Genomic DNA, 60,948 nt, shown 5'->3' on the forward strand with positions numbered 1-60,948 from the left:
TGTGTGGCTGGGTTTTCGCTTCATTTTTATGACATGCTGTGGGCACTAGGTCACTGCACATTCCTAGGAGCATTCCACTCGGACCGGTATATGCTTCGGGTCTGCTGTATTTTATCCGGCCACATCTTATTTAGAGGGCTCCGGTTCTATTCTACTGTATCCAGGTTCTTATCCCATCGTTGTCATTGTACTGCTGAGTGCCTTCCTCCTCCTCTCCCGGGGCAGTGGGTGTGCAGTGCAGTGTTTTGGTGGGGGTTGTTGTTGCTGGATTTTATAAATATGCCCAGGCTGCTCCGTGTTTCGTTGGTGGCAGCTGATCCAAGTCCCTTGGAATGGGAGGTGGGGAGGTTTGAGATGGTCAGTTCCTGGGGGAGTTTCTTCCAGCCCCCCCGCCCCTCCCCGCCCCCCGAGAAAGCTCCATCCTGCACGGACAAGCTGTGCTCTGTGCTGCAGCTCTAGCAGGGAGGTGCAGTTCCTTTCAGGTACTGTGCAGCTGGCTACAGCATTTTGAAAGGCAAGAGGGATATTTTCCAGGAATATAGTTGGTTGCGTTGGGATCTGTCTATTTAAAGCTATTATGTAGGTGAAAGAAGAACTTTTGGATCTGAGCCAGTCCCCAAAATGTGCGTGATGACCCACATGTTCTCCTCCTCTCCATGTTGCTCGTGATCACGGCGGTTAGGAGAATGGTGTGGTGATTTTCCAGGGAGGCTGAGAACTCTTCAGAGTACGTCTGTCCAGGAGGCTGCTTCTGTCGGGCTCCCATGTCTCTGTTTTACACAGTGACTGACTGGGGCTTTATCATTTACAGCCGACAGGTCTGACTATTGGTCCTTAGGTTCCAGTACTCCTGTTCTTCTCAGTTCCGTTTCAACTACGGACATCAACTGGCATGTATTTTTCCAGCCAGAACTGGTGTGGATGTGGTGTCACCGCTGGAGATGGGCGTACAGTGTTGTGTCATTAGCGCTGTAGCTGGAGACGAACAGTCTGAGTGCAAGACTCTGTCCAGCTCCCATCTATTTGTGGCATCCTGAGAGCACAGGGAGTACACTGGGTGTTGGAGGTGTGTGTTACTGGGTTGCCTGGTTTCTTTGCTAAATAGCTACAGTGTTTTGCACCCAGAGATGGCTCAGGAAGGCTTTGTTCGTCTTAGCACCTGTGAAGGACACTGATTTGAGAGGCTCAGTGGCGAGGGCGGGCTGTTCCATGCCCAAACATGCTGGGTGTGTGGAGTCTGAAGCCAGTGGGTGGCCACTTGGTGGCATTCAGGACAGCTGATGTGCTGGAGCCTTTGAGTTGGTTCTTTTCCCTGCCCTGTATCAAGGGGCCTGGCTGGCATTTTAGGGGCAGGTCTCTGACGGACACCCATTCAGTGGTTCAGATCACCCCTGCCGGGGGAGAGGCAGAACTGACCATCAGTTATGCTCTTCGGAGCCTCTGCCTGGCAATCAGAGATGAATGTGAAGCCCTGTCCTCTCCCCAGGAGGGGCTGGGGCAGTGCCAGGGGGCAGGAGATAATTGCCAAAGGAAGAGAGTTTCTTTACTACCCCCTGTAACATATAAATGCCTCCTACTGGGGGTTAGTAGCGCTGAAGGGTGACAGCTCCAGGCCATGCCCGTTCATTCCCTGCACACCCACACTCATTCTGGCCACGCTCATTCACTCCCATGCTCCATGGTCACCCACCCCTCACCCGTCTCTGATCCATCCTTGCACCACAGGCCACTGAGGTGCCTAAAGATGCAGCTAGGAGCCCAGTGGGATTTGCAAACACACCTGAGCAGGTTGGGCACCCAGCTCCCTTCAGTGAATCCCACTAGATGCCTCTGCATCTTTAGGTGCCTGAATTCCTCTGTGAACCTGGCGCCAAGTCCTCCACTGACCTACCACATGTCCATGGACCCAGCTAGACTGCCTGGGTCTAGGCCAGATTGTGGCCAGCTAGTTTGGATCATAGAATCATAGAATATCAGGGTTGGAAGGGACCGCAGGAGGTCATCTAGTCCAACCCCCTGCTCAAAGCAGGACCAATTCCCAACTAAATCATCCAGCCAGGGCTTTGTCAAGCTTGAACTTAAAAACCTCTAAGGAAGGAGATTCCACCACCTCCCTAGGGAACCCATTCCAGTGCTTCACCACCCTCCTAGTGAAAAAGTTTTTCCTAATATCCTAAACCTCCCCCACTGCAACTTGAGACCATTACTCCTTGTTCTGTCATCAGGTACCACTGAGAACAGTCTAGATCCATCCTCTTTGGAACCCCCTTTCAGGTAGTTGAAAGCAGCTATCAAATCCCCCCTCATTCTTCTCTTCTGCAGACTAAACAATCCCAGTTCCCTCAGCCTCTCCTCATAAGTCATGTGCTCCAGCCCCCTAATCATTTTTGTTGCCCTCCGCTGGACTCTTTCCAATTTTTCCACATCCTTCTTGTAGTGTGGGGCCCAAAACTGGACACAGTACTCCAGATGAGGCCTCACCAATGTCGAATAGAGGGGAATGATCACGTCCCTCAATCTGCTGGCAATGCTCCTACTTATACAGCCCAAAATGCCGTTAGCCTTCTTGACAACAAGGGCACACTGCTGACTCATATCCAGCTTCTCGTCCACTGTAACCCCTAGGTCCTTTTCTGCAGAACTGCTGCCTAGCCACTCAGTCCCTAGTCTGTAGCAGTGCATGGGATTGTTCTGTCCTAAATGCAGGACTCTGCACTTGTCCTTGTTGAACCTCATCAGGTTTCTTTTGGCCCAATCCTCTAATTTGTCTACGTCCCTCTGTATCGTATCCCTACCCTCCAGCGTATCTACCACTCCTCCCACTTTAGTGTCATCTGCAAACTTGCTAAGGGTGCAGTCCACACCATCCTCCAGATCATTAATGAAGATACTGAACAAAACCGGCCCCAGGACCAACCCTTGGGGTACTCCACTTGATACCGGGTGCCAAAGACATGGAGCTATTGATCACTACCCATTCAGCCCGACGATCTAGCCAGCTTTCTATCCACCTTATAGTCCATTCATCCAGCCCATACTTCTTGAACTTGCTGGCAAGAATACTGTGGGAGACCGTATCAAAAGGTTTGCTAAAGTCAAGGAATAACACATCCACTGCTTTCCCCTCATCCACAGACCCAGTTATCTCCTCATAGAAGGCAATTAGGTTAGTCAGGCATGACTTGCCCTTGGTGAATCCATGCTGACTGTTCCTGACCACTTTCCTCTCCTCTAAGTGCTTCAGAATTGATTCCTTGAGGACCTGCTCCATGATTTTTCCAGGGACTGAGGTGAGGCTGACTGGCCTGTAGTTCCCCAGATCCTCCTCCTTCCCTTTTTTAAAGATGGGCACTACATTAGCCTTTTGCCAGTCATCCAGGACCTCCACTGATCGCCATGAGTTTTCAAAGATAATGGCCAATGGCTCTGCGATCACATCCGCCAACTCCTTTAGCACTGTCGGATGCAGCGCATCCAGCCCCATGGACTTGTGCTCATCCAGTTTTTCTAAATAGTCCCGAACCACTTCTTTCTCCACAGGGGGCTGGTCACCTCCTCACCATGCTGTGCTGCCCAGTGCAGCAGTCTGGGAGCTGACCTTGTTCGTGAAGACAGAGGCAAAAAAAAGCATTGAGGACATTAGCTTTTTCCACATCCTTAGTCACTAGGTTGCCTCCCTCATTCAGCAAGGGGCCCACACTTTCCTTGACCTTCTTCTTGTTGCTAATATACGTGAAGAAACCCTTCTTGTTACTCTTAACATCCCTTGCTAGCTGCAACTCCAAGTGTGATTTGGCCTTCCTGATTTCACTCCTGCAGCCTGAGCAATATTTTTATACTCCTCCCTGGTCATTTGTCCAATCTTCCACTTCTTGTAAGCTGCTTTTTTGCATTTAAGATCATCAAGGATTTCACTGTTAAGCCAAGCTAGTCGCCTGCCATATTTACTATTCTTCCTACACACTGAGATTTTTTTTTCCTGCAACCTCAATAAGGATTCTTTAAAATACAGCCAGTTCTCCTGGACTCCTTTCCCCCTCATGTTATTCTCCCAGGGCTCCTGCCCATCAGTTCTCTGAGAGAGTCAAAGTCTGCTTTTCTGAAGTCCAGGGTCTGTATTCTGCTGCTCTCCTTTCTTCTTTGTGTCAGGATCCTGAACTGGACCATCTCATGGTCACTGCCTCCCAGGTTCCCATCCACTTTTGCTTCCCCTACTAATTCTTCCCGGTTTGCGAGCAGCAGGTCAAGAAGAGCTCTGCCCCTAGTTGGTTCCTTCAGCACTTGCACCAGGAAATTGTCCCCTACATTTTCCAAAAACTTCCTGGATTGTCTGTGCACCACTGTATTGCCCTCTCAGCAGATATCGGGGTGATTAAAGTCTCCCATGAGAACCAGGGCCTGCGATCTAGTAACTTCTGCTAGTTGCCGGAAGAAAGCCCCGTCTACCTCATCTCCCTGGTCTGGTGGTCTATAGCAGACTTCCATCACGACATCACCCTGGTTGCTCACACTTCTAAACTTAATGCAGAGACTCTCAGGTTTTTTGGCAGTTTCATACCGGAGCTCTGAGCAGTCATACTGCTCTCTTACATACAACGCAACTCCCCAACCTTTTCTGTCCTGCCTGTCCTTCCTGAACAGTTTATATCCATTCACGACAATACTCCAGTCATGTGAGGTATCCCACCAAGTCTCTGTTGTTCCAATCACATCATAGTTCCTTGACTGTGCCAGGACTTCCAGTTCAAGGGAGACCTGCTCAGGAACTCATAGACTGAGGCCAGAAGGGACTGTCGGGATCATCTAGTCTGACCTCCTGCACATTGCAGGCCGCAGACCCTCATTCACTGCCTTTGGAGCCTTTGGAGCCTGTGGAGCTGTGAAGAGTCATGCTCCGAGCCCCACATCTCTCCTCTTGCAGGTCTTAGAAGTTGGGCAGGACTTCCTTGTCCTCCTGCATGGGCGGGGAGAGCTTGGGAACTTTCTGCCCCCTCAGAACCCCCAGCCTCTCCTCTGGCTCAGGACTCCACCCTGGGACCAGGGGTAGTCAGTTATTTTTTGTCAAGGTCCAAATGTCTTGGGTCAAGGTACAGTCAAGGTCCAGACTCCAGAGACACTAACACAAAAATAATAACACTAACTATAGAACACGTAAATAAAAAGATTTCAGGGTCCATTCAAAAGCATCTGGTGGTCCAGATTTGGCCCATGTCTGCCTATTTACCCCTGCCTGAGAGGCAAAGGAAGTGGCTGTGTTTATCAGTGATCCACAGTCCCTTGTGTGACTGTGTCAGTGGAAAGAGCCAGGGTGATGTACTCATGTCCATGAGGCTGATGAACTACGTCCCAGCCCAGCAGTAACTAAGGACAGTGCTAACCAGCATCTCCCAGCTAAGAACGGTTCTGAATCAGCAGGGCTGGATAATTTGCACCCCACACTCCTAAAGAGCTGGCTGAGGTCTGAGAAGCTCTCTGGCCCACTGACATCTCAGAATACCAGGGCAGAGTGTTAATCTCTGGCCAGTTAGTTCGACATCAGTCTCAGGCTAAGTAATGGAAAAGCCGCAAGGGGAGTCAGGCAATAAAGAATTAAAGGTTGGGGACAGAAGTAATGCCAGTCACCAAGGTTTTATGGAAGATGGGCCTTCTCAATCAAAGCTGATTGCATTTGTGATGCGATTACAGCTTTGGCTGCTAAAGGGGCCTGCAGAGATGCAATAGACCTGGACTCTTGTACGGCACTTGGTGCTCCATGTGTGGGGCTGGAACACTTTGTAGAGTGGGGGAGCTGAGAGCCATTGAACCAAACTGGAAACCCTGTATGTGATGGAAACCGCTTCAAGCCAGGGGGAGCGGGAACTGCCCAGCCCCCTACTTCCAGCACCTCTGACTACATGGCATTCGGAATGAAGAATTAGCATCATTGAACAATGTCAGCAAAGCCCAGGTTAAAGGGGGACAGACAGGCTGACGGACAGATCTCAAGAGGTAGATGTCAAGGGCTCAACACAGGGACGAAGGGTGGCGCCGTCTGGCCTGTCAGACACCAGCTGATCTTAGATCAGAGGGGGAGCCGTGTTAGTCTGGATCTGTAAAAGCAGCAAAGAGTCCTGTGGCACCTTATAGACTAACAGACGTATTGGAGCATGAGCTTTGGTGGGTGAATCCCCGCCTCGTCAGACGCATGCTCTAATGTTCTCTTCAGGCCTTACCATGTGCGCCTCTCTACCGGGGTCAGTAATAGCTAGGCCAGAAGAGACTCGCTGGGCCATAGTCCCCCGGGGCAGCGCTCATGGTTTGCTCTGCCAGTGGTGAGCAGCCGCCCTGGGGCACTGAACAGCGAGAGCTTGGACTGGTCTGGGAATGGGGCAGCATGACTCAGAAACAGCCACACCCTGCAGGGGGCTCTGGCCTTCCTCCCCCCCCCCATGCTCTGCGGGGTGTTAGATCCTGGCCCCATGCCCTGCAGGGGGGATCTTACCCCGCACCCCCCTGTGCCCTGCAGGGTGTTAGAGCCTGGCGTCCCTTCACCCTAGGGGGGCTCTAACCTGCCCCCCGTGCCCTACTGGGGGCTCTACCCTGCCCCCTCCCTGTGGCCTGCGGGGGGCTCTAGCCTGCCCCCCTGTGCTCTGTGGGGGGGCTCTAGCCTGGCCCCATGCTCTGCGGGGGGCTCTACTCTGCCCCCCTCCCTGTGCCCTGCGGGGGGCGCTGTGGGTGCACTAGCCCGTGTGCTCGGGGCCCGGGAGATCAGAGAACTGCCCACACTGGCGACTGAGGGAGGCTAGCAGGGATCTGCCGGATCCGCCCCCCACACCCCTGTTTGTTCCCCTGCAGGTGGAATGAGGAAGCGTTGCCCAGGAGGGAGCTGGCAGCTGCCTCTGGATGCCTGGGCTGCCTCAGCAGGGTGTGGGCTGGCCCAGGGAGGCTGCAGTCAGCCAAGGGAGCCGGGGAAGGGAGCTCCCGGAGCAGAAGCTCAACAGCTAGAAGGAGGCAGAAGCCCTGGTGGGAGCCCAGGCCACAAGGAAGCAGCGCACGGGTCACTTCCTCGGCACTGTGGTCATTCCCTGCTCCCCACCCCTCCTGGGGCTCCTGGGCAGGGCACCTGGCTACATGCCCAGCACCCTTTGCCATTTGTGGGGGAACTTGGGGGGCTCGGCTCTCATGGCCGCGACTCTCTGGGCTGCTCGCCATTCCCCTTCTGTTATGGGCAGTGCAGCGGGATTGGCGGGGGCCTCGCTCAATCCATCCCCGCAGCCTGCACCCTCCCTGGCGCCGGGCAGAGGAGGGCACTGCTGGCAAGGATGGCTGTGGGAGGAGCCAGGGGAGATCGGAGCCAGCGGGAGGGGCTGGGCTTGTGTCCTGACCCAGATCCTGGCCTCATCCCACCGCTGTTGGCAGCAGGGGAGTGCGGCCTCACGGAGACCTCTGGGATCTGCCCCCACTGTATGCACACCTGGGCAGAGCTGCACTGCCTGTTTGCCAGCCTGGGTACCACCTAGTGCTCATGGGAGGTGCCCCTGGACAGCTGTTTGACAGAGGCAACCCCAAGCTCAGAGCCCTCACGCCACCGGATCACCAGCTACAGCCTGAGCTCCGCCCTCGCTGTAGCCTTAGCCAGGAAATGGCCTTTACAAAAACATTCTCAGCTTGCAAACGGCCCAGAGATCTCCCAGCCCAGCTTTCCCCAGGTCCCAGCTCACCCCATCACTGGTTTCTGACACTGAGCAGAAGACCGGAGGCCTCGATCCTGCAGGCAGACCCGATTGCAAGCAAGCGCCACACAGCTCAGCTGCCAGGATCAGGGCCTAAATAATTCCCCATCCCCTGTGCTTGGTGGCCAGCTGGATCTGTACCTACCCCACCGAGGAGGGTCTCCAGCAGAGGGCCCAGCCATGCTTCGCCCTCAACCAGCCGTCCTAGGGCTGGACAGGCTGGAGGCTGCAGTGCAGAGGGGCTCCTGGCTTAGCAGGTCTGAGAGCAGGGGCTGGGGAGGGGTCACAACCACCAGCTTCCCCCCAGTACTAACAGCTGCTCACCTGCCCCTCCTCAGGTAGTATGGGGGGGCAGGAACCCTGGGGGCTTCACCTGCGTGGGGAGAGGAAGAATCCTTATTGGGGGGTAGTTCTGGGGGGCAAGGGGCCATGGAAACTCAGGTGCAGGGTTCGGCTAAGGGAGACCTTAGGGCGATGGAGATGGGGGGAGAGGCCCCGGGAGAGGGGAGCGCGGGGACAGCACTGGGGAGACCTCAGGGTGAGGGAAGTGGAAGGTACGTTGGGAGGCAGAGCTGGGGATTGCGGGGACTGAGGCAGGGACATGGGGGAATCCTAGGTGAGGGGCTGAGCCATAGGGGCTGGGGATCCAGGAGAGGCAGAGGGGGTGGGAGGGAGTGTGGTTTGCCTGGGACGGAGGGAGGGAGTGTATGTTGTGGGGGCTGCATGGCACGTGGGAGGGGATTGGCAGTGACTCCACTGCATGCTGGGGAGCAATGAATGGGGGCAGCCAAAATCAGAGCCCACCCGTGAAAGCCCCAGGGAGGCATGTGGCCGGGGATCCCTGGAGGCTCTGCCCTGCTCCCTCTCTGCAGCGGGCTCCAGGAGGCAGCGCTTGGTGCAGGCTGGCATGGGGAGGGGGCACAGGGGGCTGACAGGTACTGCCTGCTGGGGGGCAGGGTGGGGACAGGTTCTGCCTGCTGAGGGATGGGTGGGCGGGGACAGGGCTGCCTGCTGGGGGGTGGGGGGCAGGTTCTGCCTGCTGGGGGACGGGGGGGACAGGTTCTGCCTGTTGGGGGGCAGGGGGGGACGGGGCTGCCTGCTGCGGGGGCAGGGTGGGGGGATGGGGCTGCCTGGTGAGGGGCAGGGTGGGGGACAGGTTCTGCCTGCTGGGGGCAGGAGCGGGGATGGGGCTGCCTGGTGAGGGGCAGGGTGGGGGACAGGTTCTGCCTGCTGGGGGGGCGGGAGCGGGGACGGGGCTGCCTGCTGAGGGGCAGGGTGGGGACAGAGCTGCCTGCCGAGGCCGGATCTGAGCACTGTGGCTGGGCCACTCTCTGACCCCACTTTGTCTCCGAGAGCCCCACAGCCTGCAGGGGCAGGACAGCGGGAGCGGACAATGGCTGGCAGCTCCCCCCGGCTCAGAGAGCCTGTCCCTGCTCCAGGGGCTGCGTGCTCTGGGGAGCAGGTGAGCTAGACCCAGAGAGTGTTGTCCTGCTGGGGAGCTGCCCCCTCGGGGAGCGCTGGGAGGGCGGGTGGGGACCGGGTGTGAGCTGCTCAGAGGGCGTGCTGGGGGGCAGGGGCTATGGGGCCAGAGACCTGCCCTCCACAAGGCTGGCAGCCGCAGCTCAGCCGGCCCAGCGCCCCCTCCTGCTGCAGAGGGGCAGAGCTGGGCCCCCTGGTGGGGCTCCCGGGGGAAACCCCCATGTCAGGGACGGCAGCTCACCCACTTTGGGAGGCTAGATAGGGCCATTGGGATCAGCCAGGTCGCCCTGCCGCCTACCCCAGGGATTCCCGTCTTGGGCCCAGGCCCCGGGGCTGCAGGGCTAATCTAGAGCAGAGCTTTCCGCTGGCCATGGGGCTCGTGTCTCAGAGAGGAGGGAGGCACCCAGGGTTTCTCTCAGTCCGGGCTCCCTCGCCAGAGGCCAGCTGGGTGCCTGCACAGCGCAGGAAAACACCAGGTAGGGCGACCCGCTGTCCCGATTTTATAGGGGGAGTCCCAATATTTGGGGCTATTTTCTTATATGGGCGTCTATTACCCCCCAACCCACTCTCGATTTTTCACACTTTCTATCTGGTCACCCGAACTGCAGCCCCCCTGGGCTGCCTGCTCCTGCTCCCTGACCCCTTCCGGAGCGTCAGCTACCCCACTGGCTGCTCCCGTTGTAAAGGTCATGGGGCAGGAACTGCACGAGGCAACCAAGGAGCCTGCTCGCCCCTCCCCCAGCCCTGCCCCATGGGCGTTCAATGAGGGGCACGTGCCGTGCCCAGTTCGCCAGCAGTCTGCTGCTCCGCGTAGGGCCCGAAATGCCATCTGCCAAGCTGAGCTGTGTGTGCAAATGGCAGCGACTCGCTGCTGGGAGCTCCAGGGCAAGGCCTGTCCCTAGGGGCTCCCAGGCTAGTGCTGCCTGCCCAGCTAGAAGCAGGGACCCAGCGTGGGCTGGGGGAGCTGGAGGGCAGAACGGGGAGTGGGCGCCAGTTCATTGCACCATCTAGGCACTGCTTGCGCCTGCCACAGGCCCCGGCTCCTCCGGCCCATGTCACACACAGACACCCCCCTGCTTGGCTCCCCCGCGGGCCAACGGACCAGTTGCTAGGGAACAGCTCCGGAAAGACGAAATCCTGCACCCATCCTCCCTGCTGAAATATTCATGCGCTGGCGAGGCCTCCCCAGCCCAGCTCCCTCTGGCACCAGCTGCTGCTTCCAGAAGCTGGAGACTGTGTGCAGGGAAAGCACATCAGCCATGGCAGCTGGCTAATCCAATTAAGAGAGCAGCGCTGCTAACGAGCAGCCCTTGGCTATATATAGGCACAAGCCAAGCCTGCCCCTAGGAGCAGCTGGGTGGAGTGACTGCTGCCCAGAGCCGTGAATGCCAGTCAGTCACCTCTGGAGCTGGCATTCTGGGTCACTGCTTGTTCCCACCTCGGCCCTGTGACCCACCAGCTGGTTGCAGCACGCTTGGATCCAGATTTGTGGGGCTGGGTTCTTGCCAACGCTCTCTGCTTCGGAGGGTGCCGATTTGTAGCTGCTGAGCCGAGCACGTAAATGGCAGTGACTAGCTGCTCGGAGATCTGTCTACACTGGCAGGTCAGGGAGTCCCAGGGTGTGGCTGCACTGCTAACAGCTGCTTCCTGGCTGGGTGGGTCTGGCCCCACCTAGCCCTCCTGCCTGTTGGCGTCTGTTGCTCCGAAATGTGCCTCTGCCAGGAGTAATGGCCAGAGATGGAGCTTTCTTTCCTGGCCTCAGCCCCAGGATGGGTCAAGGACAGCAGGGGACGGTATTGAGCCACCCTACCTGCCTGCCACTGGTTTGCCTCCCAGTGCCACTCTCCCAGCCAGCTTCACCCACATGCACTCGCTGCTCTGGTGCCTACTTTCCACCCTGGTGTCTACATTGTCCCTCACCCACTTGGCCTGTGTGACAAAGTGGGACTGTTCTTACAGTTTCCTCTGAATACTGCGAGGGTGCCTCAGTTTCCCTCAGGCATTTCTTAAGTCTCTAGGTGGTGGAATAAGGGGGTGTAATTGTGAGAGAGCAAAGGGTCAGTGCACATAAATGGCCGACACTCTGTCTCCTGGCAACTAGTGGCCGGGGCCCTTCCCCCCTGCAAGGTGATAGCTAAAGGTGTTGGCCCGGGAAAGGAACAAAGCAAAGGAGGAGGGGCTGGAGAGTCAGTTGGGGGCTGGCTGGAGACGTGGGGTGAGTGCAGACGTGGGGGTCCGGTTCACTGCCCCCCAAAATGGATCCGGCTGAGGGGTCCTGTTCTCTGTACCTACAAGCTCTGGGTTAGACCATATTCCTGTCATCTAATGAACCTCTGAGTTACTGGCTGGCTGAGAGTCACGTCTGACTGCGAAGTGGGGGTGCAGGACCCTGTGGCTTCCCCAGGACCCCGCCAGGGCAGACTCGCTGTGGGAAGCGCACGGAGGGGCAGAGGATGCTGAATGCTCCAAGGTCAGACCCAGAAAGGTGGAAGCCGTGTGAGCTTCTTGCCCTGAAGACAGTCTGCTCCAAGGGAGAGGAGACTTCACCAGCATCCTCACTGTCTTCGTAGGGAGCAGTTCCAGAGCATCGCCCGGGGACTCCGTGACAGGCTGCTACCCAGCAGTCCTGCCCTCCCTCCATGAGTCCTGATGTGGAGCACCACCTCGCTCCCAGCCCACGGGCCCAGTGTCCCTGGTAGGGTTGCCAACCCTCCCGGTTTCGCCAGGAGTCTCCTGGAATCAGGCTTGATCTCCTGGAGGCTACTGACGCCAAGCCGGGAGATTTTAGGCTGCTCACAGTTTGGCAGTGCAGCGGGGCTAAGGCAGGCTCCCTACCTGCCATGGCTCCACTCCGCTCTCGGAAGCAGCTGGCATGTCTGGCAGCAGCTCCTAGGCAGAGGCCTGGCAATGGGGTCTCCACGTGCTGCCCCCTCCCCGAGCGCTGACTCTGCAATTCCCATTGGCCGGGAACGGGGAACTGTGGCCAATGAGAGCTGTGGAGGTGGTGCCTGCAGGCATGGGCAGTGCACAAAGCCACTAGGCCGCCCCTGAGCCTAGGAGCCAGACGTGCCGTTGCTTCCAGGTGCCGCCCGAGGTAAACACTGCCTGGCTGGAGCCCACACCCCTCACTCCCTCCCCCAGCTCTGAGCCGCCTCCCGTACCCAAACTCCCTCCCAGAGTCTACACCCTGAACCCCCTCCCACACCCCAACCTCCTGCCCCAGCCCTGAGCCCCCTCCTGCACCCAAACTCCCTCCCAGAGTCCACACCCCGAACCCCCTCCCACACCCCTCACTCCCTCCCCCAGCTCTGAGCCGCCTCCCGTACCCAAACTCCCTCCCAGAGTCCACACCCTGAACCACCTCCCACACTCCAACCTCCTGCCCCAGCCCTGAGCCCCCTCCCGCACCCAAACTCCCTCCTAGAACCTGCCCCCAACCCTCTGCCCCAGGCTAAGCCTGGAGCCCCCCCACCCCACACTCTGAACCCCTCGGCCCCAGCCCAGAGCCCGAACCCCGGCCTGCACCCCAACCCTCTGCCCCAGCCCAGTGAAAGTGAGTGAGGGTGGGGGAGAGCGAGCAACGGAGGGAGGGAAGCAGGCTGGAGTGAGCAGGGGCAGGGCCTTGGGGAAGGGGCAGGATGGGGCCTTGGGAAGAGGAGGGGCAGGGTGGGGCAAGGGTGTTTGGGTTTGTGCGATTGGACAATTGGCAGCCCTAGTCCCTGGCTGCACGTGCACACCCACGGAGCATACGGTTCTGTGCAGTGCTGGAGCCATGAGCCCAGGTGCCTCTTGCCTTTGCCGCTGGAACAGCAAACAGTGGCTGAGGCTTTTCCCAAACCCAGATGGGGCTGCCGGAGCTCATGCCGCGTACCCGCCCCCCATGCCCGGCCTCTCCAGCTCTCAGCCCACGCCTGCCAGCCGGCCCTCTGGTCCCTGGGGCTGCATGCCCACTTCCTCGGTGGTAAGGTCAGAAGCGACCATCCGGATGAGCTGGTCTCCAGCCCAGCATCCTGCTGCTGCAGGGACGAAGGTCTCTGCTGCTGAGCCTCTGCAATGGCTGAGGTTTAAGACTTCGTCAGTTGCCAGGCGCCCAGACACAAAGATAGTGGGCACATTAGAGAGAAGGTGGGATGGCTAGCCAGGGAGAGGGGGTCTCTCGGCAGAGCTCAACTCTGTATGCCTGCCAGCTTCTGTGCTCTTTCAACCCCCTGCGAGGCCCTCTCCCAGAACTGCGAGCCGCGCTCGCCCCCTGAGTGCCGGGGCAGCAGGGGCCCCTGTGGGTATGTATGGCAAGGCCACAAGCACTGCGTGGCACGGGACCCCACTCCTGGAATGCACCGCGAGCGGGGCTGGGCTCGGCGCTGCTCTCCCAGGAAGGGTTGCCAGGTTTTCGACCGGAAAGTCCAGTCGAAAGGGGACCAGTGCAGTGTCCAGGCAGCGGTGCTGCGATCAGCCTCTGCCACAAGGAAGGTAAGAAGAACAGCAGTTGCTGGAGGAGGAGGAGGAGGGATGCTGACAGTGCACGGTGCTTGAGGAGCGGGGTTGGCACCCAGGGTGTCCAGCAGCCGAGCTTGCTGCCTGTGATGGCCCATTCCACCTTCTCAGCCTCCCAGGGACCCAGCTCTCTCTGGCCCCTCGTCCCACGGACAGACTCCCCTTCACCCCCACTTCACTGTGCCCCGCTCGGGCAGGCAGGCAGGCGCCGCATCCGTTCCTCCCACCCCGGCTTGGCAGGCGGCAGGTGAGTCCGGGGGAAGGGGGTGTAAGCGACATGGGGGCCTGTAGTATCGGTTTTGAAAAAATGGAAAGTTGACAACCCTAGTCCCATCAGGCAGCGCCGGGTGTTTGAGGAGACCCATGAACGTTCCCAGCAGGGGTGGGGCGCTGCACTGGGCCCGGCAGCTGCTTCTGGTTGGCAGAAGAAGAAGAGCTCTGTGTGCCTTGAAAGCTTCTCTCTCCCCAACAGGTGTTGGTCCAGTCAAAGGTATCACCTCCCCCACCTCGTCTCGCAGGAGGCGGCTCAGGAGACTACATGTCCCAGCGTGCAATACTTCATTTAAAGGGCACTGACAGCAGTGCATGCTGGGACTAGTAGTCTCTACAGGCTGCTCCTGCATAGTAAAGATGAGGGGATTGCAGGCTGACTTTTGCAGCCTTGTGGGGTACACCTGGGTTAGGATAGGCCAGTGCTGGTTTCATTCCCACCCTTGCCTCCAGCTGTGTGGAGTGAGGTCCAATTTGGGTGGGGGGTGCCTCTGCTGGTATCGTGTGTGTGCGTGTGTATGGGCCTGCATGTGAATGTGAGTGCACGGGAACATGTGTACACATGCATGTGTGTGCACGTGTGTGTGCGTGTCCACATGTTGGTGTGCACGTGTGTATGCATGTGCACATATCTACATGGGGACACGCTTCCTCCCTGCATCCCCAGGGACAGCCACCAAGGGGTGTAGGCATTGCAACACTGAACGTGCAGGTGGCCTCCTCAGCCCTGAGTGGGGAGCCCTGGCGCTCTGGGCTGGGTGTGGTGGGGAGGGGCCTGGCTCAGATTCACAAGGAGCAGGAGTGTTTTTGTGCACGAAGCTATATGTGGCAGGGACAAGTGAGCCCAGGAGCCTGGGCCACGGCACCCCCTCCCCTCCAGCCCTTGGCTCTGGACCGAGCAGGCTGCACATGCAGTGAAAGTGCTCCCTGCTCACCCGGCCCCTTCGTGCATTGTTAATGCCCTATAACTCCAACCTGCCAGGTGCTCATCCAGCGAGATGGCTGGGGATGCAGCACCCTGGGCAGGATGGGCATTCCCCTGGCAGCACATGGGCTCCCCAGCACAAGGAGCAGCCGTGGAGAGAGCCTCCTCAGAAGCTGGTGCCCGCGAGCAGTGCACACAGCAAGACAGGACTCAGCAGAACTGAGTAGCTTCCTCTCCTGAGTGCCAGTGCCACGGAGGTGATTCGTGATAGATCCCGGCATGGAGGGGAGCAGGGACTGGCCCCAGTGCCCAGGGTGACATGGCATCTAGGCCTCCCCAGGCAGGAACCCAAGGGGGGTGGGCTCGGAAGGGCTGGCTGAGGCCCTGGCCAGGCACTGGAACAGCAGGAGCTGTTAATGGAGCAGCCGCTTCTCCAGGTTTGCAGCTAAACAGGAGTTTCCCAGGAGCCCATAGGAGGTGGGAGATGCCTTGGGTCTGTTCTGTCACTCGGGTGGGAACGTTAATGAGGAGCTGGGCGCTGGCCCGATTGTGTGTGGGGAAGGGGCTGATCAGGCTGAGCAGCAGAGCTGCCCCCACACCTTTCCCTGCACAGTGTGCCCAGAGGATGACTGGCCCTGCCCTACTGGGGGGAGGGATCGCTCAGTGGTTTGAGCATTGGCCTGCTAAACCCAGCGTCGTGAGTTCAATCCTTGAGGGGGCCACTTAGGGATCCGGGGCAAAAATCTGTCTGGGGATTGGCCCTGCTTTGAGCAGGGGGTTGGACTAGATACTTCCTGAGGTCCCTTCCAAGCCTGAGATTCTCTGATTGCACTGATCTAACCAGCCCTGGGTGGCTAGCACGCGACACTAGATGAGCCCAAAGGTCTTCTCTGTGTGAGTTCCCAGGAACTCGCCTCCCCCAGACTGACACACACGCCCCTGCCCCTCATGCGCCTGTTTGCTGCTCTAGCTGAGCAGTGGCCCCGCTGGCCTCACCTCCCTGCCCCGCTGGCTCCCTGTGCAGGAATCCTGCCCCATAGCGAGAGGGGGAGCCAGCGCTCAGGCAGAGGGGATGCCTGTGCACATGCCGATGGGAGGCCAGCCTTGCCTGGGGGCTGTTCCCTGGCAGTGGGAGCGCTTGTGCTGTGTAACCTGGGCCCAGTGGAGAGCCCCACCCTAGGCTGGGGGTTCGGCCGGCCGGGCAAGGCACAGTGGCTCCGGGCAGGTGGGGCCCCTGTGCTGGGGGCAGAGCACTGCACCCTCACAGAGCCCTGGAGGTGCAGGGGCACCAGGCTCTCTGGCAGTGGCATGGAACAGGCCCTGCTCTGACATTACTGTGCCCTTGGGGGAGAGCCGGGCAGCGCTGGGTCCCTTATCTCTGTGCAGGGAAGGGCAAGCAGGAGCCTGAAGGACCCAGGTAGGGACCGGTACCGGCCTGCGGAGGCCGAGCATGAGGCCAGCAAGCAGCTGGCAGTTGCTGGGGCCAGGCAGGGCTGCTCCTGGTGTTGGCTCTGCACTAACAGGCCGTTCTGTTGCTAAGAGCCATCGGTGCCACCGGAGGGGGGCCTGATGTGATCCATTGGCTGCAAATGGTTAAACCAAGGAAATCGACAGCAGCCCATCAGAAGCCAGGACTTTCCTGTGCACACAGTAGTGCCAGCGGCAGCTCCCCCGGAAAGGGGCTGTAAAAGGCTCAGCAGAGCTTCCCTTCCCCAGGCGGGTCGGGCTCCGAGCTTCCCTCCCCCGCTGGGCCGCACTGGGGGGCACAGAGCTGGCACTAGAGGAGGGAGCTGGGCTCATGCATTAGCATGAGAATTGTGTCATTCCCAGAGAGCATCACCTGTGCAGCCCCAAGGTCTCCCAGTGCTACCGTGGGGCAATTGGGTCACGTGGCTTGCAGGGGACCAAGCCCCTCTGCCTGCTGCATGGTGGGGGGAGGGAGGCAGTGCCCAGCTGTGCAGACAAGCAGAATAACCAGCCGGTCCTGTGTAGCAGGAGCCAACAGGCTGGGAGCAAGACCATGGACCCGGAGCCAAGAGCTCTGCTTTATAGCCGGGCTTGCTGGGACAGGGGGTCTGTGACTGGCAGTGCCCCAGGCTGCACTGAACACGCCGTAGCCCCGGCCCTGTGAAGTCAGTTGCCTCCCAGCTGGCACCTCGGGCACCGCTCAAGGGTAGCGCACTGGCCTTCCAGGCTTGGTTTAAATCCTTCCTGGTCACACGGGCAAGGAGTTTGCTGGATCTGTTTCCCTTTGCCCAGATCCCCACAGAATTCGGCATGGTGGGCGGTGGCTGTTCAGTGAAGGGCTACGACCAGGGAGCAGGAGCCAGTGCTGGGCAGAGCAGAGCAAGGACCGAGGGGGCTGTAGGGTAGGAGGGAGGGGTAGAGAAGGTTGGGGGAGAGGAACCCAAATTGGGCTGCAGATGAGGAACGCAGGGAAAGCTTGCAGGGCACCCACCCCTGTCGCACCCATGGGCTCTGCATTCAGACAGACGCTTCTCAAGTCAATCGTTTGTATTTTCACAGTCTGAATTGGAGGAAACAGAATCTTTCGACTGAACAAGAGAGGGAACCAGACACGAACCACCCCTGGCCTGGCCAGCCCAGCCCTGCCTTGCCCTGTGCTCAGTGCTTCTGCCCCACCTCTGCTCCAGTGACACCGACTGATGGGGGCAGGCTGCAGGAGTGTGGTACTGTTTGCTCTGGGGCACAGTTTAAACTCTGCTTTGGGACTGGCTGGCCCCATGGCCTCCATTTCTGCTCCAGATTTGTCAGAGCTCGGCACCTCCTGCGTTTAGCTCACGTCTGGGCCCTTCTGTGAGCAGAGAACCCCTGCCCCTCTCCCTGTGCACGGGCACCGGCATGGAGTGCCCAGGGGGGCCCTGCTGGTGCTCTGCTTCCTTTTATTTGAAAAAAACAAAAGGAAGTATCTCTTCACCCAATGCACAGTCAGCCTGTGGAACTCCTTGCCAGAGGATGTTGTGAAGGCCAAGACCATAACAGGGTTCAAAAAAGAACTAGATAAGTTCATGGAGAACAGATCCATCAATGGCTGTTAGCCGGGATTGGCAGGGATGGTGTCCCTAGCCTCTGTTTGCCAGAAGCTGGGAATGGGCGACAGGGGATGGATCACTGGATGATTAGCTGTTCTGTTCATTCCCTCTGGGGCGCGGGGCACTGGCCACTGTCAGACGACAGGATACTGGGCTAGATGGACCCTTGGTCTGACCCAGCAGGGCCATTCTTATGTTCTTACCCACAGCGGGGACAGAAGCCCAACCCAGCTGGAAAGGGCTTCGCTGGGGAGGCCTCCAGGCTCTGGGGTGCAGCTCTCGGCGCTATTTGTCCAGGATGAGGAAGAGCAGCACGAGCAGCACGATGGGCAGGAAGATGAGCAGCAGGCTGAGCGTCTCTGCGGCCAGCAGCGCGGCCAGCGAAAGCAGGTAGCAGCAGCGGCAGTGGCGTTGCAGGCTGCCCAGGCCGCTGACCAGGCACAGGGGGTAGCGCACGCAGGGCAGGCAGCCGAACATGCGGCTGGTGTGGAAGCGCACCTGGAAGTGGTGCTCCAGTGCCCCGCAGAGCCCTGGCCTCCGGGGCGGCAGTGGGGGCGGCATGGGCAGTGCCAGCGGGGAGGCCGGGGCAGGCTGGGTGTGCAGCAGCAGCAGCTCCTCCTGGAGTTTGCAGATTTCCCACTCCAGCATGGGGGTCTTCTGGCGGCAGATGGGGCAGCGCACGCGGCCGATGTCGGCGGCGCCGGCCCGGTCCATGATGGCGTGCAGGCAGTCGCTGCATAGCACGTGTCTGCAGTTGAGCAGGGCCCGCGTGTGCCGCCCGCTGTCATAGGGCTCCGTGCAGATGGGGCACTCCTCCTCGGCGCTGCCAGCTTCCCCCGGGACGCAGCAGGACTCGGCCGCGCTGCCCGGGGCCTGCTCTCCTGGCCCCGTGCTGGGGGGGCTCAGGCTCCGGCTGGAGGTCTGGCTGGAGGTCCTTTCCAGGCTGGGCAGCCCCTGGGGAGCCCCTGGGCTGCTGCCAGCCGCTGGCACCAGGCTGAGCGGGGCTGGCGCCGGGCAGAGGTGCCCCCCACCCAGAGGCGCGCTGGCGGGGCTCAGGCTCCGGCTGGAGGTCTGGCTGGAGGTCCTTTCCAGGCTGGGCAGCCCCTGGGGAGCCCCTGGGCTGCTGCCAGCCGCTGGCACCAGGCTGAGCGGGGCTGGCGCCGGGCAGAGGTGCCCCCCGCCCAGGGGCGCGCTGGCGGGGCCGCAGGCAGCTGGGGCTTTGCGCTGATCCAGGAGAGGCTCCCACGCTCCGTCCTCGCCCCCCAGACCCGGGGCCCCGCTGTCCCCCGGCCGGGCGCCTCCTTCGCCTCCCCAGGCCCCCGGCTCGCTCTGCGCCTCGCCCTCCTGCCGGGCCGGCTCCCGGTCCCGGCTCCCCGGAGGCGGCAGCTCGCTCCGCTCCCCGGGCGCGGGGCCGGACCCGCCGAGGGGCGCCGGGGCGGGGGGCGGCTCTGCCCGCAGGACAGCGGCTGCCATCGCGGTGGCGGATCGACGGCAGCTGCGGCCGCTCGCTGGCCCGGGGCCGGCCCGTCCCCCGCGCCCAGAAGGGCAGCCCGACCCAGGCAGGCGGGACCCGGCAGCCGCCGCCCCGCCCCCGGCTCGGCCTCCCTGGCCCGGCGCCAGTCTCGCCGCCCGGCTGGTTCGGCGGCTCCAGGGGCCGCGCCCCTGCTCAGCTCTTCCCGGAGCCAGCCCCGGCCCCAGCCCCCGTGTGACCGAGGGGCCACCCGCTCCCCGGTCCCGCCCTGCAGCCCCCCCAGCCCGCTCCCCGGAGCAGAGCCGCGGGACACCGGCACTTGCCGGGGGGACGGGGACTTCCCACCCGCCCACGTCTCCAGCCTCTGGGCTTGTGTCTGTCCTGCTGATCTGACAGCCCCTGCCCCCCTCGCCAGCCTGCCCCCCTCGCCAGCCTGCCCCCGCCCCATCGCCCGTGGAACTGGGGCTGGCTGTGACCTGCCCCCTTCCCCTCTCCCCAGGCACCTCAGGAGGCTGCTGGGCCAGAGGCACCGTCTGCCATCACGAACCCTCCTCTAGGTCTCCAAGGCTGCACTTGGAGCAGGGTGAGCTCCCCTCAGTCACTAGGGAGTTCGCTGGTTGGTCGGACAAGCTCTGCCAGGCTGCGCTCTGGGTGCCCCCTGGGCTGGCACCAGGACCGCTCCCAGGAGAGCTCACAGCCCGGCCTGGTAGCCACCCAGCACAGCCAGGGCCCTTTAACAAGGACGGATTGTCTCAGGGGGCAGGTGTCCATGTGCAGGGCAGTCGCTGCACTCACCCCTTTGCCAACAAGAGACACACCAAGGCCTGAGTGCATGTGGAGAAGGGCAGGATACAGGGGCTCCCCGTCTATCAAGCCAGCCCTTTCCAGCCCTCCCACTTCCCCTGGCTAACTGCCGGGGTGGGGAAGAGACCCAGCCAACAGCTAACTTCCTCCAGGCGCTGCCTCTAAACCCGCCGGTCTCAAAGTGCGGGTTGTGACCCCATGGTAATGGGGTTGCCAGGGCTGGTGTCAGGGCCGAAGCCTGAGCCCCATCGCCTGGGACCAACGCCCGGAGCTTAACCCAAAGCTTGAGGGCTTCAGCCCTGGGTGGGGCTTGGGCTTTGCCGTCCCCCACCCCCTGCCACCTGGGCAGTGGGGCTTGGGCTTTGGCTCCCCTGCCCGGGCAGTGGGGCTCGAGTAGGCTCAGGCTTTGGTCCCCCCTCCTGGGGTCATGTTGTGATTTTTGTTGTCAGAAGGGGGGGGGGGTCGCGGTGCAGGGAAGTTTGAGACCCGCTCTAACCAAGGCAGGACAAGTACAGACTGATGCAGACCTTGGAGAGGTAACTATCCCCTGTGTCTGCTGCCCCTCTGGCCAGGGAAGGCCCTGTTGATCCGGGGTGGGAGCCCGCACGGGGATGACATGTTCACTCACTTCCCCTTCCTGCCTGAGAACATGCACACCCTGGCCCAGGGCAGCAGGGAGGCCAGCTCAGAGCTCGTCAGGCGCCCAGCCTGGGGTCTGACTCACATCCAGGGCACTAATGACTGTTTACAGGGTGGCTAAGAATTTCAGAGAGCCAGGCAGGAGGGGAAAGGGCCTGGGCCCCAGAGACACATGGACCCAGGCACCGGGGGGCAGAGGGACAATGGCAAAGGGGCCACAGCCACACACAGCCAGCACCCACCTTGCTGAGTACAAGGCAAGTGTGTTTGCAGGATGCTTGGTAACCCCCTCCCCACTAACACTGGCCCCTGCGTCTCCAGCCTCTGCTAGTGCAGCCTTAGTTACTGGTGGTAACTGGTGCTGTTTGGATCCGAGCAGGAGAGCTTACTGACCCGCCCAGTAACCGGAGTTCTTGGAGGTGGTGCTCCATGACAAGGTGTGTGTGCGCCCCTGCCCTCTCCAACTGTTGTCAGCAGTGCTTGTGGGTCCATGCCTGTGTCCTACCTACACACCCTCATGCTCCAGCACAAGAGTATAGAGAGAGGGGTGAACCCACCACTGCTCCTGCTCCTCCTCAACCCAGAGGCAGAACGCGGAAGCAGAGAGGGAGGGGGATGGGTAGTGGAGCACCCATAGGAACAAAACATGTTGAAGGACTTCAGCGAAGCTAAGTACCCTCTGCTCCTTCCTCCAGTCCCCATGGGTGTTCCACATCCGGAGCGTCCCAAGCAGTGCCCCAGTGTGGAGGAGAGTGCGGTGGAGGTGGCTGCTGTAGGGGTGGGAGATCAGCATCGCCGAAGGCCCAGCTGCCCTGATAGCAGTCAGGACCGCATAGTGCTTGGGAAATGTGCACGCGGACGCCCAGGTGATGGTCCTGCAAGTGTCGGTGACGGGTATGTTCTCAGGGAGGGCTATGGAGGTGGATGGAGCCCTAGTGGAATACACAGGGGCTCTCAAACTTCATTGCACCGCGACCCCCATCTGACAACAAAAATTACTGCATGACCCCGGGGGTGGAGGCCAAAGCCTGAGCCTGAGCCCCGACACCCCGGGCAGGGGAGCCAGAGCCCAAGCCCCACTGCCCAGGCTGGGGGGCCGAAGCCTGAGCCTCACCACCCAGGGCTGAAGCCCTTGGACTCTGGCTCTGGCCCTGGGCGGTGGGGCTCGGGCTTCGGCCCTGGGTCCCATCAAGTGTAATCCCAGCACTGGCTACCCCATTACCATGGGGTCCTGACCCACAGTTTGAGAACCGCTGCCGGGGGTGGGGGGGGGGGGGAGGATGTGCTCCAGCTTTGTAGCACGCCAAAATGCTCTCCAACCCCCATTCTGACCGTCTCTGAGTGGAAATCAGCTCCCCCTTCATTTTTTCTGTGAAGGAGAGAGTCTGGGACAGTGGTGAGCTGGAGCTGGTTCACGCAAACCGGTTGTTACATTTAGAAGCCGGTTTAGAACCGGTTGTTAAAGGGGTGGGCAAACTCCGGCCCGTGGGACCGTCCTGTCCGAGCTCCCGGCTCCCCCTTCTTGCAGAGCCTCTGTGTGCCGTGCCGCTAACGCTCTGGACCGCTCCTGGGCAGCTCCTGCGGCTTTGAGCAGCATGGTAAGGGGGTGGGGCTATGAGCTCCAGCGGGCCACGCGGCATCCATACACGCTGCCCTGAGCAGCATGGTAAGGGGGCCGGGCCAGGGCTGGGAGGAGGGGTAGCAGCAGCGGGGCTCCGGGGGCTATTTAAAGGGCTGGGGTGGTAGAAGCAGGGGAGTCCTGGGCCCTTTAAATAGCTGCCGGAGCCCCCAGCTGCCGAGGGGGAGGGCACTTACCAGTACAGGGCAGGCTCTGATCCCCCCATCCCCGCCAACCCCTAACATTGGGTTTAACTGAATCCCACTTCTAGGGCACCTCCACTGGTTCCCTTTCCCAAGACCCCTTTGGGTTTGTTTTCATACCCAGATACTGTCCACAAACTCATCTGCCAACTGCCCTGCATGATGCAGATCCTTAGGCTTCCTGTCCGCTAACAACATTTAAGCTTGTAGGGACAGATCTCAGAGAGTTGTTCCACCCCAACCAGATGGTACAAATTCTCCAAAGTAGTGACAGCTGCACCCTTACCCCATCTGTGGAGACAGTCTCCCCTTGGGGTGGGGGTGGGGGTGGCTTTTTGAACTGTTCATAGTCCCCAGTATCAACTCTGTCCATCTGGCTACACACCTCTAGGGCTTCAGGACCGAGCAAGCAGGTGAGCAGTGGAGCCGGTTCACGGGGTCAGCCAGGTTCAAACCACAAGCCTCTTCAAAGACAGTGAGCTCAGCATTATATCCCCCCGCTCCTTAAACTTGGCAACAATTTGGTATCTAGCCTCCCTGCAGAAATGGCATCCTGGGGTCTTTCCCCACTTACCCCTGTGGTCCTCTTGCCCCCCTGCATCTCCATCTCCAGTTCATGCTTCCTCTGCTTCTCACGGTCCTTCGTTCTCAGCTCCAACTCCCACCACCTCAAATCTGTTGCTGGGGAACCAGGTCGTGACGATGCCCTGCTGGACAGGGAACTGAGTCTTGAGGATGCCCTGCTGCTCCCTCTGTCATTCTCGGACCCTCTTGAAACTCTGTCTGGAACCTGCTTCCTGGACTGATCACCTTTCTCCAGACATGCAGTCAGCTGTGTCTTGTTGCGTTTCCCAACGCTTCGCCCTCTCTCCCTGCACAGGTTTGCGATGTCCTTCTTATGGAGGTGATTCTAAGACATCTCCTTGCTGTTTCCTTTGACTTACCTTGTTTTACTGCTGCAAGTCACTTATTGCAAAATACTACTGGTGCAGTCAGCATCCCACCGCTGACACCAACTGTCGCAGATCCACAGCATCCGTGCTACGCCCCCAGGATTGGGACAGTCTCAGATACCCCTTCAGTGTGCCAGACTCCCAGGTCTCACGCTTCCTCCCGGGTAGGCCACATGGCCTGACCACCTCCTTAGACTGGACCTCTGGGCCGTCCGCTCCCCTGCTTCATACTATGAGCTCTGTTCAGCAAGTTCAACTGAAAGAGGTTCCTGGTAGAGACTTGTCCACTCTGGAGGGACTAATGCACCTCAGCAAGCATTTGCAGTGACACCCAAACAGCACTGTCAAAACAGTCGGGTTTGTGTTAGTCAGCTGGAGCACAGCATGGGAAGTCCTTAGTTGGCAGGGAGAACTGAAGGTTAAAACACAGACCATTCTGGCTAGTCCAGAGCCCAGCCAAGCTGTAGTGAACCCCACTGCCCAAGCTCCATCTGTCTCCATCCAACTTCCTTGGTCAGTTCCCAGGTGAGAGAGACTCCTTCCAGCAGCCAACTCTTATCCGCCACCTCACACCTCCTCAGTCCTTTGTTCTCGAGCTGGGGCACTGCTCAGCTTCCCAGCTGAGAGGTGGGGAAATCCATCGCCCTCTGGGGCCTTGGTTGCTAGGTGCTGATGTCCTGGTGACTGGATTTGCCTTTGTCTTTTCAGATTCTGCACTGATATGGGGCTGGCCTCAGCTAGTCCTTTTCGGTGACCCAGCCCCGCTCAGACAGCCAGATGACTTTCATACCACTGTCTCTGAGCATGCCCTGGGAGCAACCAGTCCATTTCCACTCCTGGGTAACAACATAGCATTTGGGGGAAACTGAGGCACGCGTGGGCATCATAAAAATATTACAGGAAATTCCCAGTTGGTCCCAAAGGATCCCTGAAGAGGGACAGGGATGAGAGTGGACGGGTGGGTGGAGTTGAATTGGATGGACTATCCTGTTGAAACCTCTTCTTGGATCCATCTGTCTGAAATGATGAGATCCCAAGAAGGCAGGAAATGGGAGAGATGGTTTCCATAGGGTGGATGGTGGGTGGCTTGGAGCACCATTAGATCCAGAGTAAGGGGTGATTCATGATCCCCTACCAGTGGGTCAAAATGGACACTTGGAGGTCGCCGGTGGGGAGGACAGTGTAGATGATGGTCCATTTTTGTGAAATGTGGAACCTCTTTTTAGGTGGTTCTGCTGGGGAGGCTTGGTACTGATCTGGGTGAGATCGTTGTGCCATCTGCAACTTGCTGTGTTTTTTGGTTTTTTGCAGGGGTGTATGCACGGACGGCTCGCAGAGTCACTCTAGAGACCCCACGTGAGTGGCAGGATTCATCGGGGTCATCACTGAAGAACTTGGCCCCTTTGAAAGGTAGGTTCTCCGTGGTATTTTGCATCTCCCTGGGAAGGCCTGGAGCTTGCAGCCAGAAGGCTTGAGGTGTGACAAAGATGTGAGGCTGTGCCCATCGCATCGAGAGAAGCCTGCAAGGAAGCGTTAATGATTATCAGGCCTTCTGTGACAACAGCCTGAAATGGATCCCTTTGGGTCCATCCAAAGTGAAAACTTGCTGTCATTTGGAAAGTCCATTTTCCCATCAAGGCAGGATAGTTGGCAGCTCTGAACTGGAGTTCAGCTGAGGAATGGCTCTTGCAGCCAAGAAGCCCCCAATGCCTGAGTTCTTTATTGGAGGGAGTGGATCTGGATTGACACTGTCCATTTGTTTCACTGAAGCGCTGACTACCAGGGAGTTAGGGGTTGGATGGGTACATATTACTCTTTGTCTGACTTGTTGCATGTGAGGGTATGGTAGCTGGTGTACGCTATACCACATAGGCGCCGACTCCGTGGGTGCTCCGGGGCAGGAGCACCCACGGGGAAAAATTGGTGGGTGTGGAACACCCGGCAGCTCCCTGAACCAGCTCACCTCTGCCTCCGCTCCGCCTCCTCCCCTGAGCGGGCCGCCGTGTCCTACTTCTCCCCCTCCCTCCCAGCACTTGCGCCACAAAACAGCTGTTTCGCGCAGCAAGCCTGGGAGGGTTGCGGGAGGAGGAGGAATGCAGAGCGCTTGGGGAAGAGGCAGGGCCAGGGTGGGGATCTGGGGAGGGATCCAATGGGGCAGGGAGGGGGAGGAGTCAGGGCAGGGCTGGGGGGGGCACAAGCACCCACCGGCGCCAAGAAAAGTTGGTGTCTGTGCTATACCATATGGGCTGGTGAGAGTAACGTGTCATAAACGAGCACGGCAATCTTGCCTTGGGAGGAGGTCTGTGAAATACTCAAGCAGGGAGCATTGTATTTCTTGTATTCCCTCCAAAGGGATTGGCCAGGCTGCTGATATTCTTTTATCAGCTCTTGAAATCCTCTGCGTAGGGTGGGGGCCTCGTCAGGTGAGGAAGAGAATTTGTTAGATAGTGGGGTCTCACCTCTTATCTCCTGCGCCTCTCGGGGTGTCCTCCTGGGGAGGAGGGTCCTGAGGTACCAGTAGCTGCTGATCTTGGTGGGTCCTTGTGAGGGCACCTATAAAACTGGTCACCATAAGGGGCCCAAGGTTCCAGAACCCCCCAGTGGTGGAGCACAGAGGAAAGGAGTGGTACCCCAAGGGTGTTCCTACATTGGCTGGTTCCTGAGGTCTCCTCCTAGGAGTATACCTCCAGGGAGAGAGGCTGGAATGGGAAAGTGGTGGAGTCCTGGACAGAAATGTCCAAGTCCAAGAGGTGTCATCTCCCATATCCAGAGGGCAGCTACTGGTGTTGGTACTGGGGGCCGTGTTGGTATCGGTGGTTGAGGCTTTGCAGCATCACCAGGGACTCTGGTTTGAGGGGGGGTGTTGGCACCAGCTGTCATCAGATGTTTGGCTGCGTGTGTTCTCTCTGCGCGCTGTCCTGACTCTAGCCAGAAAACCCGTACAGCAGGCTCTGATCGAACGGCCCAAGAAATCCACAGACTCGGTTCGTAGCGAAGGCACATGGTCAGGTTTATTGCCAACGAAGCACAGTCCCAGTGCCCTGGCTCAGTGGTTACAGGTACACAAACACACGCATGCCCGTTGCAATGGACTAGCTCAGTCCATTAACCCCAGGCCAGCCAAAGACGCTCCCTCTGAGATACCTTTTAATACATCAGTACAAACATGTTACACACTGTCCCTCTGATGTAGTTAGTTACCTCCCATCACCTTGTACGTCTCTATCCATCACACTGTTATCCTGACCTTGTCTGTAGGATGGGTCGGTGTGTTCCTGTTCTCTTTGGGGAATGTGTTTGGCATCGAGGTGTTCTGGTACCACCTTCCTGCAATGTGCGTGTTTATATTCTTATGCCTAGCAGCACTCAGGAATGTGTTTCTGCAATATTAGCCCAGTTCTTGCCAGATTCTGTGAGCAGGGCCTGCCTCTTGCTCACAACTTAACTTTGCTTTATATCAGCAAAGTTTTGACTACTTTAGCCCAGGCCTCAGACCAGGTTTCTGATACATGGGCTTCTGTTTCAGGCCCTCTTCCTACTACATCAGCAAGCAATCTTGGTCGATACCCCTCAGCAGAGGGGATTCGGGTTCTTCCATGACTCAGGGATCCTCACGGGAGAGCAACCTGGTTGGTAATGGTGAACTGGGACCCTGTTCCTGGGGGTGAGGCCACACTGAGCAGTGCTGGAGCTGGTACAGATGAACGGTTCGTGTGCTCTCTGTGGCTGTGACCCTGGGAAGACAATACCGGAGCATGTGTCTAAGAGGATTTCTTTAAGCTGCCCCTCTGTTTGGAGGGCTCTGATCCTGGGGCTGCTTGCCAGAGGATTCCTGTTGGTCCTAGGGCAGGGAGAAGCCTCAGCACTCTCCACAGCAGGACGTGAGGCCTCCTTGCTCCCTGGCATTAGAGGAGACTTTCCCCTTCCTTTGAGTCTCTCTTTCTGCTGAATGGGGCCTTTCCCTCCGCTGAAGCTTCGAAGTATCCTAAGCTGCACCATGAGCTCTTCAGGCACCAGAGTGCTCCCCGAGCAGCTACACCGGGGTTCTGGGGGCGGGGGGGGGGGGGGGAAATCGGACTCCACAAGTCTCAGGGAATGCTCCATAAGTCTCCCCTCAGCTCCCTGGATCTGCTCTCGAAGCTGGAGCAGCCCCTATACTTAGGGGGGCGTGGGGCTCTCTGAAGTAGCGGAGGCAGCCAGAATGGTCTGTGACAGGTCTGGCAGGATTTGAACCCAGGGGTTTGGCCTAACCCAGCTGGGGAAGGCCACCAGCACACAGGGCCGAGGTCAAAACAGGCCCTAATTACAAAGAAAGCTAAACAACAAACAAAAGAAGAAAAGTGAGCTGTGCAGCTGACAAGCAGCGCCGTAGTGCTCCGCCTCGAGCCGCAGACAGCTGGGAAGGAACTGACTTGTGTTGGTGGGTGCACCCCTGCCTCTGGCCTCTGTACTGCAGCACAAGGATGTGTGGGGCACAGGCGCTGCTTCCAGCCCCATTTCTGCCAGCAGGGACCCGTGTGCCAGCACCCCTGAGCCTAGGAAGGGGTTGGGCATGAGCGTCCAGTGAAAGCACTGGCTACCGTCACCGGGAGCCCTGCACACAGCTGTTGCTGAGAGTGAATGTGGCTCCTGGAGAAGTTCTCCCCGCCCAGGTGCAGCTGGGCCCTGGCCAACTAACCGCAGGCTCCCACCCACCCCCTCCCGATTCCAAGTGCAGGTTCTGCATCCATTCACTGGGTCTGTGGCTCCACTGGACAGCAGCCCCCTCCCTCCGCCCCCTTTTCAGCTGCCTGCATGGCACAGAACTGCGTGGGAGGAGGCTTGGCTGCTGGCTCGGAGGTGATACAGGAGGCCATTAGCGCCTGGGCAGGGAACCAGTTACATATGCCCCATTTAAACTGTCCTTAGTAGGTGTCGGCTCAGCTCCTGGAGGAGTGGGGCAGCTCACCCGTCTCTGAGTCATGCGTTCAGGCTACTGGCAGACTCCAGAAGGTGAACTGGCATCAGTGACACCTGGTTCAAGTATTCAAGGACTCACTATCTTCCCTACATGACACCACCACTCTGCAGCAGGAGGCAGATTCTCGGAGAGGAACTACAGGACACCATGGCCTTGTTTACATGGGCGGATGACTGGATATACTCGTGATTCTGCCACGGACTCACAGCCTTGGGCAAGCCATTTCCCCCCTTTGTGCCTCAGTTTCCCCTCTGTCACCGGCAGGGCAACTGTGCCGGCTGAGCCGCCCTGGGACTGAAGTGTGAGGCTGACACAAGGTGCTGGTGGGTTTATTGGGTGTTGTCAAGCATTTGGCAGGCCGGGGGAACGGCCAGGAGCAGGCTGTCCCAGGCTCGGCTCCAGGCTCACGACCAGGTTTCCATCTGGAAGCGACGGGATCTTTCCAAGGCTGTTAGATATTCCTCAGCTTCTGAGGGGGACAGGTCCCCTTCCAGCTGGAACACGGATTTTAGGGCTTCTGCTACTGCTGCCGGCATTTCCTTGGCATTTCTGGAAGGGAGAAAGTCTCTATTGTAACCACAAAGCAGAACACAGGAGAGTCTCAACACATCAGCCCCTCCAGCTCCCCGTAAGGCCAGTTCTGTTCATTCCTATCACTGCTGGGGCCGGGGCCGGGGCGGGGCTTTCTCTGCAGTCCCCTCTGTTGCTTCTCCAAGGCCCCAGGCTGGGCTGGACACAGCTCTCTCTCACTAGCTACCTCTCCTGCGGCACAGCTGCGCAGTAAGGGTTGGTTTCAGCTTTGTTGGCCCGGTCGTGGGACCAAACCCAGCTGTGCTGTCCTGACCAGTACGAGGGCGAGCTCCATCATAGCAACACTCGAGCCCTTTCTCCAGCCCTGCCGTGAGCACACAGCTATTCCCAGCAGGGCTAACCAGGCTCACCCATTGGCTGCCTTATGGGCCAGTTCCTGTGCGGCGGCTTTATAACCACGCACGGCGTCATAGCGCCCCTGGACACGTCGCTGGACACAAGCCCCCTGCAGAGCAGCTTGCACTTGACCCAGTGCGCTCGCCAGACAAGGGAGGGTCCAGCCCCCAGCAGGGAGTATACGCCCAGGGTACTCAGCTGAGGCACATGGCTGCGAGCCGGGGTTCCCGGGCATTACGGGGCAGCCTGTCCGGCTTTGCACTGAGGGAGGCCTGGGGGGCTCCCCGGATACACAGACCCAAACAAAACCTTGGGTTCCAAAAGCCGTTGTGTCCATTCCCTGGCGCACGGGGCCACTATCTCGGTACAGCTCCAAGCTCAAGCCCTGAAAACCAAGGGCACGGCCAGCTATGGAGTCATGACGCTCACCCCCCCCCCCGCCCCCATCACAAACCACAGCGTAAAGCCGTGCCGCTTCGTCACAGCGCAGCAGCCTTACGGCGGCCCTGTAGATTGTTGGGGTTTTCCGAGTATTATTTCATGTTTGTCTGTATGTATACATACATCTATTGTCTTTACAGTGATTTTGATCACCAAGGATCTTCTCTGAAGGGGTTTGTTAGGTGGGAAATATCCCTCACTACTTAGTAACTGGCGGTGGAATATGATACCGGCGCATCTAGGGCTGCCACGGATCTTCTGTGGTGTGCGGAAGAGGGTCAGGATAACAGGAGAGTGTTGGCTTGTTTGGAGTCCAGGGCTGTCCTTATAACTCACGTGGCTTTGGTTAGGCACCAGCGTGGATTTTGGCAGGCTGCCTACCAGCCCTATGGCTTGGATCAATTTGCTGACCACAGTTAGAGCTGAAAGGCCTCCTGAGACAATCTACATTGAATCCGTCAGTCATCCAGGTGCATACGCAGACTCCCGGGGTCCGGAGCAGAATGCCCATACAGGCAGGCATTCGGTGAAGACCCCTGGGACCATGGACAGGCTGTATGGTAGCACTGGGTGACGACACTGTCTGCCCCTTACTATGAAACAAAGGTCCCCCTACGAGCTGGGTGAACCGTGATGTCCTGCAAGGCCGGAGTGACGAGCTCCAGAGGAGGATCTCAGGAGGGCATGAGGGAGGTTCATGTCACTGTCTGGAACGTCAGACGTTTCCTGGACTTGCCCCGATGTCTGTATCCCAGGATGGGGGGCAGTCCTTTCTGCGGGACGCAATCCCTTCCATCAGCCCTGCGCAGGAGTTAGCCACGGTCCTTTGCTGGCTCTACGGCCCTTCATTTATGGATACGGCCACTGTATCCCCTTCTTTGGGCTGCAGGATGTCAAAGAGACTGTGGGATTTCTCTTAGATCTCAGACCATTCTGAGTCTAGGCCCGCGCAACTGTGCCAAGCAGCTGGTCAATGAACCTCACAATTTTAAATCCCGGCTGGGGGGTTTCTAAAAGACCTTTGCGAGTTCAAACAGGAATTAATTCAGGGCAGTCCTATGGCCTGTGTTCTACAGGTCAGAATGGAGGACGACGGTGTGACAGAATATACCGGGGTGCCCAAACTTACGGAGCCGCCAAGCCACATACCACAATCGTCACAAGTTCAAGAGCTGGGGCTCACCAGCCGGGGCTCAGGGCTTCTGCCCCGCAGGAGGCACCAGCCGGGGCTCGGGGCTTCGGCTCTGCTCCAGCTGAAGCACCAAGGCCTGGCAGGTGCGCCCCGTGGGGCTGCAGCCCCACCACCACCCTCCTTGCTGGGCAGAAGCCCCTACCCCACCACCCTGCTGCAAGGTCGAGGTCCCGAGCTCCCCGCAGGTCTGGTAGGTGGAGAATGGGTGGGGGTGGGGCTCCATGAGCCGCACTTTAACTGTAAATGAGCCGCATGCAGCTCGCGAGTCACAGGTTGGCCACCCCTGGAACATACCCATGTCCACTGCTGTAACAATCTTTGTACACAGCAGGCCTAGCAAGGTACCATTTGAAAACTCATTATTGTCCTAGTAAAATATGTGTGGCAACATCGTATGTGAAGTTGGAGGATTCCACTGCCTGGTGTTACTCACACGCGTTCCAAGTCTGGGGAGTGGCCAAACCAGTTCCCAAGCTGACGCCTCAGCCAGGTGTAAACAAGGTCACTGGGCTAAGTCAAGCTGCTAAGTGGCCAATCTTTAGCGGGACAGAGGCCGGGGTGAAAAATCTACATCTTAGCAAAGAAACAGCCTGGAGTTCCCGTCCACAGAGTCTGCCTGCCCCTGAGCGCCCAGCAGCACATGCTTCTCAAAGGGAGGCCAGGACGATAAAGGGAAGGGGAGACACCCCAACAGATCCCCTCCTCCTCTCTCTCTTTCTCTGCATCGATTCACTGCACCAGAAGGAACCACAGAAGCAGCCGTTACACAGAAGAAGGGGCCCTGGCTTAAGGCATTTGGCCAGTAAGATTGTTGAGAGCACATGGTGAGAAAAACGTCACCTTGACTTTCACAGTTTGTTACGTTAGCCATTAGTTGTGTTTTATCATTATTTGTCTTGTAACATTTCTGACTTTTATGCCTCATTACTTGTATTCACTTAAAATCTATTTCTTTGTAGTTAATAAACTTCTTGTATTGTTTTAGCTAAGCTGGTGGGTTCCAGAAGCTCCATCGGGGGTAACAAGATTGGGGCATCTCAATATTTCTGTTCAGACAATGACGGACGTTATAGGAGCGTGTCTTGTCCAGGAGAGGGCCGGCAGCACATTTCTGGGGAAAGCCTGGGGCCGGGAGCAGGCTGGGGTCCCTGCAGTATAATGCAGAGCCTGGGTGTGCCTGGTACGCACAGCTGAAGCTGGGAGTGACTCACCTGCTGGAGGCTGTTTGTGAGCCGCAGCAGCAGCAGAGCAGTTGAAGGGCAGCCCACGTTAGAGGGCAGGGGTGACTCAGCTACTCACTGGTCTGGACTGTGCCCTGGGTACGGCGCAGCAGGGTTCCCGGCTGGCCTGGGAACCGACGAGTGTGTGTCACTGGGACACCTACCCTAGGGACTGTCTAGCAACACCAACCACCACTGAAAGACAAAACACGGCGCTGGGGGTGCTCACTGCAGTGCCCAGACTCAGCCATGGGTGGCAGGAAGCGGCTGGCGCTGCCCTGACAGATGCTGGTGACTTGCAGACTCTGGGCCCACCCACACAAGGCACATGCCCAAACAGGTCTCTCTCCCCTTTGGGTGCCTAGCACTGGAGCCAGCTGCCTGTGAAAACGGTGGCCGGTTGTTCTTTGGGATGACAGAGTTTTGAAATGCTCCCTGAACCTTAAACTGGAGGGTTTTCGGCCAGATGACACTGCTCCTCCAGACAGCCAGTGGGAGAGGTGCCCCGGGGAGGATGCTTAGTCCAGGCATGTCCTGGGTGGCCAAGGAAGACCTACTGCGCACTTCCAGGAATGCAGAGGAGGTCAGTCTCACCCCAGGATCAGCGGAGAGGTTCTTCCTGTTCTTGTTGTGGAGTGGCAGGAAGCTGAGGAGGAACGGTCCCTCCTGCTATTGCTATTAATGAGGACAGAACTAATGATACTCCGTGTTAACGTAGCACTTTACATGCTCCAGGTGCTGGACAGACATTACATCTGCCTTCCCTAGCCCCATTCACCCGCTGACCTCACAGCACTTCACAGATGTTACTCCCCTGCGTGTGAGACAGCAAGTATTACCCTCATTCAACAGATGGGGGAATGAAGGTGGACAGGTAACGTGACTTGGCCAAGGCCACATAGTGAGTCAGCAGCAGAGCCAGGAATAAGCCCAGGTCTCCTGGCTCCCCAGCATTGCTCTAACCACTAGACACCACTCTTTGATTAACAACTGTCGGGATATAACTGGGCTCAGGTCAGAATTCGTACGCACTAGGTTCTGAGCAGAGATCTCGGGGCTTGTTTTGAGGCAGCTGCACAATGTTTAGCCAGTGACAAGGCTCACGAGTGTAACCTGGCTACGATGCAAGGCAGGGACGGAGTCAGGCAGCACGTGGAGGCCTGGCCAGAGGAGAGAGGCTGCTCCAGGAGGTCATTCTCCCAGGTACTAACAGAGCAAGGCAGGAAACGCTAAGGAGCTAGGAAAGCTCCTATTCCTAAGCCCCAGCACAGAGGATTGGCTCTGTCTGTCTGACATGGCGCCCTGACATGGGTTACTGGTGATTTGGAATTGGACTGGCTCTCCTATGAGATGGGGCTTTAATAGCTTTGTTCTTTCCTGAAGATTATGTTGGGCTCTTCCTTTCCCTGGGCTGTACCCTGGGGATCCCAGAGGGCTCTGTGTGTATGGAGGGCCAGGTGGGCAGGCTTGGATGAGATACTGTGAGCTGCAGTATGCTGGAGGGGATACTGACTGGCAAAGAGAAGCACACCGCTCTGAAGGGACTGGCAGTGACCACCAGCGACATGTTGCCAAGGAGACTGGAAGTCTTAGGGTCTCGCTGGCTGTGTCTCCACTCCTGTAGTCCCACCCAGCAATGGTGGCCCCACCGGCAGATGGCCTCTCTTGTCTCGGATGTGGGCCACACCGTGCTCACTCGTGTCTTCATCACCCTCAGTCAGATTAACGTAGCTCTGTTTGGGGCTGAAAGCCTCCGCTGGTGCAGGATGTGCCTGGGCACACGGACAGGTATATTGTGTGTGCTCTGCATTGGTTGACAATTGACTGCTGAGTGCCTGGCAAGGTTCTGGCTGTTCATAAGGCCCTAAGTGGGCAATGCCCCAGTAATCTCAGAGTCGCATGGCCCAGGGTGCTCGGGTGGAACTCACAGGGAGATAGAGAGGGGGAGGGTATTTTTGTGTCATCTCCTTAGTAATAATGCTGGTTCGCACTTGCACTACAGAGCCTCAAGTCAACACGGCTGGGGAACCGTATCCAGGCTCTCTCCCCTGTGGTGACTACTGGAATCCGGTTTGCAATTGATCCCTGGCTCCCAGTCCTCTGGCCATCAGCACCGTCGGTTCTGTTCGGGGAAATCCCTGGACTTCTGAGCTCTGTACGAGGTGCTCAGATACCATGAGCATGGCCCTCAGAAACGTGTGTTCTCAGTTCATTAAATACTGAAATCACACAGGGAGGGGTGTGCAGGGCAGCTAACCCCAAACGACTGCTTCCAGCTACCAAACCCACCTACAGCTGTACCCGACCCCACTTCCTGCCAGCTCCTGAACCAGCAGGCTGTGCCAATGGCAGGCTGTGCCCACTTCGCTCTGCTAGGGCCTTGCCTGGCAGCCTGTGCTGATGCCTCTGAGCTCCGCAAGGTCTTGCCCTGCTGGCTGGGGAAGCGATTCCCTCTCTTGCTCTTACATGAGGCACCGCTAGCCTGTTAATGGGAGGAAAGATGGTGCCCAATTATAATGTGAACCAGGCTCCAGCATCCAGACCTGCCGTAGGAGAGCAGCACTCCTGGTGCAGTGAGATACTCACCCTGCCAGGTAGATGTGAGCATTCCCACGGCTCAGCAGATCCCATACCAGTCCTTGGTTCTCTCTAATTCGGTGCTGAACATAAATCTTCTCCTCCTGCAAGGAAACACACACCCCACGCTAGCCAGCAGCCATGTCTGGTTATTGGCACAGACACCAGAACTAATGCACCTTGCCCATCCCTGGGGTGAGCGCAGATTGCACCGGTCGGTTATTTCCAGTGTTTAACAGGCCAGTTTATACCATGCCCCCTTTGGGCATCAGAGGGCATCAGTCCAGGCACTTTGTAGGCTCTACAGAACAAGGCCTTACGAGATCCTCAAGCTCACAGACAGATGAGGTCCAGAGGGGAGACGGGCACAGCAGAGGGATCACACGTGGAGCTGAGTGGCTATCATAAATGGTTTCCTTTCAGGACACCGATCCCGTCCCTGCTCCTCCCCCGCAGCTGTTGGCATGGCAAGCGGTGCTGCCAGGCCATAAGTCAGAGAAGCTGCAAGGAGCAGGGTCCCTAGATGCATCCCCTTCTCCCGCAAGCCGGCGCCGAAATAAGCAGGTAGCGCTGCACTTCTTTAGACAAGCCCAGCAAGGCATCCAGCCAGAGAGTCCTGCACCTGTCCTGGCTGCAGCTCCCCACCTCACCCCAAGTGCCACTGTTTGAGACCGTCCTGCCGGCAGCTGCTCCATGGCCAACCCGGGTTGTGAACCCCACTGCCAGAATCTGCTCAAAACCCCACTCCCCTTTGGGCCTAGCGCTAGCTGGTGCAGTGGAGAAATTGGGCAGGGCTGGCCTGAGAGGAGGCCAGGCTGACTAGGAGATTATCTGATTGAGTGCATCTCCTAAGCAGCCTCCCTCCAGCTGAGCTCCTATGGAGCATGGGCCTCTGAGGCAGCTATGCCCACTGGAGACAGCCTGGCAGCCATTGCCCCAAGTACAGCAGGGCACTAGGATATCAGACATCTAACTGCTCGTGCTCCACTACTGCCTGCCTACATGCAGCCTAGAGACACATCCAGGGGCCTGCGGACCACTGGGTGAGGGAGAGCATCTCCCAAGGGTTCCCGCTCTGCCATTGGAGAGGGCTGGAACGACCTCAATGGAGTTGGGTGGACACTGGGTGCACCTCTCAAACCTGCCAAGGGTCTCTGGCATTGGAGACATAGCTGGGTGCACGCCCAGGAGACTGCTGTCTTTTGCCCCTTTAGTCTGGCCCTGTAATGGTTTCTGCTTTCAGCAGGGAGGCTGGTGTGGGCAAGATCCCCTGCCAGACGTTGCTGGCTCAAACACCCTCAGTGGTTTCAGTAACATTCCCCCAGCCACTACAGGGCACCCTGCAGTGTCACACTTCAGAGAAGTGGAGCAAGGTCCCATGGGAAGAAAATGGAAGGGAAAAAGGAATTCAGGAGAGCTGGCAGTTCCTCAAGGAGACAATATTGAAGGCACAACTATTCAGATGCGAAGGAAAAATAGTAAGAGGCCAATATGGCTCCATCAGGAGCTCTTTAATGACCCGAAAATAAAAAAGGAATCCTACAGTAAGTGGAAACATGGCCAAATGGATAAGGAAGAGTACAAAAGAAAATAGCACAAGCATGTAAGGGCAACATCAGAAAGGCTAAGGCACAAAATGAGTTACACCTGGCAATAAGAAGTTCTTTAAATACATTAGGAGCAAGAGAAAGACAGGAAAGTGTAGGTCCTCTACTCAGCGGGCAAGGAGAGCTGATAACTGATGTCATCAAGAAAGCTGAGTTACTTAATGCCTATTTTGCTTCAGTCTTCACTGAAAAGATTAATGATAATTAGATACTCAATAAAATTAATACCGACAACCAGAGAAAAGCCCAGAGCTGAGCGCTTGAGTAGCTTGGTTTGTCAGGGAGCTGCCACCCAGCTGGCACAGGTAAGACTCCCTCACGCTGGAGGCAGGTGGCACCAAGGTGACTCACAGCTCTGGTGCCCCGAGAAGTGTCACAATGACTTTCCCACCTTGGGAGCAGGGGGCAGATTCTGATCAGCTCCTGAGAGGCCCAGCTTAGGACAGGCTCTCTGAGCATGGGCACTCAGACGAGTTACCAAGCTCCCGACGGGCACGGACCGGGTATCAGCAGAGCATTCGGCACAAGCTGTTCCTTTAGGCCACATTTCCTTGGCGACAGTCTCAAATAACGACATCACCACTATTGGCGGCGCATCAAGTTTAAGGGTGCTCTACCTCCCCGGGCCCCACCAGGGCATCTTTCATGGACTTCTCATCCTCATCACGGACAGACCTACCTACCTCTGCTCACAGCATGAGACAGGAGAGTTTCAAGCAGGGGACTGGACTAGATACCTCCTGAAGTCTCTTCCAACCCGAATCTTCTATGATTCTACACACAGATACAAATCCACCCCTTGTCCCCTCCCCAAGGAGCTATAAAATATCTGACCACAGAGGAACATCAAGGCCTGCCAAGGTTGGGCAGAGGGGTTTAAAAATATACATCAAAGTGACCCGACTGTTATAATTCACCTGGATTTTCAGAAATGTTCTGAGCTGGCCCCTCACAAGAGACTGTTAAGGAAAATGATCAAGAGGTAAAAGGCAAAGTCTTGCTGTGGCCTAAAAGCCGGCTGCATGATAGGAAAACAAAGATCTGTAGAGAAAAGCCTGAAGAGAGGATGCCCCAGGGCTAGTGTTGGGAATGCTGCTCTCCTGGATTAATGCAAGATGGGGAGAAGGAAGCAGACAGGAAGTGGGTGACACGCACTGACGACACCGGGTTGCTTTGGCCTTCTCTCCTGTGAGTTCATGGGAGAAGTCTCAGTCTCTGCTTTCCACACCTCTGGAGCAGTGGGGTCCAGCTATTCCTCTTGCAGGCAATTAATCAGAGGAATGTAAGAGTCCAGTTGGATATTTGCTCTACTTTTAATCCGAGGGCTGGAGGGGTTTAAGATACCTTCATAAAATCAGTGACACATAAAGAAAGGAAAAACTGGGCCAGTTAAGAGAGCTGGAAATGAGCAATTAACCATTCACACCTTATTCAGCAGAGTTAGCATGGGACTTTTTGCCTGGCTGGTTTGCTTTGGGATTTTCAAGGTGGTTTTACATCCGGACACCACAGCTGTGCTGCTTACAGATGACTGGGACGAGAAACCCGACTGGCGAGAAAACGCAGCCCAGGAAAGAATGGAGAAACCAGAACAAGGTGGCCCAGTGCTCTGGGCAAGAGGTGGCAGGAATTGCAGCTGTCAGCCTGGGCTCATTGAGGAGCTGCCGTGCTGTTTGCTCTGCTTCAGTCTTCCCCAGAGCCCTCCCCTGCCAAGGTCAAAGGGCAGCTTGGAGATGGCTGGTTTTAAGCAACTGACCGACTGAGCTGGGCATGGGAGCAGAGAGGGTCACCTTTTCCTGTTTGCTCGTTTATTACCATGGCAACCTCCAACCCTTTGAGGCCTTTTAGCTACCACATTTTGCTCCACCAAAGCTGATTAACACCATACCTGGGCTGGGTTCTTACTCGTGTGAGCACTATGCTCAGAGACCCTCCTGCTTCCACCAGCCCCGTTCCGACGGGATGGTTACACGACACTCCCGCTGGTGACCTCCCGCATGCGGCACTGGCACTGAGAGCAGCCGGAGACCCCCGCAGAGCAGAGACTTTAACCACCAGCTGCCAGGAGGACTCCACTCCGCTACATTTGTTCCCAAAGGGAGACAGTGAAAACGGCCACTATTGAGCATAGCTGGACCAAGCCGACTACATGGTGCCATTACCCGACCTGCCTCTGGGCGGCCCTCCAGCCCCATGGGAACTGTTGCAGGTGGCCAGAAAGAGATGGAAAAGAAGCCTGGGGCAGGTGGACGGGCAGAGCGCTGCGGGGCGGGGCTGCCTGTCGCGGGGCTGGCTCTGCCAACTGGGGGCGTCTCTGCAGCTTTAACTGACTTCGTACCCAGCACCTGCAAACAGCCCAACCATGTTTGATGGGATCAGACCATATGGGGGGGGTCCCACTCCCAACCGTAATGTGTTCATGGGACACCAGCATCAGCCCAGCCCCCTCACTCCCCTCCCCCGGCCTGGTGACACCGGCATCAGCCCAGCCCCCTCACTCCCCTCCCCCGGCCTGGTGACACCGGCATCAGCCCAGCCCCCTCACTCCCCTCCCCCGGCCTGGTGACACCGGCATCAGCCCAGCCCCCTCACTCCCCTCCCCCGGCCTGGTGACACCGGCATCAGCCCAGCCCCCTCACTCCCCCCCCCCGGCCTGGTGACACCTGCATCAGCCCAGCCCCATCACTCCCCTCCCCCGGCCTGGTGACACCGGAAACAGCCCAGCCCCCTCACTCCCCTCCCCCGGCCTGGTGACACCGGCATCAGCCCAGCCCCATCACTCCCCTCCCCCGGCCTGGTGACACCGGTATCAGCCCAGCCCCCTCACTCCCCTCCCCCGGCCTGGTGACACCGGCATCAGCCCAGCCCCATCACTCCCCTCCCCCGGCCTGGTGACACCGGCACAGTCTTTGGGCTCTTGCTCAGCATGCCCCCGCTCACTTCCAGCACCTCTCAGGGCTGAAGTGCGTCACTAGCAACGCGTGTCTCTGGAATCCTGCCCCCACGTCAGCCCGGGGGCAGGTCCCACTTAAAACGCTGCCCTGATGCGGCTGCACCACTGTAGCGCTTCAGTGGGGACGCTCCTGGCCGACAGGAGAGCGTCTCCCGTCGTAGGTTCAGGACTCGCCTCCCAGAGGCGGGAGCTAGGCCGCGGGGAGAAGCCGACACAGCGCTGTGTGCACCGGGGGACACCTCGGTGTAACCACGTCACTCGGGGGGGGATTTTTCACAGCTCTGAGTGACACAATCATGCCGCTCTCAGCCCGTAGTGTAGACCTGGCCTCGAATGACTGGGAAAGGGAGGTGTCCAGGGTGCGCGGGAAGCAGAGGCCCCTGCAGGCCACGTGAACCCTGCAAAGGCTGTCGCACGGCCCGAGGGGGGTGTAGCCTGTGCTAGGGGCAGCAGGACGGCGGGGACCTGCAGCTGACAGCACCAGCCCCTCACAAGCAGCGGGAACGCCCTCCCTGAGTGCTAGGCCCGTCTCTCAGATGGCCCGACAGAGAAAGAAAAGGTCCGGCAGGGTCTCAGTCACCTGCTAGCCAGGGGCAGATGCCACAGGTGAGCAGGCAGCAGCAAAGTGCAGGGGCAGGAGAAGCTCAGTGCCATCACCTAGCTGCAGGAATCCTGCCCAGGGGTCTCTCCCAGGACAGCCCCAGTGCCCCCCTTTCAAACAGCCTCTGGCTAGAAGGGGTCCCCAGTGCCCCAGGCTGGCCCCCCCCAGCCTTCTCCTGCCCAGGGAGGGCTCCTCTGAGGCTGCACGTCCCTCCCCCCGTGCCATCCTCTTGCTGCACCTAACACTCTACCCGTCCGGGGCACAGCTCCCCGCAAGGACATGCACTGGCTGGTAATGCGTCACCACGCTCCCTTCTGCCTTGGCCCTGGAGGGGGGCTTTGGAAATGGAGGTTGTGCACTGGATGCATTTCCACTGAGCGTCCAGGCTGATCCCCAACTTCGTCTCTCTTAGGACTCACCTCCTCCCCTTCCCACACCGCGGGTTTAACAGAAATAACACGACACTCCCCCCTCCCCCTCCCCCGGCTGTCTGCCGTCCCAGCCTGCAGCACAGAGAGCTTGCTTCGGTATGGGGGAGGCGACGTGACCCGATGCAAGGGGCTCCCTTTGTAAAGAAAAGCGAAGGGCACAGGGAGGGGGGGCACGGTGCTGGTCGAGGTCCGGGACACATCAGGCTGCAGTTCTAGTTTGGATGCAAGGCCCCCCGGGCCCTGACCTGTGTCCTGCTCCAAGGTGTCTGCCATTTAGCAAAGAGCCCCTGCCAGTCTGCAGCAGGCTGGGGCGGGGTGTGTGTGTGTGCTCTGCCTGTCACCCAGCAACGGGACTTAGCAAAGCCGTCCCACACTGAGAGCCTGTCACAGGGCACCGGCCCCTGGCCCTTGTGCACCCGTCGGCGGCCGCTCCTTGCACAGTTACTGACCTGGTCCCTGGAGAAGGCTGTGAAGAGAGTCAGGTGCCCGCTCTGCACCAGCTCCTGCCACTCAGCCCCGCAGTAAAAGTCCTTGGATTTCTGGCGGCAGCCGAAAAATAAATAGTTCCCTGCAGAGAAACCGAAGGGGCAGGTTGGAGGCAGGGCAGTCGGTGGGACTCCACGGATTGCCGTTCGGACAAGGCCGCTCTGAGCACGTACAGCAGCCCTGCGTCCGACATTGGCCCTCGCTCTGGCCTGCCCTGCCCTGCTCTTTGCCACGGGACATAGGATAACTGACCAGCCCCCTTCTCCAAACGGCCCAATGCCAGGAGCCCCCCGCCCTGCCCCCAGCCCGGGGGCCCCCACCAGGGATTCCCCCCACCCACAGCCTGAAGGGACATCAGAACTTCCCCTCCATGGGCAGAACATCCACCCTCCAATCTGAGGGGGCCCCTCTCTCCCATGGGGCCCATGTACCAGAGATCTGCCTCACAGGGCCTGAGCTCCAGAGACCCCACCTGTCCCACCCCTGCTCCAGAGGCCTTGTGCAGTCGCTACATCCCCACACCCTAGGGCAATTTATTCTGGTCCACGGCTTGTACCCGGTCTCCTGAACCTCTCCCTGTCCTGGGGCGCACCCCTCCCCCTGCCCGGGGCGCATCCTGCCCACCGTCCTGGGGGCACCCCTCCCCCTGCCCTGGGCGCACCCTGCCCACTGTCCTGGGGCGCACCCCTCCCCCTGCCCTGGGCGCACCCTGCCCACTGTCCTGGGGGCACCCCACCCCCTGTCCTGGGACGCACCCCGCCCCCTGCCCTGGGGGCATCCTGCCCCCTGCCCTGGGGCGCACCCCTCCCCCTGCCTGGGGCGCACCCCGCCTCCTGCCCTGGGGCGCACCCCGCCCCCTGCCCTGGGGCGCACCCCGCCCCCTGCCCTGGGGCGCACCCTTTGGCAGCAAGGAGGGGCCTGCAGGAATCATTCCCAGGTGAGCTCCTCACCTTTCCTGCCGTGTGCAACACGCTCTTGTATGGCTGCTCTGAAGGGTGCCACTCCCGTGCCAGGGCCAATCATGATGATAGGGGTGTCTGGCTCCGCAGGGAACTTCATCCCTCCCCTCTTCACCCACAGAGGCACCCGAACATCCCCTGCAAAAGGACCAGGCCAGGTACAGTCATGCCTCAACCACGGCAGGCCCTAGAACTGCAACTGCAATGTAAGCGGCAGGCGTCCGCCTGGCAGAGCACTGCCCTGGGGGCAGCTCGGCCTTGTGCCAGCCAACCATTATCCTGTGCTACTGGGAGAAATACAGATGGAGCAGAGAAGGAAGCGGCATGTCATGGGCCTGAGGCAGCCGCTAAGTGCTGCAGCCCTGTGGGCACGCTCAGGGCGTCTGGGGAAATGGACTAAATACGACCCCATCGGTCTTCCATCCATGGAGCCAAATCTCACTGTTCTGCCAGGCGCTGGCGTGAACCCCCGAGACCATGGCAGCGGCACAGCAGGGAGCAGCCGCAGGGCCAGCTCCTCGCATAGACCGGCCCCGGTGGGCGGGAGGAGAATCGGTCACCCTGACGATGGCGTTCGGGGCGGCAGGACTGACCACCGTGAGAGCAGTGGGGGAAGGTCCAGCTACCCTGACAAAGGGATGGCTTCCTGCCCCCCATCTCCTCCCCGGGGATCCCTGTGACGGAGCAGAGGGAGGGACAGGGCTCCCTTGAGATGGACAAGGATGATGCATTTAACGGAAACACTCGCCTGCCCAGTGTCAGTGCAGGACCCTGGAGGCTGGACTCAGCACTTGTTCTGCAGCAGGGTTCGGAAGAGGGGGCAGGATGGATCAGGCAGGCAGAGAGGGGAAAGCTGGGCAGTCAGCGCTGGGTCACTGTTCACAGAGTACCACGAAGAGGAGGGAGGCAGGGCATTCGGGCTCTCGCCAAGCTAGCCTGTGCCCAACTCCATGCAGGCTCTCTGCACAGAGGGGCCATGCCCCTGGCCTAGGGGCACTGGAGCACCCAGAGCTCTGCCTGGGATACCGAGTGACCAGTTACCTTGCTGAGGGCGGAGGGATGCCAGCCAGGTAGAGCAGAGGCCACGGCGGGGTTTGCTGAGGCGTGTCTTGTACTGCACCACAGCCAGAAGGATCTGGAGTCTGTTGGGGAGAGCCTGGGTGCAGAAAGGTGCAATGTCAAACAGCCTGGACCCACCGAGCCAGCCAGGCCCTCCCAACTAACACCACGGAAGAGCAGGGCAAAGCCCTGTGCAGCCCCGCAAGGGGCGCCTGGCCTAGCCAGAGATGAGCGCAGTGGGGGTGGTGCAGAACCAGAGGGACCGACGGGCTCAGCTGATGCGGCAGGAGATGGGACACGGGAGTGGCTGGAGCACTGGTTTGCAGGAGGGGGCCAGTGGTCTGACTGGGGAGGCAGTTCCTGGGCCCGGCGCTCGCCCCACCCGGGAGGTACTTCCTAGCCTGAGGTTGCCATTTTGGCAGCAGAACAGGGAATCCCTCTTTTCAAAGCTCACCCCTGACCTGCCAGCTCCCTGCACGCACGGAGCGCCCCGGAGGCAGGAGAGGGTCCTGGCAGAAGCCTTCTCGACACAGCAAGACTGAGGAGACATGCCAGCCCCAAAGGCTTAAGAACCCCAGGAGGGAAGGGAAAATCCTACTAGCTACTGGGCAACTCTTCAGCTCACGGTCCCCCGCGGGACAGGCGCCTGAGTGCCATCTACTGGTGGCAACAGGCAGCAAGCGACTACACCAGCTGCCGTACATGAACCATGCTGGCACTACACCACCACTGTCACACCCGAGTGCAGGGGAGCCCAACAGTCCCCACCTGCGGCACGCCCAGGCCAGCCACCCCTCACCTCAGCGCAGCCCTCGGTCCACAGGGCAGGGGAAGTAGCAGGGCCCATCCCTTTGGCTACATCCAACGCCAAAGCTGCCGTGACTCCAAGGGGCTCAGGAGTGAGGAAACGTGAATGGCCAGAGCTGGAGGTTGGTGCCTATATGGAACGGGCCATTCAACAGTCTCCACAGCAAGGGGTGGAGCCTGTGAGCGTTGTGGAGTCTGCAGGATACAGGAGCTGCAGACAGCTCCTTCCTCTTTGGGCACTGTTGGGGTCGCGAGCGAAGAGCCTTCTTGGGGCAGTGAGTTGTTAGCCCTAGCCCAGCGACTACGTGGGAGAACAGGAATGCTGGAGCTCCTTACCAGCATGGAGGAGGCGATGGAAAAGGCCCGGGGCTGGATACGGGGGATGAGGTCCAGCAGGTAGTCAAGAGGAACAGCACAAGTGGTCTGAGGGAAATCGCAGAGGACCTGGAAACACCAAAGAGATGTGAGAAAGGAGGACAGGACCAGGGAGATGGTCTGCCCTTCCTTCGGGATGGGCCCATGGAGAGAAACCCCTGAGCCTGGCAGAAGCAGCCCTTTACTCAGCTGTCCAATGCTGGTAATGACACAGCCTTTCAGGAAGGATGTTGATAAACTGGAGAGGGTTCAGAGAAGAGCCATGAGATTGATATGAGGATTAGAAAACCTGCCTTAGAGTGACATTCAAGGACCTCAATCCAGTTAGCTTAACCAGTCAATAAGAACCTAACTGGGGAACAAATATGCAATAATGGGCTCTTCGATCTAGCAGAGAAAGGTGTAACATGGCCCAGTGGCTGGAAGTTGAAGCTAGACACATTTGGACTGGAACTAAGGCAGACATTTTTAACAGTGAGAGTAATTAACCTTTGGAACAACACACCAATGGTCACGGTGGAGTCCCCATCAATGGCTATTTTTATATCAAGGTTGGATGTTTGTCTAACAGATCTGCTCTAGGGATGATTGTGGGGCAGGTCTCTGGCCTGTGCAATACAGGGGGTCAGAGGAGATGATCACAATGGTCCTTTTTGGCCTGGGAGTCTCTGACTAGACACACACGGCTACCACTCTGTTCTCCTGGAAGGCAACCTGTGAGCGGGGCAGTCTGCGGCCACATCCATGGCACTGGTAGGCCCTCCAGATGTGCTTGTGCTCTGCCCACCCCCACACCAGAGCCCTCCATAGGCTCCCGGCCCTTGCCTCCTTCACAGAGTGCTCCGCCCCGAGGTGCTGTGGAGAGCGGCATGTCCAGGACATCGTTTCAGCACTGGGGCCCGCAAGCCCAACCTTGCTGCAGGTGTCTAGGGCTTCCTGGCCAAACTGTCTAAGCCAATAAAGAAGGTTCTTTTCTTGCCCTTCCTCCCCCGCATTAAAAAACCTGGGAAATTCCATAGGGAAAAAATGTGTGTGAAGGGAACAGCAAAGTTGCAAATTAAGTCCAAGTCAGGGAATGTCCAGGTCCCGGTGCCCTGGTACGTGTGCATCACACCCCGGGTCTTTCAGCCCAGGACCACGTGCATCCTCGTTCCGTGCCCAGCTAGGACAGCGGGAGGTGAAGGAGATGGGACTCATCGTGAGAGAGCCCGTAGCCCTCCAGCAGGGTAGGGAAGTGGGCTGGGGGCTGTGCCAGGGAGGAGAGGAGCGGGGGGTGGGGGGGTAATCACATGTAAGGGGGGCACAGCCTAATCCAAGACACTAGGACGACCCCCACTGTCTCTTGTGTTTCCTCAACTCCCCCTCACCCCCAGGAAGAGCCCAACTCACCCTAACACCCCCCCCCCCGCAACCCTCCTTGGCCTCCAAGGGCTGCCTGGGGCTCTGCTCTTGGCTGGTACAGGGACTGCGCTGGGGAACCCTTCTCCGCGAGGGCCGACCTGCTGCCCAGCCAGGGGAAGGGTGGAGCAGGCACACGGTCCTTACCGACCCTCGCTGTAAAACATCTGTGCCTACTTCGTCTCCAGTCGTCCAGTTTCAGGGAGCGGGGCAAGGCCAAGCAGAGCCAAGAACTCAATGCAGCTCCCTACAGAAAGCGCCCACTCTCCCCCGGCAGGTGCCCCCAGCTGCCCTACCTCCAAGGTGGTCCTGCGGGGCCGGTTGCAGTAGCTGTAGAGCTCCTCCTGGCCCTGCGCAGAGCTGAATTCCTGCAGCTTCTCCCGCTCCAGTTCGTTTGGCGAGAACCAGGACAAGAGCTCGAAGAAAGAGCGACGGGGGACACAGGAAATGTCCAGGTAGCAGGCGACCAGGTGCTGGATGGTGCACGGCTGCGGCAAGTGGGCAGGAAGGGGGGTTCCTGCAAGGGACGGCATGAGGCCAAGACAGCTCTTGAGACTGCCGCTGACCCAAGTTTGGGGCAAGAAGCCGGGCTGCACAGCTGCCCAAGGAGCTCCCTCCCACCCCGCCTAGGGCTGCCTCAGCGCGGAGCCCGGCTGGAGCCGGAGAGGCTCTGCAACAGCAGGAGACACGTACGGTGCAGCGTGCGAGTGATGCTGCAGCCTGCTGAAGTGGGTCCAGTGGTTCCTAGGGGAGCCCAAAGCAAAAGTAACCGAGTCACCCCGGCGAATGGATTTGCCAGCACCCGGGGGAGCCCAGTCGAACCCAGTGGAAGCTCCCCAGGACAGGTGACTTACCTGAGCTGTAACTGGTGCTTCAAGCTGCGGGTGCAGACGGGTGTTGCACTCAGGTGCGTCTGCACGTTGCGTATGAAGAGTCAAAGACGTTTTTCCTACAGCAGAATCCGTTAGGGCAGCAGGTCTCCTTGTGACTCCGCCCCAGGCGGCACCAACCCAACCCCCCTCAGTTCTTTCCCTCGAGAGAGGCAGACTAGGACGCCAGTGACGAGGGCTGGAGGGTGGGTCGTGGAACCCACGTCTGCATCCACAGCTCAGAGAGCAACTGCTGCAGGAAAACCATCTCCAGCTCTCCAGGCCCTAGGTGCAGACACGCCTGAGTGCAAGGCACATCTGCAACCGCTTGAGGAACCGGCCACAGCATTGTCCCTGCCAGCCGGCGGAGCCCTCACTGCTCCCCTCCCCCTCACTCCTCCCCTCCCTGCTCCCTGCCCCCGGCCACCCCGCGTGGCCACCACTCCCTGGCCACGGCCACCCCGCGCAGCCACCACTCCGCTCCCCCCCACCCCCCCTGCATGGCCACCCCTCCCCTCCACAACCCATCCCCGGCCAGCCCTCCCCAGCCACCCTGTGCGGCCACCGGTCCCCAGCCCCTCCCCCTTGCGGCCCATAGCCTGAGACGGGGGAGGCTGGGCGCGCTGCAGAGAAGAGTGGGTGCTGACGCACAGTAACGGTGATTTTCTCTGCTGTCTTGTGTCTGTGGATCTCACTCCAGATGCGCGGGCACCTCCGGGATGTGAGAGGCGAATCTCTGACCAGCAGAGATTGGTCAGGTTGGCCTGTGACCTGCAATCCTTGTGCCCCGCCCGCCTGGGGGCTTGTGGGGCAGAGTAGCCCAGCCTGTCTCTCAGTCCCCTGGCCAGTTCAGAACCCCAGCAGAGATGGACGATGAAAGGAGCAGGGCCGGAGGGCAGGCTGGGGGGCCACACGGCCAAACCACCTCAGAGCAGCACAGCTACTGGAAGATCTGTCTCCAGGTTTCTGTCTGGGCGGGTCCCCACCTACCCAACCAACAGGCGGGAGCACGGCCCGCGGAACGGCTCTCCTGAGCCTGGCTGTATTGTCACAGTCTGCGCTGGGTTCTGGCTAGGGTCTAGCCCTCTGGACCAGCCTCCCAACAGGGCTGGTGGGGGGCAAAGAATGAATTCGCTTTAAGCGAAAGGTGGACAGGTGTCTGAGTGGATTGTATGATGGGGCTGCTTGTGATGGCAGGGGCAGGGCTCAAACCAGAAGGGACCTGGCTGCTGTCTTATGTACCTAAAACTCACCCATCAGGTCCTCAGCTGGGGGACGCTCCCCTCCCCACCCTGTACTCTGGGGTTTGGTTTCTTTCCTCTGAAGCCCGAGGGCCGGCCCTGGCTGGAGATGCAACACTGGGCGGGGAGGGCCAGGGCTCTGAGCATGTTCTCTCTCAAGTGCCTGGCTGGCTGGATCCTGCTCACCTGCCCAGGGCCTAGCTGACTGCCCTGCGTGGGCTCAGGAAGGAATCTCCCCCCAGCTCAGACTGGCAGTGATCCAGGGGTGCCCGAGTGCAGGTCACTCCCAGGATTATCTAGGTGAATCTCATCTATTTCCTTGACATTGGTGCACCTGGCCCCTCCAGTTCTCTGCCTGTGGCTGTGACGCTTTCGTCTCATTGCGGTGCTGGGGGATCAGAGCAGACGAGCTGGAGACCCCTGCTGCCCTTACACGCTCTGTAGCTGCTCTGCACGCTCCCAGCACAGGAGCGCTCCTGAGGCAAGCTGAAGAACGGGCTGGGCTCCAGCTGCGCGGGCCGACTCCCGACCACTGGGCAAAAGTTGCACTAAACACATGGCGATGGGCTGGGCTGCCTAGGGTGGGTCTTGGAGTGGGCGGCGATTGGCCGGGGCAGGTGGCGATGGGCCGGACTGGCTGGGGCAGGTCTCTGCGGCGGTGGCGATGGGCCAGGCTGCCCGGGGCGGGACTCAGAGGAGGTGGTGATGGGCCGGGCTGGCCGGGGCGGGTGGCGATGGGCCGGGGCAGGTCTCAGGGTGGGTGGCGATGGGGTGGGCTGCCCGGGGCAGGTCTCAGGGCGGGCGGCGATGGGGCGGGCTGAGTCTCTGAGGGGGTGGCGATGAGCCGGGCTGCCCAGGGCGGGTGGTGATGGGCCGGGCTGGGTCTCTGAGGGGGTGGCGATGGGGCAGGCTGCCCGGGGTGGATCTCGGAGCAGGTGGTGATGGGCCGGGCTGAGTCTCTGAGGGGGTGGCGATGGGGCAGGCTGCCCGGGGCGGGTCTTGGAGCGGGTGGCAATGGGCTGGGCTGGGTCTCTGAGGGGGTGGCAATGGGCCGGGTGGCGATGGGCCGGGCTGGGTCTCTGAGGGGGTGGCGATGGGCCAGGCTGCCCGGGGTGGATCTCGGAGCGGGTGGCGATGGGCCAGGCTGCCCGGGGTGGATCTCTGAGGGGGTGGCGATGGGCCGGGTGGCAATGGGCCGGGCTGGGTCTCTGAGGGGGTGGCGATGGGCCAGGCTGCCCGGGGTGGATCTCGGAGCAGGTGGCGATGGGCCGGGCTGCCCAGGGCGGGTCTCTGGGAGGAGCGGGGCTGGCCCAGTACTGATTTTTGGGGCGCTTATGAAAGACAAAGGAGGAAGACGAGCTCCTGGGGTCTCACTGGAGGAGCCAATGGTGCCTCCTGGGGCCGAAGTGATAGACCAGAGGGGCAGTCTGGGCTGGTCCCCAAGTGACGCCCGCTGGGGCAGTCCTGGGCCCTTGGGAGGAATGTGTCTGGGTGTTCCTGTGGCCCCCACACTGAACCCCTGGAGCTGACACAGGCAGTAAAGAGAGGGGCCGCCGGAGGGCAGGAGCCTCCCGACAGGTCAGCTCTGAAGAGAGGCTCATAGACTTTAAGGTCAGAAGGGACCATTAAGAACTTCTAGTCTGACCTCCGGCACAACGCAGGCCACAGAATCTCACCCACCCACTCCTGTAACAACCCCCTGACCTATGTCTGAGCTACTCAAGTCCTCAGCTTGTGGTTTAAAGACTTCAAGGTGCAGAGAATCCTCCAGCAAGTGACCCGTGCCCCATGCTGCAGAGGAAGGTGAAAATTCCTTCCCGACCCCAAATATGGCGATCAGTTAAACCCTGAGCATGTGGGCAAGACTCACCAGCCAGATACCCAGGAAAGAATTCTCTGTGGTAACTCAGATCCCACCCCATCTAACATCCCATCACAGACCACTGGGGCATATTTACCGCTAATAGTCAAAGATCAATTAATTGCCAAAATTAGGCTGTCCCATCATACCATCCCCTCCATAAACTTATCAAGCTTAGTCCTGAAGCCAGATCTGTCTTTTGCCCCCACTGCTCCCCTTGGCAGGCTGTTCCAGAAGGTCACTCCTCCGATGGTTAGGGTGCTGGGATGCCGCAGGTGGAGCCCACTGAGCTCTGTCTCACGGCCCCGGCTCTAGGGGGAACTGAGGGGCCCGCTCTGCCCGTCATGCCCTCAGGAGGGGGAGGGCGAGGACGCAGGCTAGACACTGCTGGTCAAATCCCGATCTCACACAGCTGGAGTGGGACCACACGGCCAGCGCCTGGAAGCCCAGACGAGGGAGGGAGCCCCTTCCCGCTGTCACGAGCCAGAGAAGGACAGCCAATCCATCAGTGGCTGACTAGCTCTCCTGCAATCTCCCAGCCCAAGAAAGCAGAGACCGGAGCTGGAACAGAGCCGCAGAATGGCAGGGAGAGGAAGGAGCGGGGGAGCTTACCGGGCTCAGAGGGCTTCAGCACGAAGCATCTGTCTGGATCCAGGCGCAGGAGCTGGCAGAACTGCTGCACGTCCTCAGGGGCATTCCGGGGCTGGATCATCACCACGTCTCCCGCACTGTACCTGCAGGGCACGTCCCAGCTGAGCATGGCCCCTGGGCATCCCTGCGGCGAGCTCCTCCCGCACAGCCAACCGCAGGAGGGGAGCTCACAGGCCCCCGCAGAGGGTGGGGTTCGAAAGGGGGATGGCCAAGCAGTGGGAGGAAGGTGGAAGCCTGTTCCTCACGGCAGGACCCTCCCATGCGTGGAATCACTCTGCCCAGCTCCCTGCCGCCTCGGTTTCCAACAGCAACAAGCAACAAGCTAATCCCAATCAGTGCTGTCCCAATCCCTAGCTAGGGCCAAAATACAGCCCAGCTTTCCACCAGCTCTGCTGAGTAGGGAGCCAGCCCACCAGGGGCTAAACGGCTGGAGACTAGGCGCCACTGGGGCCCATTAAACCACGGGGCCCAGCATCCTTGCAGAAACCTGGAGAGGAGTGTCCGGGAGGGGGAAATGGAGTCTGTGCAGCCTGGGGACCACGTTCATCCCTTCCTGTGGGATCAGGTCAGCTCCCCTCCCGAGCAGCACCTGCCTGGGGCATCGCTCAAAGGGCTGCCCAGTGGCAGCGAACCAGAGCGGTTGGGCCCACATTGCGCAGGTGGAGAGGCTGACAACAGGACAACGAGGAGAGGTGCAGAAAGCCAAACGCTGATGGCCCTGCACAGATTGATAAACCCACTGAACGAGTCTCTGCTCTGGCCAGGAAGAGACCCCTGGAGAAAGAAAAGCCCCTTCTTCAGGGCTGCGATCCAGCAGGGACAGAAAGTGGATGAGCTCACGGGGTCACTGCCACAGAAAAACACGTTCCAAAGAGCAGCAGCTGCTGCTCCATCTAGCAGCGCTGTGAGCACAAGGAGGGGCAGGGCAGCTCCCGTTCCACGCGGACGCTAGAAACCCAGTGCGTCTAGGGGTGACTCACTCAATCCCAGAGCCTGTGACATCAAACTCAATGAGCCGGACGTCCTGAAAGTGTGATTCCGCCGTGACTCTGAGGTTGGACACCACCCGGGCAGCAAAGGGGTGCAGCTCTGAGGGGGCCTCCCCGTCGCAGCCACTGGAGCGCTCATCCAGAAAATGCAGCGTGAACTTGGAGGGTAAACTGCAGGGAAGAACAATGTGGCACAGTCGGTTCCATTGCATGGCCTCTCTGGTTAGCGCCAGTCACCCCCGAAGCCCGGAGCATTGCCTGGGCACCATCTGCAGGCTACTCCCAAACTCAGAGGGATCCCAGTGTGCCCCAAACCGCTGCCAGGAGCCAGGCCAGCTCTGCAGTATGAGCACAGACTGAGGGCACATGGGACCCTAGAAGTTATCATGCAGATAGAGAGCACAACCCAGCCAGTCTGCCACGCAGAACCCCCGCAGCCAGATCCTCCACAGGGAGAAACCAAGGCCAAATGCATTCTGGGGCAGCCAGAGCCAGGCTCCAGCAACAGATGGTCCCAGAGAGGACACAGTAAATCTGCAAGGCTTCCAAGCACGCCACGGAAGTGAGGTGTGCAGATGAGGTGCACAGAACCCCCGCCGAGCGGTGCTGCCGGAGAGCAACCCCCAGGCCGCTGACACAGGGACCAGGCAGCAGGGAAATGCCTGTAGCAAGAGCCCACCCCAGGGACACAGAGAGCGGTGCAGAATCCCACATGGGACAGCAGAGGGAGCTCTCCCTTCCCGAGCTAAAGGAGAATGCCCCAGAGGAGTCTCCCCACCCCATGGAGGTAGCGGGACTCCCCTGCTGGTGCCCCACTGTCCCCACACCAGACAGCAGGACTCCTGGGCTGGGAACACGACCCATGATAGAAATGCAGCCTAGCAGGCGGGTCAGTGCACAGTATCCCAGAGCCCCTCTTCTGGGGCAGAGGTCAGGGTCCCACGGAACAGTAACAGCCCCCGGCTGCCTGAGCCCCCTTCCCCCGCACACATCCCCAGCCAGGCTCTGTGCAGTACCGAGGGAGGGGAGACTACCAAGCTGAGCCCCATTTCCCTGTGGGAGGGTCCCCAGGGCAGGAATGGGGCCCACAGAACCTGCAAGTGCTCATAGGGGAGCTCTGCTACGATAAGCCTGATGCTTGGGGGCAAGGCAAATGCCATATTTAGGGCTGTCGCAGCCTGGACTGTGTCCCTTTACATGGTTCGCCATGAAAGACTTTCTGTGACACTGGCAGAGCAGGTGCCAGCTCATGCCAAGGCCCCCAGACCCCAACTGAACACTGACGAGTGCATGGCTGGAAACCCGTCTGACTCACCCGTGTGTTAGTACAGTATTGTTAAAACACGTATTAGATCGATAACCAGGGGTTTTCTGTTTAGACTTTGTGAAATGCTTGTATCATGCTGCATGTACTGAGCTCACGTAACACCTGTACCCCACTGAATAAGGTTATATTAAGCGTTCGCAGTGGAAACCTGTGTGACTGTGTAGCTCACCAAACAGGAAAGAGGCGTTAGTTAATGTAAAGGCGGCTTCCTACGGAAGGTGTTAGGTCCTGCCCACAAAACGGCCCACATGAGCCATCGTGAAACATCAGAGGACAAAGACTTTGGAGACTGCTCCCCCCACACCCATGAAGAGGAGACACGCACACGGACCCATCCCATCAGCCTGAACTCTGGGGCAAGGGAATAAAAATCCCTCACAAGAAGAAACTGGATCACTATGATACTGGACTTGGAGAGGGCAAGATTTCTAAGCATAAGCGAGGGATCCCCAGTGCTTGGCGTGGGTTAACCCTAGAGGACATACAGCATTTGGGTATTACAGCAGCTTTTATTACCTGTTGGAACCTTAGACTGTAACTCATTTGTGTGTGTACGTTTACCTGCTTTAACTTTGTAAATAACTCTCCCATTTCTTTTTCTTAATTAATAAGCCTTTAGTTAGAGTGGAACCCCGCTCATGTGAGCCTCCGTTATCCAGCTCTCCATATTAACCGAACTAGGCGGCGGGGCTTAGGCTGTCAGCCCCAGGCGACAAGGCTGACAGTCCGAGTCCTGTCCATTCTCCTGATTATCTGAATTTTTAATTATCCATCTGGTCCCAATTAGATCGGATAAATGGGGTTCCACTGTAATTTATTATAAGACTGGCTACACACGTTGTCTTTGGTGCAGGATCTAAAGGTGCAATTGACCTGGGGTAAGTGACTGGTCCTTTGGGACGGGGAATAACCTGAATATTGTTGTGATTTTTGGTGTAAGGGCCCATCCATCACAAAGGCAGGTTTGTGTGGATGGCAAGACAGACTGGAGTACCCGAGGGGACTGTCTGTGACTCCGTGTTAAGGCTGCTGTTCACACTTGACATTTGGTTGGTGAAATCTCTGTACAGAACTCACAACCAGTTTGGGGTGTGTGCCCTGCTCCTTGACAGTCTGCCCTGCGGTTGGTACTCATGTCCCTGAGCCACTCCAGACAGCCTGGCACCTTCCTTTTCTACTGTGTGCCGGATGGGTTGAAGCAAGGCTCTTTCGTCCAGGGTGTGTCTGGGGCTCTGGCAACCAGGGCAGGAAGCTTCCAACCGAGCGTACAGGGCAGAGTTGTGTGGCCACAAGGACCAGCCTGGGAAAGCAGTATTTCAAGGCAGCATGTGCAACCAATCAGCTCCCTCCTAGCCAGCAGTGGTCTGTGCCCACCCTTGGTACTCACAGGACATCTGGGCCGATAATGCCAAGGCCAGGAGGCAGAGGGTACAAGGGTAGGATCCTTCCCCACAAGTCCAGTAGCCAGGGATCAACCACTGCATCCGGCCTGCAGGAGGAAAATACAAACTGCAGTAGGGCTTGTATCATTGGGCTGGGGGGCTGCTGGGACCCTGCATCCCTGTGACCCCCAAACTTCAGAAACCTTCTTCCTGCAACGCTGCCAAGTGTGGTTCCTTCAGTCAGCCAGAGGGGGCACCAGAGAGATGCGAGCCGCCAGCTCCCAGCCCCCGCAGCCCAGCCGAAGGGGGACTGCCCATGGCACGGCACGTGGCAATGAAGCTACGTAACCTGGACGCCCCTGCCGGTGCTGAGCATCGGTTCCACTTCTCCCACCATGGAGGGCTGGTCACCAGGCTGGGCCCTCTGTGTAGTCCCACTTGGAGGAGCAGCAGTAGGCAGAGGCGACAAGACAGATGCCTGACAGGTAGGTGCTGCCCAGCTGGTCCCTGTGGAGGGGTCACACGGGCAAACTGGAACAGGGACAGCGTTCTAGGGAGGACTCTCCAACCTGGCCCGGAGTTCAGAGAGGAGGCTCTTCAGACCCAAGTGCAGCAGCCTCCCCTGAGCTCCCTGAAGCAATGAGACGTGCACATGCAATGAGCCGGGGGGGGCGCTTGCCCGTGGGCCAGGAGCTCTGGTAACCTGGCCAGAGCTGTGCAGGGGGTTAGGTGCACATTATGCAGCAGGTCCTGGTAGCTGCCCGTGCTCTGCAGACATACCTGAGTAATCAGTGCGCTCCGGACAGGACAGGGAGATTAGAACATGAGGGGAGATTTTACTTCAACATGAACTGGCTTCAATCATGGGTGAAAATCAGTGCAGCAGGCTTCAGCCTGTGCTGGACGTGTGACAAAACCACACGACTGGTGGGATAAGGGGCCAGTCTCATCAGGACTGCAGGTCAGGAATGGGGAAAATCAGCAGTGTGAGGTTTGGGGGGGGGGGGGGGACCCAGGATTAGAACCAAGGGGGTGGGCTGCAGGCCAGGTGTGCAGAGCATTAGCAGAGACTGAGGGGAACAGGCAGCCAGGCCTGGAATCCAGGGTTCTGCAGGGAAGGACTGAGGTGCATGGGGGAGGGGGAGGGGATGCACAGCAGGGGAATACAGGTCCATAAGCAGAGCTGTGGGGAGGGCAGCTCCTGAGATTTCAGGGGCAGGAGCAGAGCTGCTGCAGGGGTGTGCGCCCGCCCCGGGAAATCAGAGCCCGCAGGCCGAGCTGGGGGGCAGCACTCACAGCCCTGCGCTAGCTGGGGGACCGAAGCCACGGGGGGATCCTGCCAGCAGCCCCTCCCCCAGGCAGTGCACTTACCCCAAGTCGTGCTGGTCGTCTCCCAAGGCGACTGGCAGGATGGGGCTGGCCCCGAGCTGCTGCAGCCGCTTGTGCAGTTTCTTCGCAACAAAATTAAACCTGGGCCAAGAAGAATCCGAGACACAGACACAGTTGGGGGGGGCTTTCCCCTTGGGAGCAAGCAATCCCATTGCTGCTGGGGAGCCAAGCAGGGGGCTGGTGCCTGCCCCAGCCCCCCACAAACCTGACAGCCCGTGGTCCTGCTTGCTTGGCCCCACGTACACATTTCTGTCCTGCTGCCGAGCCGATAGGACGGACTGGGCTCCCCGGGCTGAGGGGGACGGACCGGGGTGCAGCACGTCCCCATGATCCTACCTGCTCCCCGGGAGGGGCTGGCCGGCTTTCAAGGAACAGAATCTCCCACCCTCCCATCAGCCTTTGAATGCCCAGAAAACAGGCTCTCGCTCCCAGGCACAGCTTCTTCCCCACAGCTATCCTGCCTGCACACAGGCCATGCAGGCGAGAGCCTCTGGGCTCCAGCCACGCTCTGCTGCTGGGCCGCCCTCTCCCCGGGGGGGGCTGGGCGGCCGACACGCAGCCCGGGCCGCCCTCTCCCCGGGGGGGCTGGGCGGCCGACACGCAGCCCGGGCCGCCCTCTCCCCGGGGGGGGGGCTGGGCGGCCGACACGCAGCCCGGGCCGCCCTCTCCCCGGGGGGGGGGGCTGGGCGGCCGACACGCAGCCCGGGCCGCCCTCTCCCCGGGGGGGGGGCTGGGCGGCCGACACGCAGCCCGGGCCGCCCTCTCCCCGGGGGGGGGGCTGGGCGGCCGACACGCAGCCCGGGCGGCCCTCTCCCCGGGGGGGGGGCTGGGCGGCCGACACGCAGCCCGGGCTGCCCTCTCCCCGGGGGGGGGGGGGGGGGGGGCTGGGCGGCTCACAGGCAGCCCGGGCTGCCCTCTCCCCGGGGGGGGGGGGGCGGGGGCTGGGCGGCTCACACGCAGCCCGGGCTGCCCTCTCCCCGGGGGGGGGGGGGGGGCTGGGCGGCTCACACGCAGCCCGGGCTGCCCTCTCCCCGGGGGGGCTGGGCGGCTCACACGCAGCCCGGGCTGCCCTCTCCCTGGGGGTTCCACTCGCCCCCCGCCCCGCAGCATAGGCTGCCCTCTCCCCGGGCACATCACTTGCGCGACACATGCACCAGGCTGCCCTGCTCAGCCTACAGACCCAACAGATCCTCTAGTGACTTTGAGCTTTTCCGATATCCCGGGTTGATTTACACAGAGGGTCTCAGAACAGCTCTCCTCACCCCAACGCACTCAGTGCTGGGAGGGGAACGATCAACGGCTTTCAGCAACCCGCAGGCCTGGCTGGGAACTCAGTGCGTAATACAGCAAAGGGGCCGTGGACAAGCCACTCACTTGGGATAGGAGGAGTCTCCGAGGCCCAGCACAGCATAGTCCATCTGGCAAAGGGAGGCGGGGGACAGGTTCTTTCGGAAGATAAACCTCCAGAAATTCTACAAGCAAACACAGTCAAGAATCGCACGGCTCCAACGTGCCCCCATCCCACAGGCTGCTCTGCCCTCCTGCCCCGCGGGCCCAACCCTGCTGGGGCGGGGCCGTGATCGACTGGGGTCTGTCTCAGTTGGGTGATCGGTTCAGCGGAGTCCTTGGAGATGCAGAATACAATGAGTTCTCTGCTTTATCCGGCAAACTGAAGCCAGGAAACAAGCAACAGTCGGCCTTGCCATGGTGTCAGTCAGCAGGGAGCACTCGGCACGCACAAGGCAAGCCCTGCCTTGCCATGACAGCAGGACAAACTGAGGCCATCATCACCCAGCAAGCTGCTGAGATGGCATCACCTTCCACATTTATGTCCTAGCAGAAGTAGCAGGTGCTTCTCAGCCCCGAAGTCTCCCCAAAGAAAGGCTGTGATGGGGCTATTGTCGCATGGGGTCCCATGTAGCCCCATGATCCCCATCTCTGGCTCCCCTCCTCGTCTCTATAACCCTCCACCACTCCCTACACATCCCACCCGCTCTCCACAAATCGCTGCAAGCAGGCGCCACCTGCTGCCGCCTGCCTGTTTAGGAAACAATCGGTTCTCGCAGAAACACAGTCACAGGAGTCAAACTGGGGGTAGGAACAATACCTTCATGTTGTCAGGCGGGTCCCCCTGGCCCGTGGTTGCACACACAAATACCACCAGCAGCTCCTGGATCAGCTGCGCCTGCGGGCACAACAAACATGGACACACGCGGTTAGGCCAGCAACCTTCAACATCCACTGGCAACCTGCACAAGACAGCACACAGCGCACACTGCCCCCCTGGCCCAGCCCCCGCCCCACCCTGCCCCCTCACAGCCAGACCCCCCACACCCGCAGTCACAGCCCTGCATAATGCACCCCCTCTCACATAGTCAGACCCCCCCACACACACTGTCATGCACACTGCCCCCCCACACAGCCAGACCGATACACTGCCCCCCTGCACAGCTACAGCCCTCCACATGGGCCCTGCACACGGCCAGACCCACACCCTGCCCCCCCTGCCCTGCATACCCCCCACACACAGCTCCAACCCCCGCACAGCCAGACCCCCGCACAGCCCCAGTCTCGCGCACCCCCCTCTGCACGGCCAGACCCACACACTGCCCCAGTCCTGCACACCGCCCCTCCGCACAGGCAGACCCGCTGTCACAGCCCCAGCCCCAGCCCCGCACACCACCCCCCGCATGGCCCGACCCACATACCGCCCGATCCACACCACCCCCCGCATGGCCAGACCCACACACTGCCCCAGTCCTGCACACCGCCCCCTGCACAGCCAGACCCCCTGCACAGCCCCAGTCCCGCGCACCGCCCGACCCACACCCTGCACCCCCAGCCCTGCATACCACCCCCCCACAGCTCCAACCCCCCACACAGCCAGACCCCCCCCACCGCATGGCCAGCCCCACACACTGCCCCCCGCACAGCCCCAGCCCCACACTCTGCCCTGCCCCCCCACAGGACACCAGCAGGGAGGGCATTCTGGGCACAGGCAGCCAAGTGAGCACTGCATGGATCCTCCCGGCAGCAGTATCTGATCCAGCAGCTTTAACCAGGCCCAGGTTTACGCAGTTCAGCCGTGTGCTCAGAAGGGCCTGGCGCACTTTGTCACAGCCTCTCGGCCCACCCAGCACAGCACGAACAGCAGGTTTTAACAAGACCCGTTTGTGGTTTTCGCAAGTGGCTTTGTTTTCTCTCATTCTGGCCCCTGGCACCCCCAGTTTCTGCAGCACACGCTCATGCTCTTCGTCTCGGAGAAAATGGCTCTAAGTAAACCCAGGGTGGCACCAGTTTGCACTAACACAGCTAAAGGCATGTTTAACTCCTGGCCCAGTTCTCAGTCTCTGCAGCAGCGCAGAGCTTGTGCGCTTGCAAGGGGACTCGGAGGCCGGCGCACCAGCCAAGCCTTGTCAGAGGGCAGCGGCTGACGTGTAGCCGGGGTGCTATCCAGCGCCCCTGAAAGGAACTCAGAGGCAAGGGATGAAGATAGAAGCTGCACAAGGCTCTTCTCAGCCTCAGCACTCGTTTTACCCCCGCACTCACCACAGGGTAACTGTCCAGGGCCTCCACCCTGCAGTGAAAGCGGCGCCGCTTGGCTTCCCTGCCAATTCTCTCGGCTGTATCTTGAGCCGTCCCAGTCTGGCTGCCAAAGAGAACGAGGAGCTTCCGTTCCGCCATCTGAAAGAGACAAAACTACTCAGCAGAGCCCAGGGGAGCTGCAGCGCTCTCGCACAGTTCAGGGGCCCTGTCGTGCTGGGAGCCACTCCGGGGAGTCACCGGGAGCTTCAGCAGGATCCTGTTTGGGTGGAGTCCAGGGAGCGATGCTTCAGCAGCTAGCACGTACCAGGGCCTAGGGGTTAGAACAAGGCACCAGCAATCAGAGATTCGAGACTCTAGTCCCACGTCCGCTGCTGCCTTGCTGGGCAGCCTTGGGCCAGGCTGCAGTCTGCCCAGCTGCAGAATCCATGTGACAGTAGTGCCTAAGTGACTGGCTGAAAGAGAGGTGCTGAGACTTAATTAACCTTTGAGAGTCTCCAAAGAGAAACACCAGAGGAGGGACAAAGTAGCATGATTACCACGTGGGTAAAGGGACTTGACAGCAGGGACGCTGCTGGCTCAAAGTCGAGTCGACTGCAGACAATGATTTCAAAGTAGCGTCAGGCCCCTGCCAACCGCTGTTGATTTGCAATCCCACTTCCCTAGCTTTCAAATGTTTCCCACCCCTGCAGGACCGGCTCTAGGCACCAGCAAACCAAGCACGTTCTTGGGGCGGCACAATTCCAGGGGCGGCACTCCAGCCACCTTTTTTTTTTCGCTTCAGCAGTTGCGTTCTCGGAGGGGTTTTTTTTTTGCTTGGGGCGGCAAAAACCCTAGAGCCGGCCCTGCACCCCTCGTTGCTGTGTGAAGGACCCACACACACACAGGAGAAGTGACTCACTATCTAGAACGGGAATAGCAACACTAGCTAGACACAAAGTGCCACCAACTGTACAAAGATCTGACATGGGGATTTTTCCTCCCTAATCTCTTTTGGTGCCGGGGATCCTGTGTGCATGGCTCTCATGTCCCAGGTCAGACTGAAGCCTGAGGTTCAAGGTGATGGTGTCCCCGGAAGGACTACGGCAGTGGTTCTCAAACTTCTGTGCTGCTGACCCCTTTCAAATAGCAAGCATGTTGCTTATAAATTACAAACACTTTTTATATATTTAACACCATTATAAATGCTGGATGCAAAGCAGGGTTTGGGGTGGAGGCTGACAGCTCGTGACCCCCATGTAATAACCTTGCGACCCCCTGAGGGGTCCCGACCCCCAGTTTGAGAACCCCTGGACTACAGGGTGTATCTTACTTCCAACCAAGGAGAGAGTGAAACTCCCACCAACTCCAGCGGGGGCAGTATCGGGCATTTGTTTTAAAAACGTCTATGGTACCTGCCCATTGCTGCAGTATCAGGGTGCACCGTCATCGGCCAACAGCAGAGTCGTCCCCCTATAGCCCCAGGGCCAGACACACGATTCCAAGAGGGGCAGGGGGCCACAGTGGGTACTCTGGGGCAGACGCGCTGATGCATACCACTCAGCCAGCACTGGGAGCAGAACTACCTGCCAGACCTGCTGGAATTTCCCCTGCTTTGAGGGAGGGGAGTCTCCAGTGGGCACAGAGCCAGTATGTTCCCACATCACCGCTCCCACCGCCCTGGCTGCAGGTGGCATGTTGGGGTGCAGAGGGGCACATCAGACATGGAAGGGGCAGCGGCTGTTGCAGGCTGTGCTCAACTATCCCCAGCAGCAGTGGGGTCCCCAGGGGACTGACGCCAGCTAGTGGGGGTTCGGGTAACCCCCAGGCTGCTCTGCCCGGGGCGGGGGCAGAGAATCGGGAACTGGAACTGCTGGATGCTCTCACCTCTCCTGGAGGCTGTGTGGGGCTCAGGTCCCTCTAAGCTGCACGGCAGCCTATAAAGCGCCATGCAGGAGGGAGAGATGGCAGGGGAGAGGCACCTATCCCACGGCCCCAGCCCCAGCCCTGCTGCGGGGAGAGAGAGCTGGGGGGAGTCCTCTCTCCCCCCCCCTTAGCCCCAGAGTAGCCTGCACCCCAAACCCCTCATCCCTGGACCCCCTG

At 59.4% G+C, this 60,948-nt stretch overlaps 2 protein-coding genes across 3 annotated transcripts; both read right to left on the bottom strand.

The window, feature by feature from the left end:
- Positions 1–18,011: 18,011 nt before the first annotated feature.
- Positions 18,012–19,444, bottom strand: LOC123352524 (E3 ubiquitin-protein ligase TRIM33-like). Its single transcript, XM_044992768.1, has 2 exons — positions 19,074–19,444; positions 18,012–18,923 (listed from the first exon to the last, which is right to left on the bottom strand). The coding sequence occupies exons 1-2, from the start codon at positions 19,404–19,406 to the stop codon at positions 18,219–18,221; spliced, it is 1,038 nt and encodes a 345-aa protein (XP_044848703.1). The 5' UTR covers positions 19,407–19,444; the 3' UTR covers positions 18,012–18,218.
- A 7,162-nt stretch (positions 19,445–26,606) lies between these two features.
- On the bottom strand, positions 26,607–59,007 carry NDOR1 (NADPH dependent diflavin oxidoreductase 1). 2 transcript variants are annotated; one of them, XM_044992766.1, is made up of 14 exons: positions 58,873–59,007; positions 57,431–57,508; positions 56,698–56,795; positions 55,306–55,404; positions 53,940–54,041; positions 51,217–51,396; positions 50,198–50,319; positions 45,911–46,131; positions 44,178–44,285; positions 43,017–43,131; positions 41,967–42,113; positions 40,980–41,098; positions 34,948–35,042; positions 26,609–29,130 (listed from the first exon to the last, which is right to left on the bottom strand). In XM_044992766.1, the coding sequence occupies exons 1-14, from the start codon at positions 59,005–59,007 to the stop codon at positions 28,986–28,988; spliced, it is 1,764 nt and encodes a 587-aa protein (XP_044848701.1). In that variant the 3' UTR covers positions 26,609–28,985. The 2 variants fall into 2 exon arrangements, with proteins under 2 accessions (XP_044848702.1, XP_044848701.1); XM_044992767.1 differs by lacking the exon at positions 34,948–35,042 and having other exon boundaries at positions 26,607–29,130.
- Between the last annotated feature and the right edge of the window lie 1,941 nt (positions 59,008–60,948).

This window comes from Mauremys mutica, chromosome 18 (assembly GCF_020497125.1).
Source record: "Mauremys mutica isolate MM-2020 ecotype Southern chromosome 18, ASM2049712v1, whole genome shotgun sequence".
NCBI classification, from domain to species: domain Eukaryota; kingdom Metazoa; phylum Chordata; order Testudines; family Geoemydidae; genus Mauremys; species Mauremys mutica.

Excerpts from the sequence above, each read along its gene's own strand:
- LOC123352524 (XM_044992768.1), bottom strand. The coding sequence starts at position 19,406 with ATGGCAGCCGCTGTCCTGCGGGCAGAGCCGCCCCCCGCCCCGGCGCCC. Across the intron at positions 18,924-19,073 it reads CGCCAGCCCCGCTCAGCCTG|GTGCCAGCGGCTGGCAGCAG; the intron begins GTGCCAGCGGCT and ends CCGCTCAGCCTG.
- NDOR1 (XM_044992766.1), bottom strand. The coding sequence starts at position 59,007 with ATGGCGGAACGGAAGCTCCTCGTTCTCTTTGGCAGCCAGACTGGGACG. Across the intron at positions 42,114-43,016 it reads ATCCCTCCGCCCTCAGCAAG|GGGATGTTCGGGTGCCTCTG; the intron begins GTAACTGGTCAC and ends GTCCTTTTGCAG. Across the intron at positions 29,131-34,947 it reads GCTCACATCTACCTGGCAGG|AAATGCCAAGGAAATGCCGG; the intron begins GTGAGTATCTCA and ends TCTCCCTTCCAG.